Source organism: Diabrotica virgifera, chromosome 9 (assembly GCF_917563875.1).
Source record: "Diabrotica virgifera virgifera chromosome 9, PGI_DIABVI_V3a".
NCBI classification, from domain to species: Eukaryota; Metazoa; Arthropoda; class Insecta; order Coleoptera; family Chrysomelidae; genus Diabrotica; species Diabrotica virgifera.
In genome coordinates this window covers 202,110,206-202,182,294 of record NC_065451.1, presented here as the reverse complement: position 1 = coordinate 202,182,294, position 72,089 = coordinate 202,110,206, and the positions used below count along the sequence as shown (strand labels likewise).

General features: G+C 33.0%; 1 protein-coding gene and 1 long non-coding RNA gene across 3 annotated transcripts; one reads left to right on the top strand and one right to left on the bottom strand.

The window, feature by feature from the left end:
* Positions 1 to 27,898: 27,898 nt before the first annotated feature.
* LOC126892088 (zinc finger protein 43-like) lies at positions 27,899 to 44,336 on the bottom strand. 2 transcript variants are annotated; one of them, XM_050661522.1, is made up of 2 exons: positions 43,996 to 44,336; positions 27,899 to 30,373 (listed from the first exon to the last, which is right to left on the bottom strand). In XM_050661522.1, the coding sequence occupies exons 1-2, from the start codon at positions 44,252 to 44,254 to the stop codon at positions 28,701 to 28,703; spliced, it is 1,932 nt and encodes a 643-aa protein (XP_050517479.1). In that variant the 5' UTR covers positions 44,255 to 44,336; the 3' UTR covers positions 27,899 to 28,700. The 2 variants fall into 2 exon arrangements, with proteins under 2 accessions (XP_050517479.1, XP_050517481.1); XM_050661524.1 differs by lacking the exon at positions 43,996 to 44,336 and adding an exon at positions 43,632 to 43,959.
* Positions 44,337 to 44,511: 175 nt separating this feature from the next.
* LOC126892093 (uncharacterized) lies at positions 44,512 to 51,028 on the top strand. Its single transcript, XR_007700672.1, has 3 exons — positions 44,512 to 44,637; positions 48,089 to 48,183; positions 48,744 to 51,028. It is a non-coding gene; the product is annotated as an uncharacterized LOC126892093 (long non-coding RNA).
* The last annotated feature ends 21,061 nt before the right edge of the window (positions 51,029 to 72,089 follow it).

Below are 72,089 nucleotides of genomic sequence, written 5' to 3'. Positions count from 1 at the left end.
GATTACTTCGTTACTTCGTACCAATCGTTGATTACTTTGATTACTTTGATTACTCTGATTACTTTGAATACTCTGATTACTTTGATTACTCTGATTACTTTGATTACTCTGATTACTTTGATTACTCTGATTACTTCGTTACTTGATCGTATCAGAGCGAGTAACGACTATTGTATCTACTTTGATTACTTTGATTACTCTGATTACTTCGTTACTTCACCAATCGTATCAGAGGGAATAACGACTATTGTATCTACTTTGATTACTCTGATTACTTCGTACCAATCGTATCGGAGAGAGTAACGAATATTGTATCTACAACCATTACACTTGATTACTTTCTAGACTGGCCGTAAAAATGTGGAAATGATAATGTTTCTACAGTATGATCAACAACTTTAATTATGTATGTGTTACATTGGTTTTATTAGAATTAGACCACGGCATTTAGCACTAAAAGCACCGGAATAAATAGATTTTTAAATAGAGCACCTAGAGACTTGCAACTTTTTGCATTGTGTTCAGGATGAACTCAAAAAAAAGGTTACAATAGAAAAATGGATAGAAATGCATAAGTGCATTTTAAAATGTATAAAATGCATCCAAAAGTGCATAAACATGTCACAATCAGTATACGGTCAGATTTTGTTAGTCAGGGGGTTTTGGGGTCACTGAACACGAATGTGCAATCAGAACTGACCTCCGAAGCACCTCTGGTACCCAGGGTTATACAAAGATACGTCAATCTAGAGTTTAGAGGGTTTTTGCCACTTAATTGATGCGAACAGATTACTCGAGGGTTTTTAGGATCTTCTTCTTCTTTAAGTGCCATCTCCGCTGCGGAGGTCGGCAATCATCATAGCTATTCGTATTTTAGAGACGGTTGCTCTGAAAAGTTCATTTTATGTACATCCGTACCACGTCTCCATTCTGCGTCTCCCTATGCTTCTCTTTCCTTGAATCGTTCCCTGCATAATCAATTTAATCAAGCTGTATCTCTCTCCACGTGAAATATGTCCGAGATATTAAAATTTTCTTATTTTAATGGTATTTAGGATTTCCATGTCTTTATTCATCTTTCTCAGAACCTCTTTGTTTGTGACGTGTTCTGTCCACGATATTTTCAGAATTCTTCTATACACTCACAGCTCGAATGGTTCTAGTTTTTTCATTGATGCAGTATTCAAGGTCCAAGCTACCATTCCATAAAGCAAAGTCGAGAAAACGTAGCACCTAGCCAACCTAACTCTTAGCTCCAACTTCAAATCTCTTGTGCAGAGCACTTTTCGCATTTTGTTAAAATTTGCTCTAACCTTTTCTATTCTGATTTTGATTTCCTGTAAGTAATCTCCTGTGGAGTTGATCATTGTTTCAAGGTATGCATATTGGTCGACTCGTTCGATATTGGATCCGTTTATGAAGAGATTTTCGTTATTTCTTTGAGTTTTGGATATTCTCATAAACTTTGTCTTCTTAACATTCATTGTTAGCCCGTATTGCATATTCTTCCGAGTATGCATTAAAAAGAATTGGCGACAACACGCATCACTGTCTCACTCCACGTCTGATTTAAATTTCCTCTGACAGCTGATCGTTAACACGTACTTTTGCTCGTTGCTTATAGTATAAATTTGAAATAATCCTGAGGTCATTGTAGTCTATGTTCTTTGATTCCAGGACATGCATTAATTGTTAATGTCATACTTTGTCGAATGCTTTATTATAGTCAATAAAACACGCATATATATCTTGATTGACGTCCAGGCACCTTCGTATAAGTATGTTAAGTGAAAAAAGAGCTTCGTGAGTTCCCAGGCCTTTGCTAAACCCAAATTGCGTATCATTAATGTCTATGTCAAGTTTATGATATATTCATAAACATATTCATATAGGTACAAGTGTACATGTACAACTATACGGTGTCAGTTGAAGGTACTACGGACCATAACTAATGCACCTTGGTTTATACCAAACAGGGAAATCCGAGACGATCCCAAGTAGGCACATTTAAGGAAATAGTAAGTGAATACAGCAGCCGCTATTTTTGGTGAAATTGAAAAACCACCAAAACAATCTTGCACTAATCTTGATAGATAATAGTGAGCGCTGAGCAGACTCGGAGACTGAAGAGCTACAAACCATTGGAGCTACCATATAGGTTCTTAGGTTCTAAGCAGCAGTGAAGTGAAGTGCAGTGAAGTACTTAGCGTTAAAGGCACATGTCAATAATCTAAGAGACTATTGGAGTTTTTGTTATCACTGGATAACAAATCCAAATTTATACATACACCCTTTTGTACAAACAAAAAAACATGTTTATAATTTTTATGTATGGATTCACTCACCATAGATAAAACCCTTATTCACCACCAACCCTTCTTCTATACCTCTATGTACGTTTAGTTTAAAAATATTTACCTTATTCTAACTTCTCCAAAAATTAATAAATTCTATATCATATATTATGTCATCCATGTCAGTCTATGAATCAAAAAAAGTAAGAAGGCAGCTCTTGGTGAAAGTCTGTCAGAATATATCGGCAGTTAACGTGTTAAAATACTTTGGTTCCGCGAAATTGCGAGACATTAAGTTCCCCGAACCGCTTTTATTTCACTTCCTTGACAGGTTCTTGTGTTGAGTTATATCTACTTTTAATGGCAATTCTTACGCATTAACAAAAGACATGGATTTTGAAAATTCAAAAGCCACTCATAAATTTCTCTTACAACATATGGTCTTACAACTGAGCGACAGATCTAGTTGTGCCCTTTCTTTTTACAAAAGAAGTGAAGTACTTTTTTTTGAATAGTGTAGTGTGAGTGTGATAGATAAAGTAATTTGTCTTGTCTTGTCAATTGTGTATTATTTCGAAGTTCGAGATAAGTTGCTACGAATGAGGAACCATATGTGTGCTTTTTGACCATTGAAATTCAATGGACAAAGGATAAAGGGTTTAACTTTCTCTCTAGATAGAAAGAAGAGGATTAGGTATTTCGTAGTTTCAAAAATGTTATTTTAACTATGTTTTTTAGCCTTAAAAATTGTCATTTTTCTTTTTTTTGGTTTTAATTTGTTTATTACTTGAAAATGATCAACTTAAGAGAAAAGTTAAGAGAAACTTAAGTGAATAATAATTACAAAACATCTTTTTTGTTTCGAATGATCCAAAAATCTAAAATACTAATAGATACCTGCACGGGCCGAAAAAAGTTAATTAGAATTTATAAACAAAGTCATTTTTTATTAGATAACTAATTAGTCTGGTCAAAATTATATCGGGCGCCCGTTGTCATTTGTAATTTTTAAAATTATAAATTACATATAAAATTTATGGAAATAAAAGGCAAATATCGAGCAACTAGGTGATATCTGATATCTTTTATTTCCATAAATTTCAAATATTCGAACATTCAGTCATCTCCTATTTTATATATCAAATCATTTTTATCCATTAAACAGATCGGTGAAGGTCATTGTTATATCGGAATACCTATATAAAATACCTACATACTGAGAAATACGATTCTCGATATGATTACCGGTACCTACTCAAATATAAAAGTAGTAACAAAAGTAATCATAGTAATCAAAGTAACGAATACTGTAACTGATTATTTTTGTTATATCGGAATATCTATACAAAATACCTACCTACTGAGAAATACGATTCTCGATATGATTACCGGTACTCAAATACAAAAGTAATCATAGTAATCAAAGTAACGAATACTGTAAAGTGTAAATGATTACTTGTTATATCCGAATACCTATACAAAATACCTATCTACCGAGAAATACGATTTTCGATATGATTACCGGTACTCAAATACAAAAGTAATCAAAGTAATCAAAGTAACGAATACTTTAAATGATTACTTTATACAAAAGTAACGATGTGTAACGATTACTCGAAAGTAACTATAATCAACATCACTAGTTTCCAAGATGCTTTCAAACGGTAGATAGAAACAGGGTTGCCAGATTGGTGTATTTTCCCAAAATTTTGGGTTAATTTGAAAGCGTCTATTGAAATTTTTCTAAGCAGAAATTGTAGTGGGATTTTTTGGGGGCGGAAAATTATGGATGATTTTAAGGGGTCATGGTAAATTAAATTTGCGAATGTACATAGAACTGTATACTATACTCCCATATAATCGAAGACGATAGGAACTATGAATTATTTCCATGGTCCTCGTTGATATTGTAGTATGAATTTTGCTTTACTGTTCTCTTCATTTGACTAATAATTTATTAAAATGCGGCAACAATTTAAATTTGGGGACTTTGGAGTATTTGAGCTTCAATTTCAGGGAATTTCAGTTTCTAAGTGGGGGATTTATATAATATCATCTGGCAACTCTGGATAGAAAGCTCAGTAGGTACTTAAAATAAAATTTCAACTTATATCGCTCGATTTGATTTTTGTATAATTTTTAAAATTGTATTACCCTTCTATTCTTAATCATTATTAAATTACTAGCTTCTAAATTCACTTGATTTCTGTCTAAAAACAAGTCAAAAGATGAACCTAACCTTGCATAACTACAGAGTTATCTCATAACTTGAGATTTAACGTCGTGTTATAAAGTGACCAGATAACTCAAGAACTGTCAAGAAATAACGCAAGTAGTTAAGTTAAGTATGATACATCACACCAATTCGATGGTTATAACATAATTAACTACAGGATAACTTTACGTTAACGATAACTTCGGTCATCCATCACAGGGCAGATTATCTCATAACTTAAGGTTTAACGTCGCGTTATAAAGTGACCAGATAACTCAAGAACTGTCAAGAAATAACGCAAGTAGTTAAGTATGATACATCACACCAATTCGATGGTTATAACATAACTACAGGATAACTTTACGTTAACGATAACTTCGGTCATCCATCACAGGGCTGATTATTGAGATTCGAAGACAACAGGCAAGAGACCAATAGGAAGGCCCTTTAATAGGCGGCGAGATAGCTGACAATCAACATCACAGCTACGAATACAAGATCAAAATCGGTTAAGAACAGGCCAAGAGGCCTAATATAAGAAGAAGAGAGAAATTAGGTTCCTAGATGTGACTGGAGATTACTACACAACCAAACATACCTGCTCATAGCCAATATTATTAATAGATAAACATAAATAACATAAACCTTACGCCAATCAATAATTATTTATGTACACCATTATAATGTGTTCATAACAAATGAGAAAATTATTCATTGTACAAAATAAAAAATATTTTGTAGAAATAAATTCCATAAAATTTTATGAGTTTAGTATACACTCCCACTATTTCCATTAATGCTTCTTTTTTTAATGAAAATTAAGTTGATTTGAGCAGTTAATAGTGTGAGGTATGAATTTTTGTGTTGTATGTTTCCTGTTCCGAATGTATCAAAATGAATCTCGGCTGAGCGAGTTCAGTATAATATGTGGAAATTACTCTATAATATCATCAATATTATGTATAATATTTTGAGGAGAAGACCCTCGTGCCACACTCTATCAAATGCTTGCTGTATATCGAAGAATGCTGATATACAGATGCGTTTCTCTTCTTAGCTCTCTTTTATTTTGTTGACTAATCTATAGCCCTGTTGTATGGTCGAGTGATTTGGGCGAAAATTTGAAAACATGTTCCTTTACTGACCTGTTTTACATGTATGAGTGGTTTTGTTTTGCTCTAGTGGGCGTTCTCAAATGTTTTTTCAAATAACTTGTAGTAAAAAACCGTTTTAAGCAAGTTTCACACTTGTATGGTTTTTCTCCAGTGTATGTTCTCAAATGCTTGTGTGTGACCAACCTAACGGTTCGACTGACCGCTTATGATATTAATATTATCAGTAGAACATCAACAGGAGCACAGGAAACATACGCAGAGTTAAAAACACAAACAAAAAGGCTAAGTCACAGAGAAAAACAAAAATAATGATACATACGAGAAGAAATATAGTCCCACAAAACATTATAAGTACATGAGGATGACAATGAAACGGTTGGAAAGTTTGCATACCGAGTAGAAATATATGCCAACGGATCAGAAGATGGAGAAATACGTAAGAGAATAATGCAGGCAAACAGAGTCTATTTTGCCCTCTCCCATATATTTGGGCCTAAAAGTTTTCTTCTTCTTCTTCATCTTTATAAGCAATTCTGCTTGTTCATTGGCGGATTGATACCTCTATGGAAGGTTGTCACTCCATCTTTTGCGCGGTCGGCCGATACTTCTACCGATTAGTGATTTATCTCGTGCTATTTTGACCACAAGTGTCTCCCCCATTCTAGTTATGTGGTTGTTCCATTATTTTTTTCTATTCAGTGTCCATTCGTTTATACACTGTACATTCGTTTATACACTATACGTTTATACATTGTCTTCTGATATCTTCACTCATCTTTTGATCTCTCAGTGTATTTCCTGAGCAGTTCCTGAGAAGAGCAGCCACAGACAAACAAGGTGGAGGCAAAAAATAAGGGAAGACAAGGCTCAATTTAGACTGTAGTGCCGTAGAAGAAAAAGAAGAATAGGCCAAGTACACTGCCTTGAGGTACTCCGGATTTTATTTGGAGGTAGTTGGATAGGATCCCTTCGTATTTAACTTGGAAGTATCTGTCAGACAAATACGATTTAAGGAGGAGATAAATTTGTAGTTAACTTGGAAGTGTCTGTCAGACAAATATGATTGGAGATAGATTTGGTAAGTTACCTGAGTTTTTATTTTGAAGAGAAGACCCTCGTGCCACATTCTATCAAAAACATGTTTCTTTACTGACCTGTTTTACATGTATGAGGTTTTTCTCTAGTGTGCTTTCTCAAATGTTGTTTCAAATAACTTGTAGTAAGAAACCGTTTTAAGCAAGTTTCACACTTGTATGGTTTTTCTCCAGTGTGTATTCTCAAATGCACTTTGAAATTACTTGCCGTAAAAAACTGCTTAAAACAAATGTCACACTTGTGAGATTTTTCTCCAGTGTGTGTTCTTAAATGCTCTTTTAAAGTACCTGCTCTATAAAATTGCTTAAAACAAATTTCACACTTGTGAGGTTTTTCTCCAGTGTGTAGTCTTAAATGCTCTTTTAAAGTACCTGCTTGACTAAATTGCTTAAAACAAATTTCACACTTGTATGGTTTTTCTCCAGTGTGTACTCTTAAATGCCTTTTCAAAATATCTGTTTTACAAAACTGCTTAAAACAAATACCACACTTGTGAAGTTTTTCCCCAGCAGTGGCGTACTGATAGATCAGCGGGCCCTGGTTCCAGTTGGGATGCGGGCCCGCCTGCCTAATAAAACCACACATTGTATATCAAAAGTTTTTAATAAACATTGAATATAATTCATCATATATCATAAAATGTAATCATAAATCATATATCATATAATACATTTTTTATAAAAACTCAAGCTAATTAAGTTCATTTTACTCACGATTTTTGCTCCAAATTTTAAAGAACCGTGTGGATTGACATGAAATTTGGCATAAACATAACTAACATGTCAAAGAAAAAAAGTGATATTGTGCCGATGTGTGCTTTTGTCCTGGGGGTGAATCTCACCCCTTCTCGGGGGTGAAAAATCACACGTTCAAGATAAGTCCGGAATTGGATAAACTAACTAATTCTAAACAACTTTAGTTCTATAGATTGTTTTCACTAAGTCAATACTTTTTGAGTTATTTGCGAGTGAACATGTTTATTTTTCAACAAAAAAAACTACGTTTCTAGACGAGTTTTCGGAAATAACTCAAAAAGTCCTCTGTAGACCCAATAGGAGCAGAGGTAACGAACAGTAGGTTCTTACTCGTTAAATTCCAAATCGAATATTTTAACTCATCACACCTTTTTTTTAAAGTGTTTAAAAAAGCTAAGTTTCTAGCATCAAAAGTAAACAAGGTACGCTCAAAACAAAGTTGGTCCCTTTTCTTGGTAAGAAAAAATCACCACCTACTTAGCATCTCAAATGAAACTAATCGTTACCGCTTCAGAAGGTAATTGACTTACCTACAATCGGAAAAATGAAAGAGTACCCATGAACGATCACATCAATCACTTATTTTGCATTTTCTGTCTTTTTCTATAAATAACAAACGTTTGTCATAGAAAAAGACAGCAAATACAAAATAAGTGATTGATGATGTGATCCTTCATAGGTAATCTTTCATTTTTCCGACTGTATGTAGGTATTGAGTAAAAATTGTTTTTTTAATTATGAAAAATTTTTTTATAATAACTTAAAAATTATTGGTCATACCAAAAATCTCAAGTACTTAGTAAAAAAATATAGGTTTTGCTATTGTAAATATTTTGGACTTTTTGTTTTCCCGAAGACGAAAATTAGTTAAGGTATGGCTATTCAAAATTTGTATTCACTCGTGATTAGTGACTCGTTTAGCACATTTAACTACAGCCTTTTCAAAAATAAGCACTATATGAATCAAATGAATCTTACAGATCTTAAAAAAGTACATAATAAAGTAATTTGTGAAGCGGTAACGATTAATTTCATTTCGCATCCAAATTAGAGGGTGATTTTCACGATTTCTGTTACTAACAAAAAAAGTACTTTAAAAATAAAGCTATTTTTAAATTATTTAAAAAAGTTGAAATCAGCCTTCCCGCGAAAATTACTTGATTTTTTGGTTATTTCTCGTTGAAATATTCGATTTGGAATTCGACGAGTAAGAACTTACTTTTTATTAATAGCTACAACAACTATGCTTCTATATACGGGTCTACAGACTTTATATATACAGTGGAGTCCCGATATAACGAACCCCGATATAACGAATTTTTTTAAATCCCCTTCAAACCTCCATAAGACTCAATGTAAAAAATACCCCTATATACCCCCATCTTTTCGGCTACTGGCAAGTCAATCGCCACGTATTTCGTAGCTCCGAACAAATCGTTTGATTTTGTATAATATACTAATTATTAATTCATTAGACATAAACTATCCTATTAAGTGCAATAAACTCTACAAAAAGTGCTAATTAGTTAGTGTAAAATTTGCAATCTAAAGTGCCTTTTGGAACAGTTTTTGTGAGTACATTTTATCATATTCGTAAACCTTATCAGCATATTCACAGTAAAAACTTTACAATGCCTACGTCACCTAATTGTGGGAATTGTTTAAAACCGATACCTGCCAACGATCGAAAACTTCAGTGCGATGGATGTAAACGACAAATTCACATGGGCTGCACAGAGGTTTCACTTGACGATCGGGTAACCAGACAGAAAGTTCGTGGTATTTGTATTCTGTGCAACTCTTGTAACACAAACGTTGCTAACATTTCTCAAATTAAGGATCTTTTATCTGATCTCAAATTAGATATTAACAGTAAAATGGATGCATTTGATAATAAACTGGCCGAATTAAATGAAAAATTAAAGCAGATTGACTCTCTTAAATCAGTAGAATTTGCGGATAATATAGCTAACGAAGCTGTTGATCGTATTACAAGAGCCAAAAATGTGTTAATCAGAGGCGTCCCCGAAGTGGGTTCTACATCTCAGGCTAAAAAAGATCATGACAATAATGTTATTACATCGGTATTGAGTTCTGTTGGGTGTCAAGAAACTCCGCTGAGTTTTTACAGGGTTGGCAAACCTAATCAACGTTTCCCTCGTATGTTAAAAGTGGTTATGTCTTCCGACTATTTTGCTAAACAAATTCTACGCAACAAATCCAAGCTTCTAGAAGATAAAGACACTGAATCCTTCTCCATAATTGACGACAAAACTCCAATTCAACAACAACGTCTGAAAGACCTTCGAAGCGAACTGGAAACTAGAAAAAACAATGGTGAACGGGACTTGACAATTAAGTACATCCAAGGCATTCCTAAAATTACTACATTTCGCCATTGACCCAAACTCCTCTATGTTCAACGATTGGCTACTTCTTTATACAAACATTGCTTCACTTAATGCTAAATTTACTGAATTTGTATGTAATATTCAATTAATAACACCTCATATTATCTGTATAGCTGAAAGTTGGTTGAATAATAATATTCCTGACTCTTTAATTGCCATACCTAGTTACACTATTTATCGTAAAGACCGACAAAATCGCGTAGGAGGTGGGGTCTGTATTTATCTTTCGGAGTTAATTACTAATAACTTTTCTATTTGTGCTAAAGATATTCAGACTGCCGGATTAGATATTCTTCACCTGACTATCACCAGAAATTCATTTACCATGAATCTAATTTGCTTGTATCGTCCCCCTGATACCCAACCAGGAACTGATAATATTTTTATTGAATTACTTGAGGAAATATCACTTCTTGACAATCTTGTTATCGTAGGTGACTTTAACTTTCCCGATATCTCATGGCCAGCTATTTCGTTATCTGACGGTATTAGCTCTCATAATTTATTTAAAAATTTTATTATAAATTCCAACCTGTCGCAACTTATCACCAAACCTACTAGATTTAGACTTAATAATCAACCATCAACGGTCGACCTGGTAATTACAAACGAAGAACAATTAATTTCAACGATAGACATATCTTCTCCAATTGGAAAATCCGATCACGCAGTGATAACTTTCCACATTCAGTTTAACTTATCGAAAAGTCTTAACAAAATGTATACAAAGACTATAACAGTTACAGATTTCTTTAAAGTTAATTCCGCTTTACATCAACTTAATTGGAATAATCTTTTTCATAACTTAATCGATCCCTCGTCAATGTGGGACACTTTTATTGACACTACAACTAGAACTATTTCAGTTCATACAACTGAACGTCAGCTGTTTAGAAATCAATTAAAACCTTGGATCAACCTTGCCGCTACACGCTTAATTCGACATAAACGGAAGCTTTGGCAATCTTATAAACGCACAGGTTCCCTTGATGATTTTCTTGTTCACCGTAGATTTTCCAATAGAAGGTTTGTTCCAACACGACCGAGAACCGTCACGAAACGGTAACGCTTCTGCGCAGTAAACAAAATCCGTTCCAACAAAAATATGATCGTCATCGGATCGTCCTTCCCACTGTTCCAACAAGAATTGTGATCTTTCGGTGACGGTTTCGTGATGATCATTTCAGTAATCGGGCAAATGAATAATGTGCTGGTTGGACTGACTTGCGCACTAGGATTTAATTCTTTAAAGTTTTTGAGCCTTTGATCGACTAAAAGCACACAAGCTGTCACCAACAAAAATGACAAATATATGATTACCGTCATGGGACGATAACTGGGCGATACAATTACGAACATGCGCACAACAAACGGTACAAGTAGTTTCGTGACGGTTTCTGGACCGTCCAAAAGTTCATGTTGGAACAAACCTAGAGTAAAACAATATTTGCTAAACCTAAGGAAAGATTTTGAAGAATCTATTATTGCAAGTGATAATAGTAAGAAAATTTTCCGGTACATTCGCACATCTTTATCATCTAAAGTCTCCATACCATTGCTTCAAAAAGCCGACGGGTCTTTATGTTCCTCGAATAAAGAATCCTCTGATGCTTTATCGCTGTTTTTCACTCAGGTTTTTACAGATGAACCTAATGATGCCGTTCCTCAAATAATGTGTCCACGTTTGCATGCAACTCTTAATGACATCTCTTTCACACCGGAGGTAATTAAACAACATTTACGGAAACTACGCAACAATTCATCGCCTGGTTTGGACGGACTAACCTCCTTTTTCCTAAAACAATGCGCAGATTCTGTAGCAATCCCTCTATCCCTTATGATGAATACTTCCTTTAATCAGGGTTATCTCCCTTCATCGTGGAAATTGGCTTCGGTTACTCCTATTTTTAAGAAAGGCAATAAACTTGATTGCAATAATTATCGCCCAATCAGCCTAGTACCTATTGTCAGCAAGATCATGGAAGCCATTATTTCCGAAGCTATGTCTGAGTTTCTCCTTCACGAAAATGTGATTCCTCACCAACAACATGGTTTTATTAAAGGTCGTTCAGCAATCACGAATTTACTCCATTGTGTTAACGATTGGTCGTCATCTTTAAACGATCGGCATCCTGTTGACGTAGTCTACTTAGACTTCTCCAAAGCTTTCGACCGTGTTCCCAAGCGTCGACTACTAGCTAAATTGGATCACTTTGGTATCCGCGGAAAGTTAAACCTTTGGATTCAGAATTTCCTATCTGATAGGTATTTCCGAGTTCGTGTTGGGGAAGCATATTCATCAGATAAACCTGTCAAGAGCGGAGTTCCACAAGGATCGGTACTTGGACCACTTCTCTTCTGTGTCTATACAAGCGATCTTCCACTCATTATATCTAGTAAGGTTTCCATTTACGCTGATGATACCAAGTTGTACGTTAATCCTATTGTTAACCAACATGTTCTTCAACATGATCTCGATACAATATTGAAGTGGTCCTTGGAATGGTTACTTCCTCTAAACATTGAGAAATGCGTTGTACTACACATTGGCAAGAACAACCCGTCACTACCGTACTTTATAAATGGACATCCCTTAAGCTCGGTAACCTCCCACAACGACCTCGGAGTGATAATTAACAGTGACTTAAATTGGTCGGAGCATATTGTGTCGGTGTGTAAACGTGCAAACTCGAAACTATTTCTGATACGTAAGTGTTTTACACGTATTTCTTTAAATTCCATGTGCAGACTTTATTCAATATACGTCAGACCTACTCTTGAGTTTGCAGGACCGGTTTGGAATCCAGATCTCGCTCGTGACAAGGTATTAATCGAAAATGTGCAGCGTAAAGCTACAAGACTCGCATTCGGCCGCGTAAGACCTTGTTATGAAGATAGACTCACCATGGCTCATCTAACGACTTTCGAGCGTCGACGTCTTCGAGGTGATCTAATTTTGTGCTTCCGAATTCTGAAATACAACTTTGGAAACCTAAATACCATGTTTACCATAAACCGAGATGATAGATTAAGAGGCCACCAATACAAATTAAAGAAGGAGCAGGCAATAGCACGGTCCAGAGTAAACTTCTTGCCTAACAGGATATTTAATATTTGGAATAATTTAGATCGAGACACCATATCAGCAACTACAGTGAATACGTTTAAAAACAGACTGGATACGACAATATTTCATACATAAAAATTGCACGATGTTAAATTTTCTATCGATATTTTACTAATATCTCTTATTTTATGTAACTGTCAGTAGTTATTTTACATTGTTATTTTTCTTTGTTTTTGGGCATAATAGGAGCTTGCTCCTCTGCCCTTACTTGTTATGTAATAATAATAATAATAATAATAATGAACTATCTCGATTTTAACCCTCGATATAACGAATTTTTATGATTTGCGGAAATAATTTAACACCCCTGTATTACGCATTTCTCCGTTCCAAACCTCGGTTTAGCGTAGTTGAGTATATATAAGGCCCGTTCCAAGTGACATGAAAACCGTCCTTCGTACTGCCCTCGTCATGCGCATTATAAAAAATGCGTTCCAAGCGAACATGAACAATGATTCGTATCGTACACATGTTGTTCCAAGCGATCCATGTACCGCTTCGAAATCGGTAACTGAACGGTCCTTTTGATACATGCCTTCAAGCAGAAACTATTTGTACTCATTTGCGCAGTAGGATTGTTTTCATTTTTACTGGTCACTTCTATGAGATCAGCTGATGATTCAATAATAGAATAATCCACAATCCACGCTATTAATACCTGTGAATCTTGATTTTCGTTTAAATAATTATTAATTCTTTTTTTTTTCAAATTAATCATAAAAATATGGATAATTTATTATTATTTTTTTCATAGAAGACAGCGATTTTATGTCAGATATCGATTCTGAGGAAGATTTTGAAGTTGAAGTGATGTTTAATGAACATGTTAGAAATGATAATTTGTAACCATCTAGCAAACTACTAGTGGTACTGTGGTAATCGTACTGAAAATGGCTCAGGCGCAACTCGAACTTGAAATGCATTGAAATGGTACACAAATCCGTTCCAAGAGGGTTACGTACCGGTAATCGGTTCGGGATCGAAAGAAAACCGTTCAAGGGCGATTCTGCGCATTAAAACAGTCCAATCGATTTCGTGGCCGTTCAAGGGATAGTACAAATGTGTCATCTTGGAACGAATCTATTAGTGGCGACTCACAGACAAGTCCAAACATGAAAACAATCAGACCTGCTTCCCCCCCCCTTCCCTTGGTGAAAGGTGAGCTACAGGATGTCGGAGAAGTGGTTTAAACCACACACAAACCATATACTCTAGGCGTTTCACGACCATGTTAATCTTTCGGATCGAATTAACGCCATCTCTTGATTGGAATGGGAACTAAATTGACAAATTTTAGTTACGTGGGAATTTCAAACTATAGATTTTGCGGGATTTTTGATGAAATTTCGCAGGAAATTAAAACAACAGAAAGACAATTCAATGTTTTATTCAATAATTATACTATGAGTTAAAATTACCTTAAAAGTTCCATCTATATAAAAAATACCTACTATATAAAAGTATTGTCTAAAAGTTATATTAGTAGGTACCTAGTGTTGTAATCGGGGCTGAAATACCAATAAGTATGACCAAAAATCATAGTTTTCGGTTTTACTGAAAACTTCAAATATTCCAATTTGTTTTCAAAATGCTAAACACTACTGCAATACTGCCATGTGTCACGTGAAAGCACTGATGTGTAATACTGAATTGAATGAAAATTTTTGAATCTTGTAGGATGATCGTTTAGATAAATACCTTATAATCATTTACAAACTTCCAAAAATATAGGCCCGAAATGTTTATGACACACTTGTCTATTGGAATAAATGGTTTCAGGATCTATTATATTGATTTTTTAAATGTGGAGACACAACACGGGATGATCAATTTAACTAAAAATTCTACTCATAAAAACGGAGAGGAGGTTAATACAATTGATTAAAATTGTGATTAAATCTAATTAAAAACGTAACACCACTATAATAAAATAATTAAGCCACAAACTGTAAAATAAAAAGTAAATAACAAATTAATTTAATTGTCAACTGTCAGTTGTTAAATATGACAAGAGAATTGACTGACAGCGACATCTCTGGATTGGAATGGTAACTAATTTGCTGTCTTGACCTTTTACAATTCGCAAATTCCAACAGAGGGCGCTCAAAATTTCAAAGACGGACGACAACTCTAGAAAAACAATTCATTTTGTCATTTGAATTCATAGTTCTTAAAACGTTAAATTAAAATCATTTACAGGAGTGTCTTGCCAAAGTAACCACTAAGTTTTGCAACTAAGACATCTTATAAGTTAAAGACGACTCAAAATTATGGTTAATCTGTATGCTTTCATTAAAATTTGATGCTAACTACTAATTTGTTTTACCTTTTTTTCATAAAAAAATCTGGCTCCCCGACAATCACACAGCGTTCTAAAAATTATTAATCTATCTTAGGATTTCTAATTTTGTTTTTAATTTAATTAATAGGTGCACTACAGTTTATTTTACACCGAGAGATAACAATTTTTAATTAGATAAAAACTGGAAACTTGGAAACTTTTTTTTTTTTTTTTTATTAACTCCATTGAGTACAACAATCTGCCCATTGGGCATTAAGCATTTGTTATGGTAAAAAATATAGACATGTAGAGAGTTACTCCAGTGAGTAACCTCTTTACAATTCTAAAACTAAAATTTTATCAGTCTGAATACGCTTTTGATTACGTTCAGTTGGTTAAGTCGGACGGCAGTTGCCGTTTTAGTCTACGCACTTCAAAGACGTCCCGCACATTTAATTGTCTGGCAAACGCATTAGGATGCACTAACACTCGTTCAAAGTATTTAACACTAAAACGTTGTATGGCTTCTTTCACGGATTCTAGGGGGATGTCGTGTTGAATCACCTCGTTGGATACATAGTATGGCGCATTGACTATGGAACGCAGCACCTTGTTTTGAAATCTCTGTAAGATGTTTGTATTGGAGACGCTAGCAGTGCCCCATAGCTGAATCCCATAAGTCCATATGGGCTTGAGGATGGACTTGTAGAGTAAAATTTTGTTATCCAGAGATAGTTTGGAATTGCGTCCAATGAGCCAATACATATTTCTCAATTTAAGTCCAAGCTGTTTTCGTTTTGTAAAAATATGTTTTTTCCAAGTAAGGCGGCGGTCCAAGTGCATGCCAAGATATTTGGCGTCCTCGGATTGAGGAATTAGACAATTATCAATATATACAGGGGGGCATGTTTCTCTGCGTAGCGTGAATGTTACATGTAATGATTTAGTTCCATTAGATTTGATGCGCCACACTTTCATCCATTGCTGAATTCTATTTAGGTTTGATTGAAGATTCCTTGATGCTGTTGTTGGATCTGTGTGGGATGCCAGGATAGCAGTGTCGTCTGCATACGTTGCAACTGTAGTTGTACTAGATGTTGGAATGTCCGCTGTGTATAAAAGATACAGAATTGGGCCGAGAACGCTGCCTTGTGGGATGCCTGAGTGAATGGGATATATCTTGGTGTGCTCGGTACCGTGCTTCACAAGGAAGTGTCTATTTTCTATGTAGGATTTTAAGAGCTGGAAGTGAGGATAGGGTAGGAGCTTCTTTAATTTTATTTGTAGCCCTATGTGCCATACCTTGTCAAAAGCCTGAGATATGTCAAGGAAAGCAGCAGAACAGTATCTTTTGGAGTTAAAATCCTTGTTTATTTGGTTGACTAGCCTATGCACTTGTTCTATGGTTCCGTGTTTGTCTCGGAAACCGAATTGGTGTTCTGGAATTATTTTATTTTCGTCTATTATCGTTTTCAACCTTTTTACGTACATTTTTTCAAAGACTTTGCTAATCATAGGCAAAAGGCTTATAGGCCGGTATGAAGATGCATTTTCCGGTCTTTTTCCTGGTTTAAGGATCATTAGGATTTGTGCCACTTTCCATGAACTAGGGAAGTACTTTAGACGCAGAATTGCATTAAATATAAAGGTGATTAGTTTCATGCACTTATCCGAGACTTCTTTTAGAATCTTGCCAGAGATTAGGTCAAATCCAGGGGCTTTTTTGATGTTGATTTCATCTATTATTGTTTGTTTTACTTGGTTGACTGTAAATTTCGTGTGGGGCAGATCCATTTGAAACGGTGCTGTTAGGAATCTGGTTAGTTCTGTTTCTTCCTCTGTAGATACTGTAAAAGGGTATGGCGTAAATACTTTTTGAAGGTGCTTGCCAAAAAGATCAGCTTTTTCTTTGTCGTTCCTAGCCCAGGTGTTTGCCTCATCTTTGATTGGTGGGTTATGCTGTTGGGGCCGTTTGAGCTTTTTCGTGGCTTTCCAGAGTGAATAATCTGTAGCTTCAGTTGGTGTTAAATTTTCTAAATATTCTTGTATTCCATGGTTTTCTTCTTCATGGATTAATTCCTTTAATTCCTTTGTTGCTTTGTTAAGTTTTTTCTTATTTTCTGCCGTTCTTGACTGTTGCCAATTTTTACGTAATTGTCGTTTTTCTAAAATTTTTTGTTTAATTGTGGGAGACACATTATTTCTGTTTTGAGATGGTTCGTAGCTGGGAGTCGCGTACCATGCAGCAATTTGTATGCTTTCTGTTAGTTTATCTACAGCTGATTCAAGTTCGAGTTCATTTTTCAAGGACAGATTTAGTGAGATCAGGCTGTCTAGTTTTTCTCTAAATTGGGACCAGTTAGTCTTGGTGTTATGCAAAGTTGGTTGATGTTCTTTGTTTAAGATTTTTTCGGAGATTGTTATTATAAAGGGTGAGTGGTCTGATGATAAATCAAAGCATGATTCAGCTTTACATTTTTTGGTATCGATGCCTTTTGTGATGCAGAAGTCAACGACATCAGGTATTTTGTTTAAATCAGACGGCCAATAAGTTGGTTCGCCAGTAGAAATTTGTTGCAGGTTATTTTCTACCATTGCTTTGGCTAATTCTCTGCCTCTTGGAGTTGTTAGTCTAGAACCCCACATCGGATGTTTTGAATTATAATCTCCACCTGCAATGAATTTGTTCCCTAGAGTGTTAAAATATTTTAGGAAATGTTCTTTTTTAACGACATGTTTAGGTGGGCAGTATAAGGCAGATATTGTTATTGGGCCGTGTGCTTCCTCAATTGTTAAGCTGGTTGCTTGCAGGTAGTCTTTGTTATATTTTTCCATTTCGGAGTGTTTAATAGAATCACGTATAATCATGGCGCTTCCACCGTGAGCTCTACCGTCTGGGTGATTTGTATAATACAACTTGTAGTTGGGAATCCGCATGTAGTGTTTTTCTGTAAAGTGTGTCTCAGAAATTAATAATATATCAATATTTTGATTAAGTATGAATGTTTTGAGTTCTTTAGCCCGTTGATAAAGGCCATTTGCGTTCCAGACTACTATTTTATATTTAAGTTGTGAAGCCATTAAGCAATCTTATTGATGACAGTAGTAAGCAAATTGAGCATTGTGCCCATTTGCTCCATGAGTTTTTGCATCATTTCTTCCAGCTTGGCTAAGTTGTTATTAGGTTGGTTAGGTCCTGGTATTGTTTGGTTGTTATAGCTACACTGTGGTTGATTTTTGTTGACTATTTGAGCATAGGTTAAATCAGGTTGTATTTGTTGAGTATTATTTGTTTGAATATGCGGTTGCATGATTCTTTTCTCTCTTAGTGTAGGATATAGCTTCTGCTGTAGTTGAATGTGAACTTGGCATCCTCTATAGTTAGCCGGGTGGTCACCGTTACAATTGACACATTTTACTTTGTCATCACGTGATTTCCGAGGACAATCTTTTGTTTCGTGATTGCCTGTACATTTTACGCATCTGTGTACTTTGCGGCAGTATGTTTTGGTGTGTCCGTAGTCTTGGCATCTTGTACACTTGGGGATTGTTCTTTTCGTACGAGGAGGTTCGCATTTGATGATATTGTTTCCTAATTTTTCTATTTTAAAAACCTCTTTGTTGTTTTCCTTCGATACGATATCAATGAAAAACATTGGCAAGGGGGTTTTTGATACATAATGTTTTATATTGTGAATGTTCACTGCTTCGTGGCCTTGTGCTGCTAGATTTGCCTTTATGTCATCAGTATCTGTACCATGATGCAGTCCTTTTATGACAAACCTAAATGTTTTCTCGCTTTTTGGCCTAAAAGTATGGTATTGAGTATTCCTTTTGTCAAGTTCAGTGATCAATTTTTTAAAATGTTCGGCCTCAACGACTTAAACTTTTACTGTTTCATAACTAATGGTTTTAATAGTGTATTTATCTCCTGTGGTTTGTTTCAGTAGATCATGAATGTGTTGGACAACACCTACATTATATATGGTTATCGGTGGGGGCTTGGGTACATGTTTTGTATTGTTTTCTTGATCTTTTGCTTCGTCTTGGATTTCTTCGTTTTCTTCTGTAAGCATACTATACGAGTTTTTTGTTTCTAGTGGCTTTTGCAGCCAATAATCACTTAATTTTGTTTGTTTCCTGGATATTTCCACTTCGGGACTTCTTATTCTTTTTTTATTTGTTACTTTCTCCCATTTATCTTCAGATTCAGAGTTAGGAGCTGCTTGTTCATTCATGTGTTGGACTACCTGTGGATTTTGTGGATTTTGATATACTAAGTGTTGGGGGAGAGGTAAAGGATTTGGTTGTGAAAGATATTGTGGGAAAATTGGTTGCATTTGAGTAGATGAGCCTGGCATTTGCTGATATATGGCCTGTTGATTTTGATCATGGTAACCCGTTTGGGGCTGTGACATTGACGTAGGAAAAAAATATTGTTGATAAGACATATTATTGTTATTCACCTGATATCCGGATTGATGAGTTGGCACACCATTTCATTTGATATCCCTTTTTAACTCCACTCCACTGGTATGAAATTGTTGGATATTTTCTTCAGTTATTATCACTAATTGCCTTATGATAACTAGCTCGATTCCAAAACACTTATTTACTTTTAAAATGTAAAAATGTAATTAAAAATAAAAACTGAATTTATTTATTTAAACAAGTTTACGGAGCGTTCAAATTACTGATATTAAAACATGTAGGTAATTAAAATCACATTTAAATAATCACATTTTGTACACAAATCGAAATTAACGTTTACAATATAAAATGTTTTAAAATATTCTGGACTGAATGCGACCGCCTTACTCGGAGGTTTGTGGTCGACTAACTTGGAAACTAAGTAGGTGAATTTATTTTATAATAATTGTGTTCTGGAAATTACGAGGTGGTCGGGATATTTTGCATAACAATGTACATTCTATGTACAGAATATATAATACATTTTATTTATTTAAATTTTTAATATACATTTTATTTAAATACTACGTTTAATACAAACGTTAAGGCCGCGTCTCACCATCAAATAATTTGATCAAACAGTTTGAGCAAACACCGGAAGTACGTCAAAGTGACGTCACAATTGCAGTTTTTTTGAAATTCTAAAAATCTGTGCTCTCACTATCAGTCTAGTTTGATCAAATTTTTTGTATTGAGTTGTCTAACTTGTTTGTACTTTATTTAAAATTAAAATTTTTCATTATTATCCACAATGAACACTCAGGATGTGACGTCACAACTGTCACTTTCAGTTTGCTCAAACCAGTTTGATCAAATTATTTGATGGTGGGACGCGGCCTTAAATTAACAAAATGTGTGATTTGGCATTGGTTAATTTAGGTCATTACGTAGAGTATAATAGGAATGAATACTGAGGAACACTGCAATAGTTTTTTTAAGTCGAAATTATTGTTAATTACAACATAAACTGACCTCAAATATGTACACAAATTAATGGCAAAGTCAATGTTTTCCTTGAGTTGATGCTTTTCAAATTCGCCACCAGGCGTCGCCCACTTTGCGGTTCCTCGCCAATAGGGCTTTTCATCGATTGTCATTTGTTTCGAGCATTTGTCAGTGTCACATAATATATCTATATCATACGTCTTTGGTTTGTATCATTATCATTGGCACATGCCAAGAACGTATGACGTAGATATATTAATATATTATGTGACACATGATAGAAGCTCGAAACAAATGACTGTGAATGAAAAGCCCTATTTACGTGAAACGTCTATGAGTATGTATGGTTTGTGGTTTAAACAGTGCCGGGATAAAAATGTACCCGTTGGAGATCCCATGCTCAAATAAAAGGCTAACCAGTTCGTAGAAAAATTAGGGCACGCAGACTTTCGAGCCAGTAATGGCTGATTGGATCGGTTCAAAAGAGGCACGAAATTAGTTTCAAAAAAATTTGTGGCGAAAGTGCTGCCGTGAATGATGTAACTTGCGAAGATTGGAAAGCTAAATTGACAGACTTGACCCGTGGATACAATGCAGATGATATCTACAATGCTGATGAGACAGGGCTTTTTGACTGGGTTAAGCGATGAGAAATTCGTTATATAGAGGTTTGAATTCGGTTTTAAGAACCCCTTTTTAACGAATATTGGCCGCATTTAACCTCGATATAACGAACCCCGTTATTGAAAAATTCCCGATATAACAAATTTTTTTTCGGACCCTTCAGATTCGTTATACCGAGGTTCTACTGTATTCCATTTTTTTTTCACTTTTTTATAAGCTATATTTTTGCTAATAGTATTTTTTAATAATATACTTACTTTTTGAGTTATGTATTTGCGAAAAAGCGCCTGAAAATGTGTTGTTTTGTAGAAAAATAAACATTTTCACTCACAACTAACTCAAAAAGTATTGACTTATATAGAAAATAGTGCAGACATTTTTTATAGTGAAAAAACAGTATAGAAAAAAGTTGCTTAGAATTAGTTAGTCCATCAATTCAGGACTTATTTTTGAACGTATATTTTTTCACCCCAAGAAGGGGCGAAAGTCACCCCCTGGGCAAAAACACACATCGGCACAATATCACTTTTTTTTGACATATTAGCTAGGTGTATGCCAAATTTCATGTCTATCCAAGCCGTTCTTTAATTTTTTTTGGTTTGAAGGTTTTGAAATATTTTACCGTGAGTGAATGGACTATTAAAGCAGTAAATTAATACATATTAATCCTATCGTTTTTCATACTGACATGACTGATCACTTTACGCCAGCCGTTTTTATAAATATTAAAACTCAAAAATTTTCTACATCTAAATCTCCAGTCACAATAAATTAAAAACCAATAAAGGAAAACTACTACAGCTTTTAAAAAATTAACATTAGAATGAAATTTATATCAACAAAATAGATTCTCAAATTGCATATGATACATTTACTAATAAGTTAAATAATTACATACACATTTCTAGGGAGATAAAACCCTTAAATAAAAAAATATCAAAAAAAACCTTGGATCGGCGAGGTTGATATCAATCAAACGACGAGATTTTCTTAAAAATAAATTAGTGTCTATAGTTTATCCTTATTATCCTTACCACTATAATAATTGTCTATATTTATGCAGTGTTATGAGGGTGCTATAAATACGGACAAAAGAAGCATCGAGCGTCTTGGGATTATTTTTATGACCCACCGTATAAAAATTACATTGAAAATCTGTTTCCGAATTACTGCAACTTTGCAGTTTACAACTTAGGTATTCATGGATCATGCTAATATAATAAATACACAAGTGTTTGTGTTAGCACGTGTTTATGCAGGCACCGGCGGTTGAGACAAGGGCTTTGTTTAGCAGGTAAAACGAAGGAACCTTACAATAGCATTCTCTGTGTTTCTTAATAAATTTGGTTTTATAATTTTTTGATAAATAGGTATTTTTTTTATTTATAAATACCTACACAAAAATTAAAATTTATTAAGCAGTTACATTTCGTAGTGTGTACTTGTGTAGTTAAAATGTCCCCAACAAATTAGTAAAAAAGAAGCAAAAGCGCGTTAGAGCGTGCCCCTGTGGGGCCCGGGCCCAGGTTCCGCGGAGCCATGCTCAGTACGATACTGTTCCCCAGTGTGCACTATGAAATGTCTTTTCAAATCACTTGTTCTAGTAAATTACTTAAAACAAATTTCACACTTGCGAGGTTCTTCTCCTGTGTGAATTGTCATGTGAACAGTTAATTGATATTTATAATATAAGCTAATTCTTTAAAACAAATATCACACTTGTGAGGTTTTCCCCCAGTGTGCACTCTCAAATATTCTTTCAAATAACCTGCTTGACTAAATTGCTTAAAACAAATTTCACACTTGTGAGGTTCTTCTCCTGTGTGAACTGTCATGTGAACAGTTAATTGATATTTATGAGCTAATTCTTTAAAACAAATATCACACTTGTGAGGTTTTTCCCCAGTGTGCACTATCAAATGTCTTTTAAATCGCTTGTTCTAGTAAATTGCTTAAAACAAATTCCACACTTGAATAGTTTATTTCAGAAAACACCTAAGTGACAAAATATCAAAAAATGTTTTTGGTGGTACTGTACAATTTAAAGGTAAATACATCTTTTAGTTCAGAAAAAACTATGTTCAATATCAGCAATGCTATTTGGCAGCCTTGAAAATAATCCGTTTATTTCAGAGAGGATCAAAGCGCCATCGCTTAGGTTATTTCTGCGGTAAATTTCACTCACGAGGGTTGGCGTAGCCTTCACTAAATTAGACGTTTTTTTTTGTTTATTATTACTTTGTACAGGGTGTTTCAGTGGGAAACGGAAATACTTGAATGGCGAATAGAGGTCATTGAGGCGGTTCTAGATATGTTACATTTATTGCCCCACCGATTTTTATAACAGTTTTTTTATTTTAGTTTTTCCCAAAGTTGAAAAAAGCGCACTTAGGTAGTTTCTGAAATAAACGATTCACTTATGAGGTAGTTCTCCTGTGTGAACAGTCATGTGAACAGTTAATTGATATTTATGAGCAAATTCTTTAAAACAAATCTCACACTTGTAAGGTTTCACTCATATCTCAAGGAACAAAGGTGACATGGTGGCAACTTGCGCTTTTACCCTGGGGGTGGATGCCACCAATTCTTGTGGGGGAAAATTATTTTATTAAGAATAATCCCATAATTCGCTAGAGGGACAAATTCTAAGCAAAATTTGTTATATAAAGTTATTAAAATAAATCAAAGCTTTTTGAGTTATTAAAGATAAAAGACGTAAAAAAAGTTTTTCGTAAAAATTTTTCGAAATTTTTCGTAAAAAAATACATGTTTTAAAGCTGTTTTTCTCGTATAACTCAAAAACTAAAAGCTTTTACAAAAAAGTTATAATTGCCAAAATTAAAGATAATAATAGTTATTTATATACCAAGTCAGTAAAGTGACTCTTTATCGAACGAGTCTTGATATTACGAGAGCGAGCGTAGCGAACGAGGCGAGTAACAGACGAGTTCGATAAAGTGTCTTTACTGACGTGGTGCATACAAAATTTTATCGCCAACATAATATTTGATTGGAAATCAACTTGGAATTTGAATTCCGATGATTCGCACCTTAAAGTTGAGTACGTAAGAGTTTGGGCTCTGTAATTATGTAAAAATAATATAAAATTTATAAAATAAACTGAATAAAAATCTGTCGTTTAACTTCTTTAAAATCTCATTATAACACTACACAATTTTTTAAATTTGATTATCTTTATTATTTCATAAAATTAATCATCTTTAATTTTAATAATCCCTGAATGAAAAACTGGAAAATGAAGTACTGAAAGCTTGACAGCTTGGATAATGCCAAAATATATTTTATTTACAATTTCACTTTCTACAATAATTTGATATTGGTTTTAACACTTATTTGCAATTTACAATTTAAGAACTTTTTAAATTTCAGATGTCATAATAATGTCGTGACAGTATTGACAGATAACTTTTGCAAGATTTCAGCTTTCGATTTTTAATCGATAGTTATCAATATTGAATAATTACTAAATCGGTAAAGTTTTAATTTATTTTATATGAATATTTACAAAATACTACAGAATTTCACTTTTTGACATAAATTGAATTGATAATAACGCAAATTATGTACAATATTTTTAATAATTAGAGTAGATAAATTTTAAGTTCACTCAAATTCTCGCCATTCGATTACTGCCGTCCACCACTTACATTCAATCTGGGTTAATTTGATTAATCGCGGCAGGTAAAGTAAAATTCTTCTTTCAGTACAATAAAGTGTTACTTTACTGCCGCAAATGAGGGTAAATGAGTACAATAATGAATGACTTTAGTGACGGTTGGCGATAAAAAATTTTTCCTGGGAAAATGCATGTTTTTAACCGATTTTTCACAAATAACTCAAAAACTATTATAGGGTTTTGCAAAAAAAGTTATTACATATTACCAAAATTGAAGCAAATAAAACATGAAATAAACTCCTTACAAAACCCTTTCATTTTAACTAAAAGTGAGTTACAGGTAATTGAATATATATTTTTTTCGTTGAGTATCCAAATCTAAGTATTCAAGCTTAAATAACGGGAAAATGATGCATTTCATAAATTTATTAAACATTTGTCAAAGTACTTTAGAAATATCTAAAAAATGTTATTGGTTTTTACATACCTCCGTTAATTTTTAAGATATGAGGTTCATCTAAAAACCATTTGAAAGTTAATTCCAAGGGCTATTAAACCACGTTGAATTTATTCTTTGAACCCCTTACTTTTTTTTTTTAAATAAAAGGTTAAATGACCAAGGTTACATGGTTCTCGCAGCAAAATTTAAGCTTTAAACCTTTCTCTCTCGGTTATTTTTACCCTACAGAAATAGTAAAAGTGGTAAAATATTTGACACGGAAAAAACTAAAATTTGGTTATATATAATTTTTTTACGTATATTGAGTGTTTTTTGGAGCTATTATCAAAAAAAAATTCTGATTTTTGATTTATCAATGTTGTCAAAATAATTATTTATGCTAATATAAAGAAATTCTTGTAAGGATTGCTATAAATTTTAATTTTTGTGGAAATGGCATATGTTTTATTTTTCACTTTTCCTAAAAAACTCTAAAGGGTTCTCTTATTTTCATCCTAACTTGCTTAATATTGATGCTAACTTCTCCTGGAGCTCATTTGATAGATATTCCGAAGTACTTTGGCAAATGTTTAATAATAAGTTTATGTTATGAAATACATAATTTTCCCGTTATTTAAATATACTTAGAGATTTGAGTACTCGTCAAAAAATTATACATTCAATTACCCATAACTCACTTTGATTTAACATTAGTTTAGTTCTTTAAGTGAGGAGTGTATTCAATTTTTTATTATCTTTAATTTTGGCAATTATAACTTTTTTGTAAAAGCTTATAATTTTTGAGTTATACGTGAAAAAGTTTTAAAACGTGCATTTTTTTACGAAAAAATAAAATCTTTGATCTTTAATAACTCCAAAAGTATTGATTTATATTAATAACCTTATATGTATAACAAATTTAGCTTAGAATTGTTCTCTCTATCGAAGGTTCAACGAAATCGGAGGTGAAAAGCTTCAGTGGCTGCACTACTAAGAAATAATTGAAATTAGTTCTTTCTACACCAAATGCTCTGATTTTGGCCAATATAATTAATTTACATATTAAAAAGAAAATGGCCGAAATGGCACTTAGGCCCTTTCAGAAATCGATTAGAAATCGATTCAGAAATCATTAATCAATTCGTGTATGAGGTTTTTCTCTAGTGTGCGTTCTCAAACGTTTTTTCAAATGACCTGCTTGACTAATGCCTGGTTGCACCAACAGATCTTAAGCTCCAGCTTAGCTAAGCTCTACTGTCCGACAGGGATCTCGTGAATAGGCGGAGCTTGTACTACGCAGACTGAGAAAACTTTAGGGCAGAGAAAGATGGAGTACACTGGAAGATTTACGCTTGAGTTCACGCTGGAGAATCATTAAAATTTTTACAATGTTGTCAATATGTAGATGATCACAGTAATATTAGGTATTTTTAGTACAATACTATCTAAAGAAATGATATTGTTCCGAAGCTATTTACTTGTGGTATCTTATGAAATTTACTATTTTTTTTTGGGAATAAGCCACAATTTAAGTTTGAAATCGAATTTATTTGACTTTTCGACTTTCACTTCGGAAATTGTTATCAAAATACAAAACAATAAACTAAACAAATTTTGTTTTGGTTGCTTTATCTGACTCATTCATATTGAAAATTCAGACATATATTATGCCTACATTTTAAACTGGATGATTTTAATGATATTGTCAATATTTATGATAGGAAAATATAAATAGTAAATTGCTAAAGAAAAGAGATTTTGAAATAATTTAATGATTAAAAGAATAAGGGAAAAATTTTTGGTTAGGTATGATATACAGTGTGAAAAAGCTCTACATAACGTGACATGTTTTAAAGATACACTCCCCAGCAAAAAATTCCGGCACTCAAAATTTTTGATTAGGTTTGACAAATTATATATTTATTATTTTTGCTCCGATTTTCAATATTCTTGTATCAGTTTGTAGGCACGTGTATTGACATCGTTTATTATTATACCGACAACAAAAAATTTTTGCTTAGATAACATTATACGGGGATGATAAAAATTCTGTGAAAAATTGCAAGGGCTATTTTTCTTTCATAATCCTTTCGTATTATCTCGGAGGCATCCCTTTTTTCTCATTATCCGAACATCTCTTTTTTTTGTAAAAGCTGTAAATAAAAACTATAAAACAAAAAGATTAAGACTATGACTATGAAAAAGACTATGAAACAAAATCAGCTTTTCAATTTCAGCTTTTTCAGTGGCATTTAATGCCATCTAAGTAGAAAATACAATACAATATTTAATATTTAAATAAGGTAATAATAATCCATTCATTATATTCACGGTTACACCTCCGACAAAATTATTTTCTAATAAAATTATTTTTTCAATTTAACTGTGGCAATTTCTCAATCAAAATAGTTAAGGATTTTTAGAAGAAGAAATCAATAGAAGAGAAGAGAAATCGCTACAATAATTGTATCTCACAACGAAAAAAAAATATATGCAGAAAAGAAATACATTTGATTTTTATTAATATAATATGTATATAATGTATTACAATTTATCTACTTATCTTTACAGTTTTTAATTTTATCAGAGTTTTCAAAAGAACTTTTGCATAAAACGAGTAAAACTAAAATGAAAAGAAATAATGCAACACTGTCAAAATATCGAATAGCTCACAGTAGAACGTCTGACGCACGAATGCCTTTACTGGACGTGGCTAAACCCCCACTTTCCACCCAGTTTTATGCGCGGTGACAACTTTATTTCACGAGATCCCTGTCGGCCTGTACTTATAGATAGGGTCTCCTTGAATATCACTTACGTTGCACCATAATTTTAGATTCTTTCCTTATTATCAATTATATCTATTATTATATTATGGTATTCTTATTGTAATATATTATAATAATTCTTATGATATTCTCGCCTAAGATCTGTTGGTGCAACCGGGCATAAATTGCTTAAATCAAATCTCACACTTGTGAGGTTTTTCTCCAGTGTGTGTTCTTAAATGCTTTTTTAAAGTACCTGCTACATTAAATCGTTTAAAATAAATTTCACAGTTGTATGGTTTTTCTCCAGTGTGCCTTCTCAAATGTTAGTTCAAATTACCTGCTTGACTAAATTGCTTAAAACAAATTTCACACTTGTGAGGTTTTTGTCCAGTGTGTCTCTTAAATGCTGTTTTAAAGGACCTGCTTGACTAAATGGCTTAAAACAAATTTCACACTTCTGTGGTTTTTCCCCAGTATGCATTCTCAAATGTCTTATTAAATCACTTGCTTGAGTAAATCGTTTAAAACAAATCTCGCACTTGAGATTTTTCTCCAGTGTGCGTTCTTAAATGCTGTTTGAAATTACCTGCTGTATTAAATTGCTTAAAACAAATGTCGCACTTGTGAGTTTTTTCTCCAGTGTGTACTCTTAAATGTACTTTTAAAGTACTTACTCTATAAAATTGCTTAAAACAAATTTCACACTTGTGTGGTTTTTCCCCAGTATGCACTCTCAAATGACTTTTTAATACACCTGCTTGAGTAAATCGTTTAAAACAAATCTCGCACTTGTAAGGTTTTTCTCCGGTGTGCACTCTCAAATGTTGTTTTAAAGTACCTGCTTGACGAAATTGCTTAAAACAAATTTCACACTTGTGTGGTTTTTCCCCAGTATGCACTCTCAAATGTATTTTTAAATCACTTGCTTGAGTAAATCGTTTAAAACAAATCTCGCACTTGTGAGATTTTTCTCCAGTGTGCGTTCTTAAATGCTGTTTGAAATTACCTACTCTATTAAATTGCTTGAAACAAATGTCGCACTTGTGAGCTTTTTCTCCAGTGTGTACTCTTAAATGCACTTTTAAAGTACTTACTCTATAAAATTGCTTAAAACAAATTTCACACTTGGGTATTTTTTCTCCAGTGTGCACTCTCAAATGACTTTTTAAATTAAATGCTTGAGTAAATCGTTTAAAACAAATCTCGCACTTGTAAGGTTTTTCTCCGGTGTGCACTCTCAAATGTTGTTTTAAAGTACCTGCTTGACGAAATTGCTTAAAACAAATTTCACACTTGTGTGGTTTTTCCCCAGTATGCACTCTCAAATGTCTTTTTAAATCACTTGCTTGAGTAAATCGTTTAAAACAAATCTCGCACTTGTGAGATTTTTCTCCAGTGTGTACTCTTAAATGTTCTTTTAAAGTACTTACTCTATTAAATTGCTTAAAACAAATTTCACACTTGTGTGGTTTTTCTCCAGTGTGCACTCTCAAATGTTCTTTCAAATTACCTGCTTGACTAAATTGCTTAAAACAAATTTCACACCTGTGAGGTTTTTCCCCAGTGTGCACTCTCAAATGTTCTTTCAAAAGACCTGCTTGACTAAATTGCTTACAACAAATTTCACACTTGTGAGGTTTTTTCGCAGTGTGCACTCTCAAATGTTCTTTCAAATGACCTGCTTGACTAAATTGCTTAAAACAAATTTCACACTTGTGCGGTTTTCCTCCAGCGTGCACTCTCAAATGTTCTTTTAAATTACCTGCTTGACTAAATTGCTTAAAACAGATTTCACACTTGTGAGGTTTTTCTCCAGTGTGTACTCTTAAATGCTGTTTTAAAGTACTTGCTTGACTAAATTGCTTAAAACAAATTTCACACTTGTGTGATTTTTCTCCAGCGTGCACTTTCAAATGTTTTTTCAAATTACCTGCTTGACTAAATTGCTTAAAACAAACTTCACATTTGTGAGGTTTTTCTCCAGTGTGTGTTTTTAAATGCTGTCTGAGAGAACTTTCTCTATTAAATTGCTTAAAACAAATTTCACATTTATAAGACCTATCGCCAGTCACAACTGTCATATTTTTATTTAATGTTTTCCCTTGAGTATGTCGAGTTACATCATTTCCTTGGTAAGACGAATCTTCAACGAGTTTCTCCATAATCTCCATTTTGTTTTCATTTTGGAAATAACCTAAAATACAAACCAATTATAATGTAATTATTTGAGTAAACTAAAAGTCAAACAATTAGGCTAGCACGTCATAGATTTGATGACATCATAACCCACCAGTACAAACTTGAAGTCAAATAAATTCAACAAATTTTTCTTCATAGCAACATTATTTAAATTAACGCTTAACTAAACCTGTCACATAAAACAAAACTATTATATGAACCTAATCGACCAATCAAGGATAGGGAAGGGAAAATGATGTTTGTTAAAAAATAAACTGTCGTTAACATATAAACTAAATACGGTAGAATCCCGCAAATCCGAACTAATGGGGGGCCAGCCTAGATTCTGACTTGCCTGCTGAAGCTAAATTCTTTGCATTTCATAAAGAATTAAGTAATTCTTTCTTACACTCTTTTCCTGAAAAATCCTATAAAAAACGTAGAGATCAAAGTCGAGTAATAAACTGGTTCAACGATGATTTGAAGTCCATGAGGGAAACTCTGCACTTGACAAAGGAGCAGTATGATGACTTTCCTACATGGGCTCAGAAAAATCTATTAACAAATCACAAAAAAGATTACAAATTAGCAATAAAATCTGCTAAACAAATGGGCAATGATAACCTTATTTCAACTGCATCCAATCCAAGTATGTAAGTGTATGTGGGATATTAACAATGACCACAGAAACAAAAGAGTATAAAAACTAGAAGAGTATAAAAACTAGAAAACTGGAATATTTGGGTCACATTACCAGAGGAGAAAAATACGAGTTGCTGAGAATTATTATGTAAGGAAGGATCCAAGGAAGAAGAAGCATAGGAAGAAGACGCATCTCCTGGCTGAGGAACCTTAGAGAATGGTTTAACTGTAGTTCATTACAACTGTTCAGAGCAGCAGCCAACAAAGTGACCATAGCCATTATGATATCCAACCTCCGACAGGAGAGGGAACTTTAAGAAGAAGAAGACAGAAACAAGTCTAAGAGCAAGTTGGAAACAAAAATTACACCTAATGAATTTAAGGGCACCCAAAGTCCCATTTAACGACAATGTTAACATTATGTCATATAGCTCTGTAACCAAAGCACTTAGAGCAGCGTTTTCGAAATGGTGGGTCGCGACTCGGTACCGGGCCACGAAAGCAAAACGCCGGGTCGCCTCGCCTTGCCGTTTCAGATCTTCAAGTGAACATGAACATATTTTACACAGCGAAGTGCGTTGGCTATCAAAAGAGAATGTTTTAAAAAGACTATTTTATATTAAAAAAGCTATTGAATTAAAGGAAGAAATTTCAATATTCTTAGAACAACATCCACCAACGGCTATGTATGCAATGTTTCAATTTAAAGACAGTTTTCCTGACGTCAATTTGTTAATCAAGGTAGCCTATCTTTGTGATATTTTTGACTTCTTGAACAATTTAAATATAATATTACAAGATAGCAATTAACTGTATTTAAAGTATAAGAGAAGGTGGAAGCTGCAACAAAAAAACTTATATTTGTGGACACGTCGCGCGGAAGCAGGAAATTGCAAAGCTAACAGAACTACAAAAAGAGTATAACGTGAATTCATTGTCGGATGAGATTTCAGCGGCTTTCAAGGAACACCTGCTAGGACTGGAGGTAAATCTGAAGGAATGTTTTTCCTCCATCCACAGCAACCAATCATGGATAAGGAATCCATTTACAATGGATAGGACTTCCGGATTTAGATATTGAGTCAGTAGTTGAACTATCGTGTGATAGGGCACTCAAAGACATATTTGACAAAACACAATCGATATATTTTTAGCTGTCTTGCCGCCAGGAGTGCCCAGTTTTAGCAGAAAAAGCGATAAAGTTTCTAATTCCTTTTGTTACGACCTATAAGTGTGAGGCAGGGTTTTCAACACTAGTTTTCCTCAAAAATAAATATAGGAAGAACCGTTTGGAAGTCCAACCGGACCTGAGGATATAATAATTAACATTTCCTCTAAACGTAAATTTTTAGTTAACCAGAAACAACTGCATACTCTTCATTAATAAAGTATTTGATTTTTATTTTGTTTTATTACATTTTTGTTTGAGCTAATGATTGTTTATTAAAATATATAAAACTATAATCTTCTTCTTCTTGTGGTGCTTTCTCCTTTAGTGGAGGTTAGCGACTACACTGGCAAATCTGTCTCTGTCCAATGCGGCTCTAAACAAAGATGTTGAATCAAGGCCGGTCCAGTCTCTGATATTTCTAAGCCATGAAATCTGGCGCCTACCGGGACCCCGTTTTCCTTCAATCTTACCCTGGATGATCAGTTGCGCGAGGCGGTACTTTTCGTTTCTCATTATGTGTCCCAGGTAGCTAACTTTTCTGACTTTAATGATTTTTAGCAGTTCCCTATCTGTACCTATTCTCCTCAGAACATCTTCGTTGGTGGTGTGGGTTGTCCAAGGCTTCCAACTTGTTCATCAGTGTTGTGTTGAGTGTCCAGGCCTCCGTTCCATACAAAAGTATTGACCACACATAGCAATGCAGAAAACGACATCTAAGGCTGATACTAATGCTACGGTTACAAAATAAGCTTTTCATTTTGATAAACCCCTGTCGGGCTATCTCTATTCTCGCCCTTACTTCTTGCTTATAATCAAGTTGATTGTTGAACCAGCAACCAAGATATTTGTATTGGCTTACATACTCAAGCTGTTGGTGTTTCACATATATTGGAAGAGGTAAATTTTTGTTCCTTGATATTTTCATGACTTTGGTTTTCGCAGTATTGATCTTAATCCCCATTTTTTCCCTATCCAACAGTATCTGCAGACTATGGTCCGAATCAGTCATTAATACCGTGTCATCTGCATAGCGGATGTTATTTACTCTTTGGCCGTTTATCCTGATTCCTTCTAAAGAGCGCGATAAAGCGTTCGCAAATATTACCTAAGAATAGACGTTAAACAGTATGGGTGATAGCACACAACCCTGTCTAACACCTCGTTGAATTTCAATTGGCCTTGACGTGTTACCATTGGTCTTTATAATTGCTGTCTGATTCCAATAAATCTAAAAAACTATATTAAATATTTAAAAATGTTTTTTTTGTACACACGTACCAAGGTACGCAAAAAAACAGTGGGCCACGAAAGATAAGCACAAAAATAACCGGGCCACGGAGAAATAAGTTTGGGAAACGCTGACTTAGAGACCTAATTTTTGTCTTATTTTGAAACTACATGTATTGTTTAGTCCCGCGTAGATTTTTGTAAAGTTAGAGCGAAAGAAACATTTATTTTAAAATGTTTTAAAATACTCTTACAAAAAAAAACCAAAAAAGTTTAGATTTTATTTTTTATTTTACTTGTTTTTGTACATTTTTCAATAAAAATTTACGCGGGACTATATACTATCTATCTACAATTACTCTAAAAATTTTGACCTTCTATCATCTAAGGAACCAGAGATATCTGACATCAAAAGCTAAAAACGTAGTATTCTGGGGGAAATCGCAAAAACAACACTCTAATAGGCTATAAAGCTACCGGTACATGGTAAGTTTAGTGCAGACGTTCAGAAAAAAAAATAGTTTTGTAACCATGGACATGATATTTTATACTATAATGTGTTATATATCGTTGGAAAGAGAAGATTTCAGGGAATAATTTTCAATCATAACCCAAAAAACTTAAAAAATTCAATTTTCGGACTTTGGCTGCCCTTAATGACTTCTTCACTAATGTCGCCTGTAACTTGCAGACCCAGATTCAACCCTCCTTCTTCAATCTCTTGGATTTTGATGTCACCATGTTTGGGGAAGTATTTTTCTTCCAAGATGTTTCTCTCATTGAAATCATAGACATTTTAATAAATATGGTGAACAAGAAAAGTAGAGACTATTTCGGATTCTCGGTTAACATAATAAAATGAGTGAAAGATCTCATTGTTGGTCCATAAACAACACTTATAAATCACTGTTTTAAGGAAAGCATCTTTCCTGATCTGCTCAACAAAGCAGTGGTACTGATCTATAAAAAGGGTGACAATGATGACCCATCCTATTATAGGCCACTATCACTCCTTCCTATAATATCAAAGGTATTTGAGAAATGTATGGCAGCAATGATTATTAAGTATTTTGAATCCAAAAATTTGTTTACAAATATTCAGTTTGGTTTAAGAAGGGGGTTTAAATACAACAAAAGCCATCCTGTTTTAGTGATGAAGACTCAAGAGGCTTTCGAGCAGAGCTGCTATCTGTTGGCTACATTCTGTGACTGAGCAAAGCTTTTGATTGTGTTTCACATGAACTGTTTCTCAGGAAATTAGAGAGATACGGGTTTGGAGATAGTAGCATTGCAATGATCTTCAGCTATCTCTCCAATAGAAAGCAGAGTGTGCAGGTGGGTAAAATGAGGTCGGCAGAGAGAGCTATAAATATCGGATTACCTCAAGGGTCAATATTGGGACTTATTTCTAATTTATATTAATGATCTTCCACAGACAGATCTTACAAGTTCATTTACTCTTTTTGCTGATGATACTACTATTACCTGCAAAGATTGGGATTGTAATGCAGCAATAGAGGCAACAAAATGAGCACAAGATAAGGCAGAACAATGGTTTGCAGCAAATATGTTGCTTCTAAACCTCAATAAAACCCAGTCTTTGATTTTTTCAACAAGACAACTTTCATACGGAGATGCAGACAAACAAATAAAAATTTTGGGGGTTTACTTGGATGCAGGACTATGTTGGAAAGCTCACACAAGGTCCTTTGTTGCTAAGTTAGGAACTGCTACTTTTCTGATTAGAAGACTTTCTGAGTGTGTATTTCAGTTCACTTTACAACAGGCCTATTTTGCACTGTGTCATTCACACATTAGCTATGCAATTTTGGCATGGGATCACAGTGCTGGAGCCAAATATGTCTTTCGTATTAAGAGAACAATAGTAAGGATAATTTCTGGCCTGTCCTATCAGAAAGAATGTCGGCAAGCATTTGTTATACTGCACATACTAATTCTGCCTTCGGTATTTATTCTAGAGAGTATTGTTCATGTAAAACAAAATATAGATTGTCATCAAAGACATGAGGATGTACATGTACACTGATATGAAACCAGGAATAAGCATGCCTTAATACTGCCCTACACCAGGCTCCAAAGAAGTAGAGATGGACCAAACTCTTATGGTGTAACATTTTACAATAAGCTGCCTACTGAAATTACTGAATTGCCAATTTTACAATTTAGAAAATCACTAAAGAATCTTCTCATTAGTCAAGCATTTTACAGCAGTGATAAATTTTTAAATTTTAACTTTAATGTTTGGAACTGGGTTGTGAATTGTTGAATTGTACTTCTTAGGAACCCAGAAAATGTTTGTCTTAATTAATGTATGTATTATTTCATAGTATGCCTTGTGTTTTTATATTTGTATTTTATATCTGTGAACCAAAGTTGTACACTGTTTTTTGACGTTTGTAAGTACTTTTGTATATTAACATGAATAAATGACTTGACTTGTTCAGATTCCGAAAAATTCGGATTATTAAAAAGTTAGGCTAACTATCAGATTTTATATATTTAATTTAAGAAAGAACTAGAGATTTGACTTTTCATAAAAACTGCTTTCTATTTATTCAACAACTACTTTCATTTTTTTATCAACAACAACCTACTTTTTTTATATACATTTTAAATAACAACCTAAAGGGTGGTTTATGTGAACATTACAAAAACATATTCCAATACTCCCACCTTTTTGTTAAGTTGTTCAACCCATAAACAAACCATTTAAATAAAAAAAAAATATAACAAATGTCCACTTTATTGCACTCTGATTGTCTATCTCTTACTTGTCCAGTGTCCAAAACGTAGTCAGTGGTGGAACGATGAGTTTCTATATCACCTGCATAATCTGCATCACTATATCCATGCATGTTAACTGTATTATTGTATTTGTAATAACAAATGTCATAATTATAGCGGCTGACTACTCCCACCGCATGTGCAATGTCAGGTCTTAACACTATGTCTAAAAACATTAATGAACCTATAGCTTGTCTATTGGGACCGTGCAAGTTCGGCAAAGCGACCTCTATTTCTACGCTCTGTACTTTTATTCGCACTTTTAATTATATTGGCCAATTATATTAGTCCTGGTTGCTGGATAATTGTCAAGACCATAGTCCAAAAAAATAATAAGAAGAAAAAATAAGATGCAGGTTATGTTTAGCAAACGTAAACAATTGTATGTAGTAAATAAAATCAGTTATTAAAATGCAGTACTGCAAGCAAAATACAATTAATTAAATTTACCTTTATATAATAATTGCATATCATATCAATATTGTGGAGCAATATATAATTTTTCTGCGTCAATGACAGAAGGTATGAAATATACGTCAATGTGACAATATGAATTATTTAAGATAGTTGCAATATTTCTCCGCGACTCGCGCACGGTCGTTTCTCGTTTCCCTTTCCAAGTACTTGCACACCGCGAATATGGCATTTCATTTTCTAACATGCTCTTATTTGACTCACCTGTTAAGTCAGCACTTATATCTTCTGGTGTACTTACAGGATTTGCATTTTGTTGACCAAATCTATCTATTATCTGTTTTGTATAACTTGCTTGACTTAACATTGTACCAGCCTCTAAGTTTCTTGTAATTTCTAGTCCGACAAAATAGTTCCCAACTGACACTGTCACTTCAAAACAGTCTTTTAACGGGCATAAAACTGTCTCCATTGCTAACTTTTTCTCAGAAAATAACAAACCGTCATCAACGTAAATGATTAAGATCACTTTAATATTGTCTGCATATCCAGTATAAACACACTGATCAGCTGATGATTTTTGAAGACCGTAGTTAGCCAAGAACGAGTGGAATTTTCGATTCCAATACTGTGGTGATTGTTTTAAACCGTACAATGACTTATCTAACTTACACACTAGTCCGGGTTCACACTTTAGCTCCTGAAGTGGTGACATAAAAATGTCTTCGTCAAGATGTCCATATAAAAATGTAGTTTGTATATCGAACTGCATGTCTGGCTTCTTAACCATAGTCCATGCTTCATTTTTCACTAATGCATCAAACTCTTCATTTATGGCAATTTTCCATTTTTCTTTGTCACTACTTGACACTGCTTCTTCATTTCTCTGTGGTATATCAATTTCAGTAAAATTTACCTCAAAATCATTTAATCTGGTTGGTAAACGTCTATTTCGTTGTGGTCTCAAGTTGGGTATATTGTCAACATCTTGTAAAACTTCTATTTCATTATTAACATTTATTTGTTCTTCTTGTCTCTCTTCAAGTTCATTTTCTTGTATTTCAAAAATTGTCACATCATCTTCTGCTGCTATCTCGATCACATTGTCTTTCTTTGCACTGTACATTTTCTCATTGAAAAACACATTTCTAGAGATTACTATTTTCTGTGTTGTTGGGTTGAATAATCTATAATTTGTGGAGTTTTTGTCATATCCAACAAATATAACCTTCTCACTCTTTGCATCTAGTTTCCTTCTTTTCTGGTCAGGAATATGTACATATGCATCACACCCAAACACTGTCATGTGGTCAAATACAGGTTTCTGACCTGTCCACTGTTCATAAGCTGTAGAACCTGGTGTCTGTTTGCTTGTAATTCTGTTGCAAATGTAGATGGCAGTATTAACTGCCTCTGCCCATAGTCTCTTATCTACTCCAGATTGGTATAACATACATCGAACCATTTCTACAATCAATCTGTTTTCTCGCTCAGATCTGCCATTTTGCTCTGGAGTGTATGGTGCTGTGGTTTACATTATTTGTATACTCAGTACCATTATCTGTATGCAGTTTTTCAACAGAATAGCCATACTTTGCCTTAATTTTTCTATTATATACTTTGAAACAATCTAGTACATCTGCTTTATGTCTAATAAAATATGCTACTCTATACCCTGTGTACTCATCTTTGAATGTTACAAAGTAATGTGCTCCTTGCATAGATTCAGTTTGCATAGGTCCACAAATATCACTGAATATGCTTTTTCCAGGAGGTAACTTAGTGTGTGGCCTCTCTTTAAAAGTCTTCTTATGTTGCTTTCCCATCAAACAACCTTCACACACAAAATCTTGTTTCTTTTCTGTAACACCTTTGATTAAGTTCATTTTTACCATTTCTTCTAAATATTTCTTATTAACATGTCCCAATCTTTCATGCCATATCTTTAAATCATCTATTGTAGTCACACATGCATTATATATTATTGTGCGAAACATCATTTTATATGTGTTGTTTCTATCCTTTATACCAACTGCTGCTAGATTCTCATTTTCATATACTTTGGCTTCATTGTTAATCTTAATTACACTCATACCTTTGTTTGTCAAAACACCTTCTGAAAATAAATTCTTTCTCAACTGTGGGATATATAGCACATCATTTATAGTGGATTTAAACCATTGTCCATTGATCAACTTCTCTATTTTAATAGTTCCCTTACCTTGTACTGGTAGTGTTTGATTATTGCCAAGTGATACCTGTGATGTAAAAGTTCTGTCAATATTAAAAAAATATTCTTCCCTGTAACACATATGTGCTGATTCACCACTGTCCATAATCCAATCATCACTTGTATCCACTTTTTCTAGCTGTTTCTCTTCTATGTTGAATGCACTCTCATTATTAACATTATAATATGCGCTACTCGAAGAACCACCATGCTGATTTTCTGTAGAGTTGCCAGCTTGTGCTCTGTCATTATTTTTGTAACCTTTTCTGTAGTTACTAAAGCCACCTCTGCCTCGATTATGACTTCTATATGACCTGCTACTACTGTTTTCTTGTTCGTTCTTTTTCTCTCTGCAAAATTTGACAATGTGCCCTCGGTTTCTACATCCAAAACATATTACACCCCTTTCTTGACCTTTCTGATCATATTTTCCTTTGAATGATATTGTTGCCAGTGCTTGTTATGTCTCTTCATATGCAGTTAAGTTCATTTCTTCATCTAACAGTCTTGCAGTGAGGTTACCTATAGTTTGTTTAGTATTGTCTACGGACAACCATGCCTGTCTAACATGTCTGTACTTTTGGGGCAATGTACTCAGTATTTTTGTCATAATAGCAATATCACTCACATCATCACCTGCTTCTTTAATTTGCTTAGCAAGATTCTGCACTTTTGCTATGTGTTGAGCGATAGTATCTAGGCTACTAATCTTATATTGATGGAACCGTTCATGCAACATCATTTTATTTGATTCTGATTTCTGCTCATAAATAGACTCAAAGGTCTCCATAATCTCTTTAGCAGTATTACAACTTTTAATCAAAGTAATCTAATTTAAACTCACTGCAGACGTTAAAGTGAACATAGCCGCCTGGGCATCCTTTTTAAACCATGCCTGTAATTCGTCTCCTGCTACTTCTAGTTTGATTAACGAGCCATCAATAACTCCATATATGCCTTTGCCCCTTAAGGCACATTTCAGTTGGAACTTTCACTGTTGAAAGTTAACGCCATCAAATTTACCAACTGTGGATATATCTATTTTGTCACCCATTATTATTATTTTTTGCTTCAAATTTCCAGCGACACACGCCACTCTAGTTCTTTCTTTCACTGGGTCTAGTTCTTTCTTTCAAACCCTTATACTTCAGACACACCGGCAAAGTCTTTAAATATACTTTCTTGCTTTTTAGGACACACCGATACTTTAAACTAAATATACGCAGTAGTTAAGTATGATCTGGGGCCACATAACCTATTAGATTTTATATATTTAATTTAAGAAAGAACTAGAGATTTGACTTTTCATAAAAACTGCTTTTTATTTATTCAACAACTACTTTCATTTTTTTTTATCAACAACCTACTTTTTTTTATATACATTTTAAATAACAACCTAAAGGGTGGTTTATACATAGATATATAATACTCTAGATTGCGCCCTGCGATCTTAAAATGGGTGACGGTTGCGACAGAGATAAATGAGCCTATTTGGTCGGTAGTCTCTTTTTAATTTGAGGAGAATATCGACGACGTGAATATCCCACTTTATCGAGTAATATGTGTTGACAGTTGGAGCGGGTGGTGACGGGAAATGGTCTTTGGTCTTCGGACGTGGATAATCGTGGTTCGAATCCCATACCAACTTTACTTTTTTTATTTTTATTTAATCAATATTGCGTTTATTAGATATTTTTACATCTGAAAAATGGACCTAAGTAAATCTAGCAGATAATAAATGTATGTATAGTAAGTTAATATTGGAATACATAATTTGTGAACTGCATAGTAAAATAAAAGTCATTCGTTGTTAATATAAATTCGTCCTTATTCGAATGATGTGAATGTTTGTTTTGCTTCTACTTTTTTAAAAAATTGTAACAATAGTTTCATAAATAAAAATAATGTCTAATTACTTATACTATTTCTATATAACTTTTTTTTAGTTTACTATATAACTATTTTCTTGTGGCATTTTTGTAATTAACTATTTTTAATGAGAAATAAGCCACAATTTTAATAAAAAAATGATTTTATTTTTTTAGTAAAGTTGTGGTTATTTCCCATTAAAAACAGTTAATTATAAATGGATGTGATGGTACTTCTAACAATAACTCACATTTTTATCCTCTTCAAACAGATAATTTGACGAATCCATGATGATCCAAACAATAATAAGAATAAAATCGAAATAAAACTATCTATCTGTTCCTGTTCAATAGGGCTTTTCATTCACAGTCATTTGTTTCGAGCTTCTGTCATATCTCGTATAATCCGTGTATGTTAATAATTATACACAGATTATACAACATATGACAGAAGCTCGAAACAAATGACAATCGATGAAAAGCCCTATATCCAACAGCAAACATTTGTATCAAATATCAATCCATGGAATAATCGTGACATATTACACAAATGTCAAAAAATTTCGGATACGACAATCAAATATAATCGTACGAAAAAATTTCGTATTTCGTGTCTTCGGATATCGGATCTGTGAAAATTAGCCTTAATATGTTATTCAATACATTTTACATTCAGTTTTTCTATGACTACTCTTTTTGCCCCGTGTTGTCTCCCCTACCTGTCAGTCCGCATGGAACATCACCGCAGAACAGTAAGTGCCAGATGGCCATCTCTCTCAGAGCTACCAACTCACTTTAAGCTGTGTTTACACTTAAAACATCCCAACTTATCAATTAGTGTCTGTCATATCCATAGTTTTATTATCTAAACTAGTATTTCACTTTTCACTGAAATATTAAAACTAGATATTTTTTGCACATTCATTTGCTTAAATCGTTTCAATTGCTTTGTAGCATTTTTGTAATGTTTACTATTTGATGACATGTCTAAAATTTAAAATAGATACCTAAATGATGAATTAATAATTGTTAAAATTACCTTTTTATTCACCAATATGAAAAAAAATTCATATTTGAAGTACAAAAACAAGCAAAACTTATGACTCTTAAAGTTTGCCAAATGGTTTTGTTTTAAATATACTTATTTTTTATTTAATTTTATTTATCTAACTTCCTCGCCCACAAAATACATTTTTCAGTATTACTATAATAAGTTAAAAAACACTCACCTCAATAATCTTAAGATAACAGGAAACCACACTAAGCTCCAACACCAAAAATAAGTAAAAAAAATCTAAATGAAACTGTCTTGCAATGAATTATCACATCAAAACTGTACTCGAGGTGGAAGGAAAGTTCCTGTTCCTAACCCATAGATTTATAATACTCTAGATTGCGGCCTGCGAACTTATAATGGGTGACGGTTGCGACAGAGATAAATGAGCCTATTTGGTCGGTAGTCTCTTTTTAATTTAAGGGGAATATCGACGACGTGACTATCCCACTTTATCGAGTATTATGTATTAACAGTTCGAGCGGGTGGTGACGAGAAATGGTCTTTGGTCTTCGGACGTGGATAATCGTGGTTCGAATCCCATACCACTTTACCTTTTTTATTTTTATTTAATCAATATTGCGTTTATTAGATATTTTTACATCTGAAAAATGGACCTAAGTAAATCTAGCAGATAATAAATGTACCTGTAAGTTAATATTGGAATACATAATTTGTGAACTGCATAGTAAACTAAAAGTCATTCGTTATTAATATAAATTCGTCCTTATTCGAATGATGTGAATAATATTTGTTTTGCTTCTACTTTTTAAAAAATTGTAACAATAGTTTCATAAATACAAATAATGTCTAATTACTTATAATTGAATCGGTCATTTCAAAAACAGCAAAGTCCACAATTTTCAGAGACTAACTTTTTGAGAGGAATAGACTCCTTTAAGATAAACGTTGTGTGCAAAAACAACACACAAAAAACATTAGGAACAAAACTACAATATAACTCTGAATTTTGATGTCATCCATTTCATCCATCTTTCGACCATATAGTTAGTTTTCTTTGCTCTTCTGTAAAATTAGGAATATGTGACTCACATTGTTTTTGAAATGACCGATTCAATTAATAAATCGATGGTACATTATGTTGAAATTAATTATTGGTAATTTTTTACGAATATTTTTAACAATTACTTTATACTATTCTACAATTAACTTATTAAAAAAATAACATTGGCTTTTATATTTTTAAAAATCTATAGGTACCTACACAGTTTTTCTTATTTGTTATATATTTCTTTGCATAGATTTACTTTAGAGATGTAATAATTTCTAATAAATGCAATATTGATTAAATAAAAAATAAAAAAAGTAAAGATTGGTATGGGATTCGAACCAGGATTATCCACGTTCGAAGACAAACGACCAGTTCTCGTCGCCATCCGCTCGAACTGTCAAACCATCTAAAATACTCGACGACAGAGTAGGATAGTGACGTCGTCGATACTCCCCTTGAATTAGAAAGAGACTACCGACCAAATAGGCTCATTTATCTCTGTCGCAACCGTCACCCATTTTAAGATCGTAAGGCGCAATCTAGAGTATTATATATCTATGGGTTTATATGAACATTACAAAAACATATTCCAATACTAACTAATAATTCAAAGCTTTCATTGTGGTTGATTTTGAGTGCAAAACGTTCTCGCAAGAGTGTAGACATTGGCTCGTATGAATATATGAATAAAAATGAGCACATAGTTTATAATCCAAACAAATATTGGAGTACATACTCCACCTGGTAAGAATAAAAATCAGAAGTAGATACTCAGCTTGAGTATGTACAGTTTGTTGTGAGAATTACTCATTTTTGATATGAATAAAAATATCTTTATGCTTTTAACTCACCCTAAAGATGAAAGAAGATCACAGCAGAACAACCCTCCTAGAAGAATCCTTATATCACAACTGGTGGGAAGTAGAAATAGGGGTAGGCCAACACTCAGATGGAAGGATGGTGTAGATGAGAATGGGAGAAAAATAGGTGCAGCAAACTGGCATGGCAACGGATAGGACTGACTGACTGACTGGCATGGCAATGGATAGGACTGACTGGCATGGCAACGGATAGGACTGACTGGCGTAATAGACTTGGGAAGGTCGAGGCTCTTTCATAGGGCTGTAGCACCATTCATGATGATGATATCCGATGTCCGTTATATCGAGGTTTTACTGTAGGTACTAAATATTTTTACCATATTTTTTTACTAACCTTTTTCAGTTTTTTGGTCTTCTTCAAATGGGTCGAGTTTACTTCCATGTTGCTCTATTTCAGTATTTATGGGACATTTCTTTAAATCCAAAGAATCATATGCGTCCTGCCTATTAGATTCATCCTTAATTTCACATTTCAAGCATTCTAAAAGGGCATCATCCAAGTCATTATACTCTATTTCTATTTTACATGTTTCCTCGCTACTTTCTTGTTTTACTTCCATTTCCATTTTATCACACTTGATTTTATAATTCATATGAATTCCAATAATTTTAATTTTACACAAAGAAAAAAAGTCACTTGTCACTTGTTTGGAGGAGAACGAGAGACGTCAAAGGATAGGGAATAACTGGCACAATCTTTCTGCGCAGGTAAGTAGCACATAGGGGCGCTGCTGTTTCTGAAACTAAAATTTACCCATGGTACAATAAAGTATTTTGATTGTACCGTGAAGAAAATTTACATTTTTGACAATTGACATTGACTTTGTGTTTTTAGGACGCCATTTTGTTGTGAGAATTTGCATTGCAATTTCCCGGCCCGGCATAAATAGATAATTTGGCGGTTTGTACTGAATATTACTGAACTGGACATATTTTCATTACTGGATAGTGCCGGAATTGCTGAAATTGAATATCGGTAGGTGAAAATACAATTTTTTATATATTATATAATCGCCTTTTTCTGTATCCTAACACATATCTTCCTTCAAGCCTCTTTCTCTATATGTATAGTTTCCAATGAACTGTCAATACGGATGGAATAGGCACAAAGATAACTAATGTAGCCACGATACAAGAGAGAGGTCCTAGAGAGAGACAGACAAGGTGGTGGAAACTTTGACAGGCCGTGTAATTTGAGTTGCCTATATCAACTTAAATCGGGGAAATATAAAAGTCTAAATATAAAAGTAACATAAAAACATAATCAAGGACTTCTTCACTTTGTATAAAACAGTCACTAATTTAGTATTTAAATGGTTTTAAAATTATTAACTCCCAAATACTTTAGGAAAGTAGGTATTTGTTTTGATAAATACAAATAACAATTCTGAAAAGTATCTAAACACCAAGTATGGCACTGTGTACTCTATTTATCCCCTAAATACAAAAAAGTGGTTAAATTTTGAAATATGTACTGCCAATCAGCATTAGGCCTTAAGGCTGTATGACACTATACATTTTCTTGTATCATTTCTAATATCGTTTCTGATATGTCAAAAAAATGCATAGTGTCATACACAGATACAAGAAACGATATCAGAAACGATACAAGAATTTGTGTCAGGCACAGATTATTGTACAAGAACTGCGCCAATTTCTGCGCAAAGAGCAAAAACGTAAAACCTGCTGGTAAAACATCTAAAAAGTCAAAATTACTTACTCATAATGGCGGCAGAAATGAAAATGGGATAATGTACTGATGAATTTATTTGTGTTTTTGTAGGTATTATTTATAAATATTTTATTGATACTTAATATACCGTTTGGTATGGACCACTGTTCTACTAATAACCATATATTTAGCTCCTAGTAAAGTTCAAACTATAAATTTAGGTTTCATGGTGCATAATTTTTTAATAGACGAAAATACAATAGTTCCTAATTTGGATCAAACTGAAGATAATTCTAATGCAAATATTTTAGCACAAATATCAAAACAAAATAAAAACAAAAATAATCAACCTCAGTCAACGTAAAATTCTGGTTAACATTAAAATGTTAATTATATAAAAGTTTATAAATTTTATAAAATATTTAAAATCAGCTGTGTCTGTAGATGCAGTACTACCATAACGTGACACAGGGTGACAAACAAAATTTCGACCAATCACGTGCCGAATTTCATACAATTTTCGATACAAGAACTTGCATAGTGTCATACAGGGCACAAATGTACGTACAAGAAATGATACAAGAAAATGTATACAAGAAACGATATCAGAAACGATATTAGAAATGATACAAGAAAATGCATAGTGTCATACAGCCTTTAGCCAAGTTAAAATATTCAACGAACTGTAAATACTGATTCAATCGGGTCCATTTATATAGGCAACTCAAATTACACGGCCTGTCAAATTCTCCACTACCTTGTCTGTCTCTCTCTAGGACCTCTCTCTTGTATGTTGGTGACTTAGGGATGTTCGATACTCACCAAAGTATCGATACATCGTATCGATACGTATTGTTAGGTTCTGTATCGATACCCTATGATATTGTACTCAAAAGTATCGATACTCCAAGTATCGGTACAAAATATCGATGTCTTTATTTTGACATATACGCATGCGCAGTATGGAGTCCGTCCTTTATTGTAATAAAATTAAAATACAGAGCACGCTGACCACGTTACCACGTGCAGGCAACCTGGCCTGGCCCACCAACCTCTATTCAAGGAAAATAGAGGACAAAGACCTTTTATTAAAAGATTCCTCATTTTACGGTAATAAAATTTCTACAGAAATAATAATCCCTTGCCTGGCTACTCTTTGTCCTTTGTTGTTATTTCTATTTATATTGTTGACAAACGTGAACGTGACTTATAACAATAGAATGGATATTAGGATTTAGGATATTTGAATTTTTTGTTGACATTACGTAGTTCTCTATTTCCCTGAAATGATAAAAGTTAAAAGGCTTTCTTTCTTCCTTTTATTCAAAAATTTTAACTTCAAACCGTCATTAAATTCCCAAATAGTTCGAGCATAATAATTCTCCAAACCGGTGTTGCAAAAGGTATTGCATAACATAAGGGGTTAAATGTTCGATACGATATTATGATTCGGTGTATCGATACACAGTATCGATACCAACTAATGTATCGATACAAAATATCGAGTATCGAAATATAAAGTATCGATACCTCAAAGTATCGATACGTATCGAACATCCCTAGTGGTGTCAACACAGAATAACTAACCATACAGAAGCGAAACTCAGGCCCAAAATGGTAACATAATTTTCATGCTCATGTGTCAACGTAACTGGTATAACCTCACTTTTAGACTGACAGTGACAGTTGTTTTTAGTTAAATTTTATATTTATATATGTTTTATTTTATAGTTTATTTATATTTTATAGTTAAATTTTATATTTCAAAATTAATTAATAACTACTTGTCAAAAATATCACATCATTTGAATTGGTCTATTCCTTAGAACATCAAGTTCCATTCTGTAACTAGGGCTCAAGGTCAAATATTTCGGTTCCCACACAATCAATGGAAACGACAGTCAGTTTCGCTTCTGTATGGTTAGTTATTCTGTGGTGTCAATCTTGCTTCACTATTTGAATGGGACATGGCCATTCCATCCGTATTGACAGTTCATTGATAGTTTCCCATTTCCCTATGAATTTCTTCTATCCAGCTTTTCGTAGGTAATCTGTCGTCTTCCGTACGTTGTAGTGGCTTAAAACATCTTAGTTGCTTTGTTTTTATATTGTATGAATTGTATTGTATATCGTATCCATTATCTCCAATATTCTTGTATTTCTGATTTTATGTATTCTTGATATAGGAGCAGTTCTTCTCCAGAATTCGGATTTTTCTTTTAGTGGTCAAAATTCGCTGCTATATGTTACAATGCTGTTATAGATGTTATGTTTATTTTCTTTGGAGATACTTTTGGTCCCATAGGATTGTGTTTAATAATGCCATAGCTTTCATTCCTTGCGTGCACTTTTCTTGGCTATTCTTGTCCAATGTTCCATCTTGTGTAATTTTAAGACCCAAGTATTTATATTCCTGACAGTGATTAATAGTTATTTCATTTTCCAATGATAGATCCTGCTGTGTACCTCCAACACACATATATTCCGTTTTGTTGGTATTCATTTCCAAACCCCAGTGCAGGTACTCTTCTAAGATTTTGTGTGTCATATAATATTCAATATCGTTATAACCCTAGGCCGTAAGAATCTGATCATACGCAAAACATAGAGTGTATAGCATGTTATCATCAGTTTTATTTATTGACTTCTTAATTCATACCATTCAAGTTTAAATTATAGGTCTCTATGCATACCATATCTCTTTATTGATTTTTAGTTTTCATTAAAAGAAAATTGATTTGTTTTTTCGTTCTAGGATTGGGAGTATAGACAGACTCGACAAAGACATCAACTTTTGAAAAGGATAATTACGAAGTACAGCAACATTGAAGATAACATTAATGTCATTAGGTAGGTAAATAATTATTTTATTTATAATAAATATTTTTACTTTAATCCACAGAGACATAAGATAAAAAAGAACTTTGTTGGTAGGTAGGTATATGACAAATATTTTGTGTTTTATGGACCTCGATAACTAAAATCTCTGTTTCCTGCAGTGGGTTCGGTGGACTTTTTAAATTAATAACTATGTCCAAAAATGTACCCTTAAAATGGTGGTCAATAAATTTTAATAATTATTGTAAAAAATTTACGTACAACCAAATTTTTAAATTACATTCATGTGGTGTTTACAACAAATCAAAATTGCTTTCTTTTATGAGTTAATTTCTCAAAAACTATGATGTGATTAATTACTGCATTCTACTAAAAGTAATGTTAATTCAATATTTTTCAGTAATTAATATTATTTTTTTCTTAGTTGCAAAATGCTATTTGTGTATTCTTAGAAATACTTTTACAAATTTAATAAGAAAATCACTTTACATTTTGAGTTAGTTTAACTCCCTAACCTCGATATTCACGCTCTATATGCATTGTATTAAAATTGCCTTCTGTTTTATTTTCAGGAACTTGGAATTACAGAGAAGTGATATAGACTAATCATCATCATCATCAGCCCCTCTAGATCCACTGCTGGACATAGGCCTCCCATGTTTGTAGACAAGTAGACTAATAGAATAACAAGTATAGTGTAAGTACATGTAAATAGGTAGGTTAACACCTTGGCTACCGTGTGAGATGCCAGCATTTCACACAAAATATTGACTGTAATACCGTGTGAGACGCTGGCTTCCATTGTTATTAAATGATTTAAAATGCTCTAAAGCGAGAGTTTTTAGTTTCTCATATTGGTTTCAAAATAAGGATAAAATGGTACAAAATTACAGGTTATTAGTTTAAGTGATCGCTAACCAAGGTGTTAAACGTTAATAAAGGTATGGTAGTTATATTGTATGTAGGTACAGTTGAGTCCATGGTTCTCATTAATACCTGGAGAGATAAAACACATACTTTTTACTTAGCACCATTGTGTTCCACACATGACACTAAACACAAACCAGCTACTGCCTGTTATTAAGTAAACATACATGTTATTTTTATGAACTTTCTAGATTCAGTACATCGAAAAAATAGAGGTGCAAAAAAGACGCTTGGGGACGTTTTCAGATTTAAGTACAATTTGCAACATTTCTGGTTTGTTTATTGTTTGTTTTTCACAACTAATTTTATTTTGGCATTAATTTACATACAAAGTTCACCTTATTCACACAGATTGTCATAACCACTTTCTGCCAATGGACTCGACTGTAAAATTAGTTTATCATTTTATAGTGTAAATACAAATAAAAAACTAGTATTGTAACAAAAGTCAGTGTTTTGTAAGTAGGTAGGTTAAATATCAATAAAGGTTCTGTTTAGTTACAATTTATAGTGGTTATATTGTATGTAGGTAATATTAGTTTATCATTTTGCAATGTCAAATTCTAAATCCAAACCCAGTAAATATGTTCACGGATGTTTAGCTTCCTATTGTAATAACAAGTATTTTCATCCTGTCACAGACCCAGAGTATACAAATAAAAAGTTTTTTAGATTTCCAGATAAAGATTTAAAAAGACGTCATGACTGGTTTGAAATTATTGGTATTGAATTTACTGAAACTAGGTGTTATTTATGTGAAGATCATTTTGAGGAAACACAATTTACAAGCAGTTTAAAAACAAAACTATTAAATAATGCAGTGCCCTCCAAAATAATTCACATATCCAATGTCCATGATCAACTTTTGCCTATACCTGCACATTCTTCTGATGAAATCTCTGTTTCAAATGTACACATTTTTAGTAACAAAGAAATAGTTCCTTCATTAATAACCCAGTCAAGAATAAACGCTCAATTTCCAGTCAGCATGATAATGAGTATAGTATTACACCTAATTTAGACCTAAACACCTAAACTTATTACACCTAAACATTAGAAAAAAAGCCGCAACTCGATAAAACTGCCTTGTCGAAAAAACACTAAGAGCCGAAAAGTTTTAAAAATATTGAATTTAACTAATGGTATCACCATAATAATTTAATTGGAACGTACACAAGAGTTTGGGGGGTTTAAGGGAACAAAACCCCCATAAAATTTTTATGGGGTACACAAATTTCACTATAATTTTTCTTTAAGATATTCCTGCCATAAAAATGCCACATGTCCATTTTCAATAAAAAATCTCTAATAGTTTTCAATATATTCGAAAAAATCGATTTTCATTTTGTAACTTCAAAGGGCTGTAACTTTTTTTATGTGTATATTTGTAATAAGGTAAGTTAGGTTCATTCAAACTATTTTTGGTCAAAGAATAGGTGATTTAGTTTATGACCTGTATTTTTGTTACACTCTGTATATATGTATCCTATTTTTCTAAAAAGTTCTGAGGGAAATGTAGAATAACTTATAAGGTTTTTTAGGCTACTAGACAAATTTGTAATATATATCTGCATTTTGTAAAAGATAAGATAATTAAAGAATAAAGAGCGGGGACATGCATGCATTTTGTGTTGATCTGTGTTTTACATCATTATTTCAAAACAATTTTACTGCATAGATTTTCTTATTTTGTTTTATCAGCACTCCATACATGCATGCGGTAAGTGGGGGGTCCTCGTGAGGATTAATAAAAATATAATATATGTAGTTTTTTTCCCAGTGTTTATATTATTTTCTATTTTTCTGAAAGTTCTGAAAAAAAATATTTTTCTTTAGATATTTTTAGGCTACTAATCAAACTAGTAATATCTGCATTTTGTAAAATATAAGATGAATAAAGAGGTCGCCGTGAAGATTAATAAAAATAAAATGTGTGTAGTTTTTTTCCCAGTGTTTATTCCCATGTTTTACGAAGATCTATTTACAAAACCAACATAACTGTATTTTTAATATTTTTTCTGTAATTTTTTTGTGTAAAAATATAATTTCTATGAAAAAATTTAAAATTGTAATATTATTTATGACATAAATAAAATAATGTGTAAATAATATTACAATTTCCAAATTATTTCATAGAAATTAGGTTTTTACACTAAAACGTTAAAGAAAACTTAAAAATACAGTTATTTTGTTTTTGTAAATAGATCTTCATAGCTAAGTGAAATCTAAAATAATTTTAAATATCCCGCCACGCCCGCTTTTAGCCGTGTAGTTCGGTAAGTAGTTCATCGAGTCGCTAGCGTCTAGTGTGACAATCAAATGTATGCAACCAAGCACTCTCTTCTCTTTTTATTTCTCTATGGAGGAGAATGTCATGTCATGCACATAGAGGTATATATTGACATAGAGAGAGTGTCATTCAAAGCGAAGTGACGACACCATCTTTTTTCTTTGGATTAGTGCTGTTTCACTCTTAAGCATATTAAGCTGAGACAGTTGTCCTCCTCTTCAGTGCCTATACTCACACCTTAATGTCATCTTAGTTTCTCGGTACGATGTGTTAGAAAGAGATAGCGCAAACCAGTCGAAGAGATCTTGTCGTCAGAACGCGCATAGTGAAGGCTCTCTCTATGCTAATATATAACTCTATGGTCATGCAATGCAGTAATCATGAGGAGCGCCTAAAGATACAGTGCGGCTCCCAAAGATGTCGCTGGCGGCTACCTACTTTGCGCATGCGTCAAAATATTTACAACGTTGTCATGTTGTTTACACATTGACATCGCCGGGAAATTCAAAATGCTAGCTCCTTGCAAGGAATCTTTTATTTTGACAAATGACATAATATTTTTGTAATGTAAATATAAACTATGAATATAAAAATAACCTAATAAAAATAAAATTCTATTTTGTTTTACCTGTACCTGTAAAAGGGTATTAAGAAAATATAAGATCATTGAAAAGAGTAAAACGTTGAATTTAATTATTTTGTCAGTTAAAGAACAACATAACCATCATACAATATGGAAGTGCTATTTTAGGTTTAGAAGTTTTTAAATACTTTTGCATATATTATGGGTATATAAAATGACACCATTGCAGAATCTTCAGTCAGACAGTAGTTGAAGTGCTGTATAATCAATCACAAATTGCCTCAAGAATTGTTATAGAAAGAATATTTGGTATTTTATGCAGAAAAGTTTCCCCATATTAGTATGTGAAATGAGATGCAAGTTACCTTTTGTTTGAAGAATAATATCAGCTTGTATACTTTTACATAATATTGCAGTTGTTAATAGAGAAAACATTGAAATACTGGAAAAGGAGGATGCTGTTATTTAATCGAACAAGCTGTGGCAGTACCTACATTTTCAACCAGGAGCAAATCTAGTGTAACTAAATGTGTGTGTGTGTGTGTGTGTGTTTGTTTTAAAAGATTATTCTCCATTTAACTCAAGCCTAAATGGTTCCCACATAACAATTTCATGTTCTTGGTAGATTCGATATTCAATATTCGATAAATAGACTAATATTGATTATGTATTTTAGAAAGGAACTACAACGTTAACGGGGTTTTATTGTTTCATATAGTCAATGGACTTTTAAATATGAAAAACCCGTGGAGTGCTACCATTTAAAGGGGTGAATTAATCCCTAGGCACAGGACGAATTAGGGTGAGTTCTATGCACTTTTGGTACAAACACATCTGCAGGAAAATTGTTCCAGGTTAAATTTACTATCGAAACATTACATTTTAAAGTTAAAAATATTTTTTTTACAAAAATATATTCAAAAGAAAAGCAAGAAAAAAAACTTCAATCCTTACTCTTTAAAATGACATTTAGTAGAAGTCTCTATGATTTATGATTTCCAAAATATGATTTTTCAAAGTTCGCCACTCACAGCGATTTTGGCCCATTTTCCTTGTTACTTCTCAAACATTGTTCTGTAACTTTTTTCTACGTAGCTTTAGGTATATGCAATGTTACATTTAATAGGAAAAAAGGTCAATTACCTTTAAAAAGTTTTATACTTTTAATGATTTTTGATATATTTTACGATTATTTTTAAATTTCTCATTATAACTTTTTTTATTGTATATGTAGGTATATAATTGGTAGGTATATTATTGTCTAATAAAAAAGAAAGCTTATTTTATTTACTTTAAAATGGTGTATCGTAAAAAATTCTGGGATTATTTTTAAACAAGATTGGAACCCTATGGAAAACTTTTTTATTATTAACTTTATGAAAAAAAAATTATGATATAATATGCAATCATATTTTTCTAATTGAAAAAAATAAAAAAAATTTAAAATTTTTCTCAAATTACGGATACTCTTGGACAGTGGCGGCTTTTCTTTATGTGCTGCTGAGCTGCAGAACTACCAAACAACCATAGCAAATCTTAATTATTAAAGAATAATTAATATAGTTTTATTTCAAATCTGCCATATTATCATATTAAACATCAACTGTTAATAATAATTCACCAACAACGATGATTAATATTATTTTTTTTACGTATTTACTCCTCTAGTGAAACCGTATAATTTTTTTACGTATTTGGTGCTCCAGGCACACTGCCAGAAACACTGGCAGCGGTAAAATGCATTTATTAGGCAAACGGCGATCTTAGCCGATGTGCTTCGGCAATCGGCTGATTAACGGCTTCGGAAATGTGTTTGCGAGCTGCAATTCACGACAGTTATTCGTGACCGTTGCATCTGTGCCGTGTTTAGAAATTCTTGAAAAGTTTGCTTTAAAAAAAAATCGACGAATCGAGCTTATTTATAAAAAAAAATATATATTTGGCTCTGTGTGTAGTTAGTTCGTAAGACCCTATAATGCAATTATTGTTGTGGCGATTTTGTTTGTAGTGTTTTTTCGTTTGCATTCCTTATTTTCGCGTATTTATCGATAATATTCTACTAAAAACATAAACTATAAAACAATTACTAGTGTGCCATAATGTACCATTGCTATTTTTGATATAATTGGATTTATCTTCAATTTGAAAAGAAGAAAATCGGTAAGTTCTTTATTATTTTTTAATAGATATATAATGAATAAATATATGGTGTAAAATATCAAACTAAAAGCCTCGTTGTAAAATACAACGATTAAAAGATATTGAATTAAAAAAAACCAAAAAATACTGCAGAACTACCAAATTTTTGAGTCACCAGCCGCCACTGCTCTTGGATATCCTACGGATATCGTGTTTAAAAATTGTCCTAGAATTTTTTGCAATACACCATTTTAAAGTAAAGAAAATAAGCTTTTTTATTCCATAATGTATATACTTAAACGTACAAGAAAAAAAGTCATAATGAGAAATTTGAAAAAGCATAACTTCCTTAGAAAGAGCTGCATAAATAACCTTATACAATAGACTATTTTAAAGGTAATTAATTTCTCTTTCTACTATTGCATATACGTAGAAATGCGCACGGAATAGTTACAGAACAATGTTTGCGAAATAATGGGGAAAATTACCCAAAAATGCTGTGAGCGGCAAACTTAGAAAAATCCTATTTCGGAAACTATAAATCTTAGAGAATTTTACCAAACTTCATTTTAAAGAGGAAGGATGGAAGTTATTTTTCGCTAAAGCAATGCCTATACCTATATCCCTGTGGAAAATAGTTATGGGGCTAAAAACAAAATTGCTTTCTTTCGTGTTTTTTTCTTGCTTTTATTTTGAATATATTATTTTTGTAAAAAAAAATATGTTTGACTTTAAAATTTGATGTTTGGATAGTAAATTTAACCTGGAACAGTTTTCCTGTAGATGTGTTTATATCAAAAGTGCATAGAACTCACCCTAATTCGACCTGTGACTAGGGACTAATTCACGCCTTTCTCAAAAACTCACTCATTTCAATGGTAGCACTCCATGGTTTTTTCTAATTTAGAGACAGATATGAGACAATAAAATCCCGTTAACGTTGTAGTTCCTTTTAGTTCTCTTATTTTGAACATAATCAATAGCCTAAAAGGTTTATTCCAAGAATAAACTTTTACGAATATTCTAAAGGCCCCGTCTCACCATCAAATAATTGACAGTTAATTTGATCAAACTTGACAGTTAGTGACACAAAGTGACAGTTAGTATGTATAGTTTGTGTCACTAGTCAAGTTTGACTGTCAAGTTTGATCAAATTAACTGTCAATTATTTGATGGTGAGACGGGGCCTTAAGTAACTACATACATGAATGTGCTCAGTATATTTGGTCCGAGAATATTCTTCGAAGTATATGCAAAAAACATGAAATTTAGAATGTTTTTATAGTACATGCTATGCTTCTACTACACGCACATACTAAAAAGAATATATTCCAACGAATGTTGGTAGTGTATGCTTCGAACATGAAAGGAAAATCATTGTTATGTAGTATAATGTTGATAATTTTATTTTTATTGGACTGCAGTTTGTTAATAAATTTATAAATAAATAGGTATATTATATTGGTGACTGATTTGATTTTAAGTATTTTATTATTAGCAATTTATAAATACATGATATTGGTGTTTGATTTTGAGTATCCTTTAAAATTTATTTTATATCTCATTCTGTTAAAAGGCCTTCCACAACTAGCAAAAATGTATGAACAAGGAAGTTATTTTAAAGGACAAAAATAATAATAGAAAAATTAGCTTTATGGTGTTTTTTTTATTAATTTTTTTGACAGTATGTTTAAATAAACAAATGCTGATGACATGAAAATGAAAGTGTAATACATACTTTTGGCTCAAAACTTTATAGATTATGGGACTTATGTCCCCGTTAAACCTCGGTTAGCTAATCGGGACAGAAAAGTACCTCTTTGGGCCTCTTGCGTTGTAATATCATGTATAATCATAATATCATCATCATTGGCTCCACAACCCATGGTGGGTCTTGACCTGTTCCAGAATCAGCTTCCTATCCCTCACCTTGGTTTTCCAATTTCGCACTCCTAATCATAATAATAAGTACAATTGTGTTTATGTCTATGTTATGCATACATTTCTGTCCTGATTAAACCCCGGTTACCTAATGGCGGTTTAACCGGGACATAAAGTACCGGCCCGATATCTAAATAATAAAGGATTAAAATTCCAAAAACCTTTGTTTTATTGTATTAACCTGTTTATATTGTTAATGCCATACGTATATTATGTTATATCTGTTGAATTGAACTGTACTTTTTAATCCAGAATTTTAACAAATCGTAAACTTTTCCATAATTTCACAAGCATATTTGTGCATTAAAATTAATTGAAATTACATCTTATATATCTATACCTACTAAAAATATTTATTTCTACACAAAAATGTCTAAATTAATAATTATAAAGAATGTCTATGTGATTCTTGTAATGAACAGTTTAAAATTATTTACAAATTATATTTATAGCTTCAATAAATGTCCTTGTTTCATATTGATTTGGGTCAAACCATGCATAATCTGTATCTGAGAATAAACTTTTATTTAGGAATCCTTTTTAATGAATAAAACAGGACATTCATAACCAACTTAGATCCAAATATCCAAAATATAAAAATAAATCCAATATCCAATAATCCGATCAAAGATGTGACAGTGACAAATACAAAATACATTTGAAGCCCCACCCACTCTTCTATGATTTGAAGTTAGACGCGTTTCTTGTTTCTCAACGTAATTTGTCCTTCAAACTATCTCGGAAACGGCAACGTTGGAGTTGAGGACACGCACGCGCAAATTAGGGAGCCGCACTGTATCTTTAGCCGCTCCTGTAATCATGGGCTGCGAACTCAATGGAAAAAATTGGTTCCATATATATAGTGAGCTTCCGGAATTAGAGATGGCGACACATAATGTAGATCGCTAATATATGTGGTACAAGGCTAATTGAAAAGAAGAAGAATATTTGACAATTGAATTTTGAGTTGGACAGTTGTGTTTATTTTGTAACAGCGTTGCCACATTCAGCAGATTTCTACTTTTTGGATAGATTTTTGATATATTTTTTTTTAATTCTAGTAGGCAATATTTTTTAGTAGGTTTTTGGTATACAGTGATGAGCACGCTAATAACCGGCAAAAAGCTCAAAAGATGGAAAACATAATACATTGCGAAACAAAAAGAGATGAAACTAGTGGAGGTGGAAATTATCGTTATAAACGTATTAATTAACATTACACTACATAGTTTTCCACCTGTAGATGTCTGTGACAGGAGTATTTTATAAAATTCTGCTCTCACAGTGACAGTTGTCATACCTCTGATACGTCTAAAGGTGAGAAACTATGTAATGTAATGGTATTTTAGACGTTTATAAAGGCCGCGTCTCACCATCAAATAATTTGATCAAACAGTTTGAGCAAACCTGACGTACTTGAGGAAGTACGTCAAAGTGACGTCACAATTGCAGTTTTTTTGAAATTCTAAAAATCTGTGCTCTCACTATCAGTCTAGTTTGATCAAATTTTTTGTATTGAGTTGTCTAACTTGTTTGTACTTTATTTAAAATTAAAATTTTTCATTATTATCCACAATGAACACTCAGGATGTGACGTCACTAACTGTCACTTTCAGTTTGCTCAAACCAGTTTGATCAAATTATTTGATCGTGGGACGCGGCCTTAACGATAATTTCCACCTCCACTAGTTACATCTCTTTTTGTTTCGCAATGTATTATGTTTTCCATCTTTTGAGCTATTTTGCCGGTTATTAGAGCATGACTAAAATGAAATTAACTCTTTAATAGTATTTACATTTTTGACATTTTGATACAATTTCCTAATGTCATTACCGAAAATAAGATTCAGGACGTAGGTATGAATACAGAGATTAGAGAAATGAAATTGGAGTCTGATACCAAACTTTCTTCTTTCAAGCAGCAGTGCAGTAGTGTTTCGGATAATATTTATATAACGAAGAGTTTTGACATTCGGTGAGGCTATTAAAATTAAGCTAACGACGGAAAACTAAAATATGTATGTAAAATGTAACTTTGCAAAAATAATGTGTTTACCCGTTTCTATTAACGTAAAATGAGAAAGATTTTTTTCCGGTTTTAATCGTATTACAACTGATGATCGCAATAAACTTTTGAATAAATAGTTATTTATGATATAAGTGTTAAAAGTACACGTTTAAGGCACGCATGTGAAAGTTTGCAGAATGAGCGAAGCGAGTTCTGCAAATTCACATGAGTGCCTTATGTACTTTTTAACACGCATATCATACAATATTTTTTCTACAAACGTAATTACAGGACAATATCTACAAAAACTTTTACTTGAACTTGACTGACATTCCATTTTTATATTTTTTTGACATTACATCAAATTGCCGTATTGCGGTCAATACGAACTGCAGTGCCTTAAAATTTTTAAAGCACTAGTTCCTTGAAGTAACATTTTTAACGCTCGTATGGAGTGCTAAAAATTGCATTTTTAACACGGTTGTAGAAAAAAATGTATTTTCATGATTATTTGTCAAAGAAGGTATGAATGAGGTTGGGAATTGTACCAAATTTGATCCAGACATGCATATTTTAAAATCAATGGATGACAAAATATTATATAAAAATATTAAATATAAAACTGATAAAAATTAATTAAGTACCTAGGTCATTTTGTTTCCCTGTTAAAATGTAAAAAAAGTTTGGTTTTTTACATTCACGTTATACTTATTTATTTCTAGTTAAGTTAGCTGCTGTTTTTATTATAAAAAAACCTAAATTATATTCAAATAAGTTAATAAAGTTTTAATTCTTGATTTAGTAGATTTTAGCCAAACATGCAATATATTTCCTAAATAAAATACGGCAACGTTGTCTTGTATTGAATTAGGCATTCCAAATCACGTGATATAATATGGCTGCTGGATGGCGAAACTGTCATCCATAGGCGTATCCAATGTTTAAACCACTTCATATTTAATTTGCTATCACAATTTCACAAATTTCGCTACACAATTAACAAAAAAACAAAACCAAACAGGATATTCTTTACAAATTTGTCAATATTCAATGTAAACATTAGATACGTCATGACCACCCCCCTTAACTATGTCTATGGCCATGTCAGTTTAGCCATCCACCGACCACCACTGACAGTTCATTGGAATCCCTAATTGAGTGCGTCATTTTGTAATTGTTGTGTTGTGTATGCGTTTTATATCAATAGGGCTTTTCATCGATTGTCATTTGTTTCGAGCTTCTGTCATGTGTCACATAATATTAATATATCTACGTCATACGTCTTTGGTTTGTATCATTGGTACATACCAATAACGTACGACGTAGATAAATTAATATTATGTGACACATGACAGAAGCTCGAAACAAATGACTGTGAATGAAAAGCCCTATGGTTGCGTTCATCAAACAGAGAGCTTGGAATCGGATTGCAATCGGATTGGAAGCTCTTTTACTAGTGAACGGTGCGCTGAATTAATCGGATTGGAAGCGCTCGCCATTTTATTCAGCCTTAAATTTGTTATTGTGCTGTGATAGCTGAATCCCGCCAACTTTAAAATTAAGTTCAAAGTAAAATGGACAATTTAATTAAAATTGAATATAAATACAATAATTATTGTATGTAATGTATTGTAAATATTTGTAGTTCTTATTTTAGTATTATTAATATGTATCCTATATATAGTTATTATCTACATTAAGTTAGAAATATTTGTGTTTTTTATTTATATAGTTACTAGAAATATTAACACATGTGTTAATATTTCTAGTAACTATATAAATAAACACATGTGTTAATATTTCTAGTAACTATATAAATAAAAAAACACAAATATTTCTAACTTAATTTAGATAATAACTATATATTATAGGATACATATTAATAATACTAAAATATCTGTATAGTAGGTACCTACCTCATTTATTTTCCAACAATCCAGTTTTTGATTGATTCACAAATCTTATAAAAATTGGTATTGATTGCATACCAACTATTTGTAATTAATATTTACCTACAATAAAATTAAATTTAATATAGGTAGGTAGGTACCTATACAATAATATTCAATATTAGTTATTTTCAATAATATTTCCAATTTTTTATTCTTCTTCACCCACCGTTATATTATTAATTTCTTTATTTAGCATACCTACTCAATATTGCATTTATCCAGAACATTATTGCCTTCTATATTATAAAATTGTGTAAAACACAATGTTCGTTAATAGAATATTTTCTGTATCAAATTTTAATCCTCTAAATTTGCATTTTATTAGTTCAAACCTTTCTACAGCTGACCGAATCTTTAATTATTATCAAAATTTTCTTGTTCTGGTAGTACCTAAACGTTTATTATTCTGGTAAGATTTCATTTAAGTTAATGAGGAGTATCTAGATATGCCGAATTTTGAATGAGATTTATATTCGCTGGTAAAATGGAATCTGCTTGAGTTAAATAGTTAATAGGCCTGGATCCTGCATACCAAAAGAAAGTTTATTAATAGCAAGCTGAAAATTTGTTATTAGCTTAATGGTGTCTAGTCGGATACACTTTGATGTTTTAATTTAAAACAAACACTGGAACGGGAAGTTTTAATTGTTGAACAAGTTACAGGTTTCGAACGTCAGACTACAAAAACGTCGCATGTATTGTGTCAGACAGAACTTTCAATTGATTTGCTACTCTTTCATTAGCATGCAAAATCAGACTGCTATTTACCACCAATATAATTCCTATCCTCTGACATGTTCTACGTGTCGGAATTATTAAAATGCCCAACATAGAGAGAGCCATACTTTATTGATACAATGTACCAAAAGGCCATTGACCGAAGTCTTTCAGCCAACTGCCCAACATATTTTTCGGACAAAAATTTTTTCATATATTATATACAAAGTTTGCTATTGAATAAACTTACAACCTGCTAGTTTTCACAATCATAAACTTGTCAGGATGGCACGTTCCACAATTAAGGCTTCCCCTGTTCCAGTGTTTCTATACATCAAAGTGTGTCCAACTAGACACCGTTAAGCTATTAACAAATTTTCAGCTTGCTATTAATCAACTTTTTTTTGGTATGCGGGATCCAGGCCTAGGTAGGAAATTTTTAAAAGTAGACGTTTTAAAAAAAATTTAATTATACAGTTTAAACAGCTTTTTCAAAACTATTTACAATCATATTATTTGTTGCCATTTCATGGAATTAGCATACTCCAAATTTAATATAAGTACATACTATGAAAAAAGAACTAGAGGGAGATATAATCTATTTTTTAATAAGATTCTTTGATCACAACCAACTAACTCTTGAGATAAACTGGGAATGCAGTAGACATCCCTTTATGATGCTCATACAGAAGCACATTTCCAAGCAATCTTACATTACAAAGTTGTTGCTGTGCATTACAAAGTGGTTACATTATCTTGAAGCTGTATTCGATAAAAAATTCTGAAACGAGAAAGCTCACTTTAATACTTATCCGGGCAAGACATTTTACTTCCATATAAAAGACATGGCGTTTCGGGCCTATTGAGCCCCACTTGCCCGGATAAGGGTTAAAACAGTAAAAGAAAACGGAGCAGCATAAGGTACTGTTGGTTGGGAGCACTCTGAAGACCACCATGTGTTCGTTGTTCTCTGATAATACCATCAATACAGATAGAATTATTTCTACGAGTATGGCTATGTCAAACGAAATAAGGATTGAGAGACCTTTTAGATGCTCTGAGTGAAACAAATGCAATTTTAGAGCCACAACCAAATACTAGGAACGCTAAGGAAGAAATCCCTCTTATTAAAAAAAGAATGGAGGGACAATTCTTGTTAACAAATTCTGCTTAACAATGGAGGAGGAAGATATATGAAAGGTTGTGTTACAATACATTTAGTTTTTATCTAAGCATGAAAATAAATATTATGAACACATTTGTACTACATTTATTTTCAAACAAACCAGTTTTTTATTGATTCACAAATTTTTTTTATTGATTACGATTTACAATTAACCCATTTGCAGATACGACTATATATGCATGTACTTACAAACGGAAATTACTGTCTGCATATGAAGATGTGTCCACAAATGTGTTAATACAATATTTACAATAAAATTAAACTCAATATACACATTGATATTCAAGATTAGTTATTTCCAATTTTTTGTAATTCTATATTATTTGGGTGAAAATCTTATGTCCAGGGCTCTTTGGCAAACCAAACGTATCCCCAGCAACAAATTCTCTGGTTTACTTAGCATCCAAATCATAAACATTAATTTTTTTCCAATAGAATTATTCTGTTTTCAAATTGGTGGATATGACCAATACAATTAAATAGTTCCTGGAAATATAACAATACTAGCTATAATACCCGACTTCGCCCGGGAGTTGATATGAGATTACGCGGTAGTTGCAATAAAAAAATAAACTATGACGTAATAGTAAAAAAATTTATTGAAAACATTCGCTCATTTTTTACACTATTTGCTTATAAACAACGTTTTTCATTTTATTGTCTGGAGTATATATATAGATTTTTCGGATTTCCTACCCTTGAGCAAGCTACATATAGCTGACCGTGAGAGAAGCAGGGTTCTTTGAGGTTAATGCCACAATATTTTAAAGTTTGTCCTTGCGCTTTGTTAATTGTAAAACTAAAAGCTAATTTAATTGGAAATGTAGTAAAGGCGCGAAATTTGAAAACTTAAATTTTTAAATATTTTCAGAATTAATAATTAATAATTTGAATAACTAAACTTATCTCGCTTCAACTCCAAAATAAAAGCTACTTAATGCTGTATAAATACACAAAATTTAATAACTTTATTATAGAAACAAATGTAATTTAAGACTTTGTTGAAATTGGAATTTCAAATTTCGCGTCATTGCTACACATGCTGTAATTGCCCGCAGCGCCATTCGAAACGCAACTCAAATAATCGTTGTTCTGAATGGAGTTCAACTACTCGACAACAGATGGCGCCACTACTTCACTTAATTTTCAAGTTGAGGAATTGGAAAAGCCCTTATATCTTTAAAAATACGCCCTTTAAGTTAAAACGGGAACTTACTTGTTCGAGGGGGGATAAAGGGCTACGATAAAGTCCCTTTATCGTATCGGGAATCCTTTTTAAGTTTTATCGGCACACACATTTTATCAACTTAGTTTTATTATATATAATGATGATAATGATGTTAATACCGGAATATTTAAAAGTTTGGCGAAGGGGCAAAATTGGGAATATTTAAAAATTTGGTGGAGGAGCCAGGTCTAGGCTAGCCAAGCTTGCTAGGAAAAGCCCTTATATCTTTAAAAATACGCCCTTTAAGTTAAAACGGGAACTTACTTGTTCGAGGGGGGATAAAGGGCTATTGCACTATATAAGTCCCTTTATCGTATCGGGAATCCTTTTTAAGTTTTATCGGCACACACATTTTATCAACTTAGTTTTATTATATATAATGATAATATACATGATGTTATTAATTTGTTATACAATTTTACCTGGAAAGTAGTTCTGGACATACGAAAATGTTCTCTAAATTGGATATTGAATTATGGTTTATATATATTTAATTTCATCTCATCCTTCTGGAATAATTTGAGGTAGGTACATCTGCTAAATGTATAACGGCATTTGCTAATTTCGTCCCCAAACAAAAATTCTTCAAGAATATTATCCATTTTAGTTTAGACACAGTTTCAGTTTTATTTAAAAACAAAACTGTCTAGGTTATAAATTATATAAACAAAGAATAAAAACATAAACAAATGGAACACAGAACACTCTCAATCGAATGTCAAACGTCAGTCGTTCACTAGTAAAAAAAACTGTCAGCGTTTCAGCGCAAATTAATCGGATTGCACTCGGATTATTCTGGTGAACGCGACCAATTTTATACAATATTTGTGTATTAAGTTTTTATCCCGTACCCAAGTGATTAGTGAAGTGAATGTTTCATATTTTAGTTATTAATAGACATTTTTACAGTGTATAAATTATTTTTCTTCCCTCAACTGTACCTAGTTGTTTCCAGGTAATGTTAATAATTCCTAAGGTAGAAAGACAATTATTTTACATTATATGTTATGAAAACAATGAATTCATGTCAAAATTTATATAAATAATAATTATTACTGTCATTTGTTGGTTTCATTATTGTTCTTACATACATACTTATCATTTTTTAAATATAATCGCTGCTCATGCTAAATTCTATGTTTGTGTATGTTATTAATTTTTTGTTTTTGGAATAATTATTTTTATTTTTATGGTTTCTGTAATAAAAATATTTTTATTGCAGTTATCATGGTACATGATGTATGGTACAGATATCTTCCAAATCGTTACAGAAATCTTCCAACTGTAAAAGCTTAGTTGGCTTCCAAAAATATCGACGGCGTTGGAATATGGGACCAATTTGGCCTATAGAGTTCCCTATCTACCTCACCCCCTAATCTATGGCAGTAATGCAGAGCTGCCAGATGTGATTTTATAAATCCCTTACTTGTAAATTCCCCAAATTAAAATTTTTGCTGCATTTTAATAAATTATTAGTAGTCAAATGTAGAGAACAATAAATCAAAAAATATTATACTATCTATGAACAGAGGACGCTGGAAATAATTCATAGGTCCTATCGTCTTCGATTATATGAGAATAGAATATATATGTATACAGTTCTATGTACTATCCATAGAGAAATAACAACCTTGTTGTTATTTCTCTATGGTACACTTCGCGTCAAAAAAACTGGTACAAGTCTAATAACCGAAAATCGTGTTTTTATAGTTGTGTAAATTGGTCTTGTCACATGTCATTCTTATTTCTAGGCAACTTTGCCAGTTCAACTAAAATAATTATATCAAACCAGGTAAAAGCAGGGCTGTGCGGCAGACCGCAAGTTTTTAGTAGGTTTACTAAAAATTAAAACAACATCGAGCATTCTCGATTATAGTCAGTCACATTTATTTAAACATGCATCCTAAAAAATTCTCTTATTAATTTTGTAATGTTCCATCATCTCAATTAAGTACCCATAAATTAGGGATTCCAATGAACTGTCAGTGGATGGCTAAACTGACATGGCCATAGACATAGTTAAGGGGGGTGGTCATTTCGTATCTAATGTTTACATTGAATATTGAGAAATTTGTAAAGAATATCCTGTTTGGTTTTGTTTTTTTGTTAATTGTGTAGCGAAATTTGTGAAATTGTGATAGCAAATTAAATATGAAGTGGTTTAAACATTGGATACGCCTATGGATGACAGTTTCGCCATCCAGCAGCCATATTATATCACGTGATTTGGAATGCCTAATTAATTCGTGTTCTATTATAATTTATGACAGATATGACATGAATGACAGATAATAACTCTAGACATGACATTAAATTATTATGTTTAATTTAAAATCGAGAAATGTGAATCGTTTCCCGTAAAGTTGTGGGATACTAATAAATAAAACACACTGGAAAAATTAAAATTTGAAATTAATACAAAATGAATAACTTTTACAGCGAACAATTGTGAAGCTTAAATATTATGTATTACAATAAAATTCGAAACTGCTGAAATATTAAGCACATAGGTGGAAAATGTCGCCTGTCAAAATGTTCAATGTGTTTTATTAAATGTATTCATTTTTTTTTCGAATCATGAGAAATATAATAAGAATTTTTCACAGAAATACGCTAAAGTTAGGCCACACACATTACCATAATGTGTATCGGTTGTGTTCCGTCACAGTGAAGTTATTATAAATATTGACAATTTGAACTGTCAAAATTTTTATTTTATCATTTCTTGTTTAAAAAAATAATAAAATTGATAAGATAGCCTCAGTTGAGGAGAAAGTAATAATAATAAAGATGTTTTATTCAGTCAATAGTGTGCGAACAATAAGGTAAATAATAACGTGGGCCTAACTTTTACACACATGCCTACTGTGGCAAATGTAGGTATTTTTCAAAATGTTGGAATGTGTTTAAATCCTAGAACAATTTTAACTTTTGTTTTTAATACAGATTTTAATCCCATACAAATAGCTTCTATGGATGTAAGGGATAGTGATGCGCAATACATAGCCTCTCCTATTCAAATGTCAACCTCACCTGCCCGTGAGATGATCTCGATCATGATCATCCGGTACATCCTGCTAGATAACAAACGAGGCGCTGACGTCCGAGTGATTGCCGGTATAAGCAATCCCCCACTTACTGACCAACAGCTTCGGGTGGAAGAGTCGGTAAATGGAAGGGCACTTTCTTGTCCTAGAAATGAGAAATCATTTCTAAAGGCGGACGAACCAGGCATGGTCAACGGCGTGGAGATGCATAAGGCAACGGGAAACCAATGCATTAAAGGCTCATAGAGCATCCCTAGTTAATCATCATGACTAACAACATAACCAAACACTCTACTGATCATGAAACTCGGAAAACAAGTTTCGGCAGAGGAGGAAACTCACAAGACTGCAAGGCCTCCCCGGTCGTCAACATGCGAAAACCTTGCAAAGTAGCGACGTGGAATGTTAGAAGTCTACATCAAGCTGGAAAAGTACATAATGCCGTTAATGAAATGGAAAGGCTGAATGTAGACATTTTAGGAATCAGCGATGTCCAATGGCCCGACTCAGGAAAGATGAAAATCAACAATAAAACAAAATATATTATTCAGGAAGTCAAGACGGTTCACACAGATATGGTGTCGGGATAATACTAAACAAACACATGGATAAAGCTGTAGTAAATTTCATTCCATACTCCAACAGAATTATCCTCTTACAATTAAATCAGAATAAACCCAAATTAAACATAATACAAGTTTATGCTCCGACTGCGGACAAACCAGAGAGCGATATTGAAACTTTCTACGAAGACCTAGACAATATTTTAAAATCCATTAAAACGCAGGATGTTACAATTATAATGGGAGATTTTAACGCAAAGGTTGGAGACGAAAAAGTAGAAGAATGTACAGGAGGATATGGTCTGGGCAACAGAAACGAAAGAGGTGACAGGCTTATCGAATTTTGCCAAAACAATAATTTTGTCATAACTAATACATTGTTTAAAATGCCAAAGAGAAGACTATATACAGTAGGAAAAATTAAAGAATACCCATGAATGAACATATAAAACACGCTGTATTTTCCAGTCACCGTGTCACACAAAAAATTGGCTAGCGCAAGTACATGTAATAATTATTGTTATATGTACTTGCACTGGTCAATTTTCTTTGTGACACGGTGACAGGAAGATACAGCGTGTTTTATATGTTCATTCATGGGTATTCTTTCATTTTTCCGACTGTACCTGGAAGTCACCAGCAGATCAAGAAGGGAGAATTGTAAGAAACCAAATAGATTATGTATTGATTAGACAAAGATACAAGAACGCAATTATATCTTCAAAAACCTATCCAGGTGCCGACATAGGATCAGATCACAACCCAGTAGTGACCAAAATTAGGCTCAAAATGAAAATAATAAAACGCAGAACAACAGATGTAAAAATCGATACAAGTAAACTAAGAAACCCACTCATAAAACAACGCCTGACAGATGAAATTAATAACCGTTTAATGAATGTTAAAGAACAAATCCAGCAAAATACTGAAACAGAGACAAAATGGTTATTAATAAAGACAGAAATAGATAAATGCCAAAAAGAAATTCTTACACCAACCAGATACAAAAAGAAACAATGGATGACGGAGGAAATCTTAGATTTAATGGAAGAAAGACGTCAGCATAAAAACGAAGATAATCAGATGTACAAAAATGTGGATAAACAAATAAAATCCAAAATTAAACAGGCTAAAGAACAGTGGTTAAAAGAACAATGCGCAGAAATAGAAGAACACCAGAAAAGACATGATAATTTTAACACACATAAAAAAATTAAGGAATTAACGCAGATCAACAGAAAAAGAAAACCGGGAATACTAAAAGATATAGATGGGAAACTTGTGTTGAGTACTAACGAAAAATTAAAGAGATGGACAGAATACATAAATGAATTGTTCAAAGACAATAGAACAGAGCAGATGGAAGTCGAAGTAGAAGATGATACGGTTTTGAAGATATTAAAAGAAGAAATTAAATCGGCATTAAAAAACAGCAAAAATGGTAAATCAGTAGGTCCAGACCAAATCCCAGTAGAAAGCTTAAAATGTATAAATGATGAAACCTTAGACATTATCGTAGACTTGTTTAACACAGTGTACAAAACAGGAAACATACCAAAACAATGGTTACTCTCAACCTTATGTGCTATCCCTAAAAATACAAACGCTAAAGATTGCAGTGAATCCAGAACAATATCATTAATAAGTCACATTCTCAAATTATTCTTGAAAATAATACACGGTCGTATAAACAAAAAACTAGAAGAAGGAATAGATGATAGTCAGTTTGGGTTCAGAAACGGACTAGGAACCAGAGAGGCGTTATTTGCTTTTAATGTGTTAGCTCAAAGATGCATGGACATGAATGTGGATGTGCATGTTTGTTACGTTGATTTTGAGAAGGCTTTTGACAAAGTAAGACTTGAAAAATTAGTCCAAATTCTAAAGACAAAAAACATAGACAAAAGGGACTTACGAATAATAACAAACCTTTACTGGAATCAAAGAGCACAAATTGTAATAGATAACGAACCCAGTCCAGAAATTGAAATCAGGAGAGGAGTTCGGCAGGGATGATTATGTCTCCATTACTCTTTAATGCATATAGTGAAGCCATTTTTGAAGAAGCATTGCTATCTCAAAGTGAAGGAATAATAATTAACGGAAGATCTATTAACAACATAAGATATGCAGATGACACCGTGATTATAGCAAGCTCTGCTGAACAACTCCAACTACTACTGAACAAAACAAACAATTTCTGTAAAGAATATGGACTAAAAATGAATATAAAAAAGACCAAATACATGATAATAACTAAGAAAACAAACATACAAACAAGCATACATTTGGGAAATGTACCGATAGAAAGGGTTGATAAATACAAATACCTAGGAACCTGGATTTCAGAGAAAAATGATCAAACAACAGAAATAAGGACCAGGATAGAAATAGCAAGAAATGCGTTTGTAAAAATGAAAACAGTTCTCTGCAACAAAGACCTTAGCTTAGAACTGAGAGCAAGAGCTTTGAGATGCTACGTGTTCTCGATACTACAATATGGACTTGAAAGCTGGACATTAAAGCAAGAACACATAAATAAGCTACAGTCATTTGAAATGTGGTGTTACAGAAGAATGCCTAGAATAGCATGGACACAGAGGAAAACGAACACGGAAGTACTGCGAGAAATGGGTAAAGAATGCGAAATAATAAACACAATAAAAATAAGAAAGTTACAATATCTGGGACACGTAATGAGGGGACCGCGATATGAAATGTTAAGACTGATAATACCGGGAAAGATAAGAGGCGGAAGGAGTATAGGAAGAAGGAGAGTGTCATGGTTAAAGAATTTAAGGGACTGGTTTAGATGCAGTTCTATAGAACTCTTTAGAGCAGCGGTGGATAGAGTAAAGATAGTGATGATGATATCCAACCTCCGATTAGGAGACGGCACTTGAAGAAGAAGAAGAAATAGCTTCTCATGATTTTTGTTGTAAAATGATTAGGGAAGCAGGAATTTAACAGTTTAGAATTTTACATTGACTTACCTATGGCCCGTTTTACGATTCACCACCATGATTTTTGAACGTTATTTTTTGTATTTAGATTTAGTGCAATTCCATTATCTGTGCTGGCAACAACGCCGTGATTCACGAGCCATTGTGTCCAGTCTGAACACAGGTTTACATTGGGAAAAAAGTGTACCAGTTTTTTTTGACGCGAAATGTACTATCTACATTCGCAAATTTAATGGACCGGGATAGTGTGACGTCAAAACGTCAAAATTTTTTTAAACACGTGTCTAGGTGTCTAGGTATACGCTAACGTATACGCAAATAAAAAAGTTAGGTATAGTATTTTTACTACAAAAGCGATATTACGTAGGTCAAAATTTTTGACGTAAGAGAACTGTCAAAACATTAGAATGTGACTTCATTATTGCCATGTTTATTATAAACATGGCAATAATGAAAAGTCACAATCTAATGTTTTGACAGTTCTCTTACGTCAAAAATTTTGGCCTACGTAATATCGCTTTTGTAGTAAAAATACTATAGAATTTAACGTCATAACAAATATTTTTTTATCAAACAAACACTAAACATATCAAAATATACAGTCACTGCCCACGCTTAATAGTCACTATTTAGCTTGATGAAGTTTAACTTTTTTATTTGCGTACATTTTAGCGTGTACCTAGACCAGAGATATGTAAAGAAAATAGATCAGGCTAGTCATATGCCACTCAATGCATCGGGGTGTAACGTCGATATCAAGTACGGTGGTCTAGCTATCTTTGTCTGTCGTGCGAGTGTATCTACCAAGAGGTGGGAGTAATGGAACGACAGTTACACACAGGCGGCAGCCATCATATGCTAGAGAGAGAAAGCTAAGCGCCAGTAGAGAGAGATGGATAGACCACCTACCAGAACTGCTCCGCGTTACGCTATTTTTCCGAGTTGGCCAAATCTATGAGTATAAGATCTTTGACCTAGACCCAATGTGTTTGGAAAACTTTTTTTGACGTTTTGACGTCACGACTGTCACGGTCCATTTACCATGACCCCTTAAAATCGTCCATAATTATCCCCCAACCATTTTTGCTTATAAAAATTCCCCCAGACGCCTTCAAATTATCCCAAAATTGTGGGAATGTACTAGGGCTTCCAATCCCGGAATACCGAGATCTCGGAATTGCGGGATCCCGCGTCATTTTCCGATCCCGCATGGTGCGGGATTAAAGGCGCGGGATCCGCGGGATTTGCGGGACTAAAAAAAGCGTACATTCGACCTCTCGCCAGAGCTTGCGCCTGGTGATTTTTGTGAACTTTGATGCTTTAGTAAATCTAAAAAATATCTTGAAGCCGGTAAAACTTGCTGTCGAACTCATTTGCCGTTATTGCGATTATTACTGCTGAAGTTATGCTCAAATTTATGATCAAGAAACAGGAAAATAATCATTCAACGTTAGCTTCAGAATTAACTTTGTCTTTGCGCCGACGTATTTTACAACAACGTAGAAATGTGATTGCACTACCGATTTATCACGCGTCGTGTGACGAAGAGGCTGAGAGCAATGGTGACGAAGAGGCTGAGAGCAATGGTGACGAAGAGGCTGATCAAGTAAGAAACGTCAATGTAGAGGTTCCGTCATGGGGTTTCGAGCTTGATCTTACATTGCAGCAGGAGTTAGAGTTAGCTTTATCGTCAGCATGTAATGTACTGTGCCCGTCACCATATCGAGCTAATACACTTAAGTCCATTATAAAAAAGAAATGACTCTACGAATTTGGGGGTCAATGGGAAATATCTTACATTTACATATAAAGCCTTAAAAAGAATACCGCCGACAAGTGTGGAAGCCGAAAGGGCATTTGCTGCTGCTGGCTATATTGCCTCTAAAATACGTAGTAAATTGGCAGACGACAGTTTAGATATTATGTTGCGTTTCATTCGCAAACATTTTCAATTGAAAGCTTTAGCTAAATAATAGAATAGCTAAGTAATATAGCAACTAAATAAGTAAAGTAAACTATGTCAATTTACAGTTGAAAATGTGTTTTTTGTTGCTTTTTAAAACTTGGTGTATTTTTTTAAGAAAATAGCTTTTTTGTTTTTTCAGTAGCTATTTGTTACTGTTTTTTTGTGAGTAATAGACGGTGTAATTTAATTGATCTCATACTAATAGTAATACTTAAATAAATGTGGAGTTAGTGGATTAATTCATTGTTTTATTTGCCTTATATAAATATGACTATTTTCAATATGCGGGATCTCGCAAATACCGAGATCCCGCGGGATTGAAAATTGGCAGTCCCGCAAATACCGAGATTGAACTCAGGCTGCGGGATTGGAAGCCCTAGAATGTACCCCAATCTGGCAACACTGTGT

Excerpts from the sequence above, each read along its gene's own strand:
- LOC126892088 (XM_050661522.1), bottom strand. The coding sequence starts at position 44,254 with ATGAATTATAAAATCAAGTGTGATAAAATGGAAATGGAAGTAAAACAA. Across the intron at positions 30,374-43,995 it reads AGACCAAAAAACTGAAAAAG|GTTATTTCCAAAATGAAAAC; the intron begins GTTAGTAAAAAA and ends TTTGTATTTTAG.